We start from the raw sequence: 72,089 nt of genomic DNA, 5'->3' as shown, positions 1-72,089 counted from the left end.
GCTTCATGGAAAAAAATCCTAATGCTTGGAGCTTGATGTAGATCTACAAAATCTAGAAAGAGGAAGAAAGGTGTAAAGTTGTGATGTATCTGGCTGGGAATAAGGAAGGATAGTGAGTTATATCTGAACATACTATCTCATGAACATGTCTGGATCCTGCACTTTTCAAAGGAATATGATAACACTCTGCCTACACAATTATTCTTTATTTAAGTAATTTTTGTACTGATTTGGTTTATCTGGACAGGAATCTTAAAGTATTAACAAAAGTCACTTTGCAGCCATTCTTCCGTTCTTAGCAACACTGAATACATAGTTGCCATTTGATTGCAATAGTTTTATTCTTTGTTAAAATAAGTCTGCTGTATCTCTTCTTTTACTTTGAATATCTTGATGTTATCAACATTGTTTTACTTACACATAATGCAAACCATCAAAATTTATCATTAGTGAAAAACGTAACTTACATGTATGAGACCTGATAGCAAAACTGTGCTTGCAAACTGAAAGTGTGGTAAAAACCCCACACCAATAGGGCAAATATTTTCAGCCTGTGCAGTTCCATGGATACTGTACACTTGAGAGAGGTACATATTTGATGAGTTTCATACTATATTAAATCTATTTTACTTGGATTGCCACCACCTCTGTTCCCTTGCTTACAAAACAGATGCATTTTATCTTTAAAGTATTCCTTCACCTTTATAGGCCATCTCAAATTAAACCAACTGCAGCAAACATTTTTGTCTTATTAATTTCTGTATTTATCCCTTGGCCAGTGTAAATGCTTAAAAACTGTTTATCAGGCTTATGTCAGAAAAATAAACAATTGTAGCTTATTAAGCCTCCTGACAGAGAAAATAAGCTTACTATAAAAGTGCCGTACCTGTATATAAAATCAAATTCAATTTGACCCAGCTACCTGACCCACCTGCTCTGTGGACTGAAGAATTTTTGTGATGCTTCAGAATCTTTGTGTTACAATGGTACAAGAACTAGATAGATTTGTCCAGAGGGCCTATTGTAAATTGATGGTAGTTATAAAGGGAGGAAGAAAGAAGAAGTTAAAATACGACTGCAGCTCTTGGAGACATCTCTGATCTTGCTTCAAGCATTAAAAAAATCCTTAGGTATTCTTATCAGTGTACACTGGAAATAATGTAGGCCAACAACCAAGTGGGTTCTTTAGGTGGATTATGGAGCTTTTGTTGCTATGTGATGACACAGCTGCTTGGCTGTCCACACTTGAACTTACTGCAGTGTATATCTGCCTGATTTAGAATTCCAGGAATTACTGTGATACTGTAATTTCCAACTGTGAACTCATGCTGCAAATTCTTTATTAGTCTTGCTATTTGGGACATGTTGAATGGTCACCTTTTTAGAAGATCTGAGCAGGAAACAGGCTTTCTAATCTCTAGGATTTGGGGCTTCTGAAATATTTTTATCAAAGTAAAAGTTCACACAAACATGTAAATATAGCTATAGTTTGTAAGAAGTAAATATCTACCCTCTGAAATAGATTCACATCTCTATTTTGAATGCAACCACAAGGCAGTTCTCCGCATTTCTGATATACTTTTGAGCAAACATTTTAGGACTGTATAAATTACATTCGGCCCTTTGAAGGCAACAGTGAGGCTGATGTGGGCCCCAGTGAAAATGAGTTTGACACCACTGCTCTAAAGCAAAGTAAGCAAAGTATACAAGCTCAGGAAGCCTTAAGCACAGGTTTAATTAAAAAAAGAAAAGAAAAGAAAAAAAGGTTGGCTAAGGATTTTCATAAAATTTAACTTACATGGTCTTGGTTTTGTCCACTAGATATCCCTCTCCCTTACTTTCTTCGCAGCCCTTTTACATTCTTTCTATAGTACATTGGTTCAGGATATATGTAATCCATGGAAAACACTGGTGTTGATATGTTATATATATATATATATATATAGCGCCTATGTTTTTCTTTTAGGATTTTTTTTAAGGTAATCTTGTCTGCAAGTGTGTTTCTACAGTTGTATAAAGTACTAGAGTGTCAGAATAAAACTGAGAACTGCCAGAGACTTAAAAACTAATCTGGATTATGCAGTTTCTAGAGACTTTCAGTGCTGCACGTCTCTTTCTTACCTATGATTGTCACAAAAATGCCTACGGCTAAAACCCAACACAGTGAAAGACACGAGTCTAGATTTGGAAAAGCAAACTGCAGCACAGAAATAGATTCTAACGTTTTAACTGATTTTGACAAGTGGTAAGTTTATATTTTGTGGCCAATGTCACTATAAGTTTGTTTTTCATTTAATGAGGCAATGATGTTGCATGGTTTTTGCTGGAAGATTCTTAACACTTCTTTTTTTTTGTTTCCCCTTCACAAGAGAGCTCACAGGACATAAGCTTTTCCTAGTTGCTTTGTTTGGTATTTGGAACCTCTTAAATGCAGAATTTATTTTGAAATACTATTTTAAATATTAATAATGGTTCTGCAATTTCAACAGTGTTCTACTCCAAATTGTTACAAGTTAACTTTGTGTTTGTTCCAGCTGGTGTCTTTGTTTTACTGATCTTATTTTTATGTAACTTCTGCATTTGTTTTTGTCTTGTCTTTATAACACTAGCGCACTGATGACTGCAGTAACAGTACTCTTCGCATGAGGACCTGTATTAAGTTGTCGATGACCTTTAAAATATCCAGTCTCTGCTGGATAGTAGTCAGCTGAAGGTTTTCTTTATCCCTCACAAGGCATTCCTAGAGGTCTCCAGAACACAAACCAGAAATAATACTCATTATCCTTTTTCTGTGTGAACAGGACAATAAAGCTTATGTGTAAGTTTCTATGGAGGAAGTATAATCCTCCTCCTCTTCTTTGCAAAAAAAGTATGTGAGAAAAATTTTGTCTCAGAAAAAGTTAACTGGAACATATTCAGTGTTTTTTGAGGCCCATCTAGCATTGGACACCAGTGTAATGGCCATGAGAAGCTTTTCAGGCTGAGAATCCATATGTGTGACAGCATACCTTAACACTGCACAACTAATAAATGTCGTACCATGCTCCCTGGCAATGCACTGGCTGTTTGGCTAAGATTGTATTTGGAGAAGAACATGAACAATCATTTTGGTCATACTTAACTCTCCTAACTTTAGGTGTGTGGGAGTGGGCATCATCTAGAAAATGAGCTGTCTTCTTTTTTTAGTGTAATTTTGAAGCCCATCGAGCCAGCACAGTTCTTCAGAAGCCTCTTAGTAGGAGTCTTTGAAGCTGCAATAAGGTTTAAAATAAGATAAAATAACCCATTTCAAAACAACAACAAAAAAACCCCACAAAAAACCTTCCATCAGCAGAGATGCAAATTGCTCCATGCTGAAATACCATCTGCTCTCCCAAATAGATTTTTACTAGAATGCAGAACATTTGGCTGAAGATGCACCCTGCCGCGTGTTTTGCAGTTTTCCTTTGTTGTACTTGCCCTACCACATTAGGTTCTTTCTGGAAGTCTTAAACTCATTTATTAAATGTTAGTTGAGTGGATCTGAAATGTATGCCTGCTGTCTGAAGGTATGCCTGAGTTTCAGAAGGATTCCTATGTTCCTTATCATCATCATCTAAAGTATTATATTGACCTTTTCATGTCTTTTTAGAGTGATTTTTTTTCTCAGAAGATGCTGTTTAAGAAAACAGACGAAAGCCTTTTAAGGTCATTCAGATTATCTCATATAAACATTATTGCCATTCGTGCTTGGGGAAGTGAGCAGTTTTCTGTTATTAGAGGAGGTACACTTGCAGATTCATTAGGGATTTTTTTACCTGGCTTACCTGAACTTGTTGGCAAATTTGTTGCCAAACTCCATGTTTTTGTGCAGAAAAGCTTATTTGGTTTGAGGGACTGTTGAAAATAGTGTTGTTCTGGCCCTGTTTTGGTGGCCCTTTCTTGTCAGCATTTTAGGTATATGTTTTTGGATTTTGGTTTTTTTGTTTTGTTTTGTTTTTTTACGAATGTAAGCAGAGTAATCTGTCCAATAATTTAGAGCTAAAAGTTTAGAAAAAAAGTGGAAGTCTTCTGTGCTGACAATAAATTCAAGTTTCTGTATGTTATGTCTGGCAATTTATGAAAACTTGAAATTTTTTTCTTTTCTTATCTCTCCAAGAAAAAACTTCTCTTTAGTGAGAAGTTTCTCATGTAAATGTGGATGAAGATGTGTACCTGGACTAACAATGTTGCAAAGGCATATGTGAGATCCCAGATGGAAGGACTCATCTTTGCATTCCCAAACTTAGACATAATTACCATAGACATAAAAATTGTTACAGTAAAAAAAGATAAATTCTCCAGTTGCTTTTTAAAAACAAACAAACATACAAACCAAGCAGTTTAACCTAAATTAAATTATATAAATACTTCTGGATATAAGTATGGTATGGATGCTTATAGATACGTATCTTTTACATTTTTTTTTCTTCAAATGTGCTTGGCTCTGCTTTGATATTTTTTTTTGGTCTCGAACCTTTCTGTTGACCTTTTCGCTTCTGTAGGGTTTGTGTTTTTTTTTTTTTTACTTCCCAGGAGTAAAATATAGCACTCTTAGCACAGTGTTACAATGAAGAGACTGTACAGGAGCTAAATAAGATTTCCTGAGACTGTGATGTTTTTTAAATACTAAAAGGCTTACTTCTGGAGATAACTGTGCTAACTTAATTAAATTAGTGCACAAAGGCTGCAATCAATTCATTCTGACAACTTCAAGTTTAAAAAAATAGTGGTTTACAACTATTGTAACTTTAATTTTAGTGTAAAAATGTATGGTTTCCTTTCCTCTAAAAAAACCAAAAAAACCCAAAAAAACCCCTAACCAAAACACTCCCCCCCCCCAAAAAAAAAGAAGTTTATTTAATACAGTTAGTCATAATGTTAAACTGCTTTATCAAATAGGAGTTAGTGCTCTTCAGTTCATCTGTTCATGATTACTGAATGAGTAAGGAGACTTATACATTTCAGATAATAAAATGAAAATAAATTTAGTATTCACCAAGTAGTATTTGACCATGGTCACTATGGGACTTATAATAGCAATGTTAGGTAAAAATCACTGCTGTAAAAAAGACAAATGTCTGTTATTTGTATGCTAATCACAGCTATGTGTTCCTAAAGCAGCTGTTTTTCACTTTCCGTAGTGACCTTGCTTTAAATCACCAGAATATTTTCTAAGATAATACATTACATTAGAAAGCTTTTAAGCTCAAACCTTTTGAGAGTATGAGAAGAATCATCTGTTTCTCAAAGACAGGCTATTTTCTTTTAACCAAAAGAAAATAACTACAAATCTATTAAATAAGGAAAGTTCAGTATAAATCTTAGATGTTATTGTCCACACATATGCAGGCATGTCACAAGAAGAGCCAGAGGCCAAGAATGCATTGCAAAGAGCAAGATTTATTTTAGTTACCTCTCTACTGGGGGATCTCCAAAGTCGCACCTGAGCTCCCAGGCAGAGGTGACACAAGCGGGGACGCAGGCACTGGTAAGTTCAGCCCTGCTGGAAGATCACTGGGCCTGCTGAGCTCACCTGTTTTTCAAGGCTTCAGGCAAGTGCAGCCTCCCACTCTTCCTCACAACAAAGCAGGAATCTCAGACATAGTGATAAGGTGCCCAGAGTTTCTCACAGGGCTATGTTATCTAACACAGAGGTTCTACTCATGAAGCACACAAGGTCAGTAAAACAATTAGTATGATGTATGTGCTTTTTCTACAGACAGGTGCAAGTCACTTTGAGGGTATTTACATTTAACTAACCTCCTTGCCAATCTTGTGCTATATTCCCATACAGTTATAAACAGAATTTGAAAAGACACCATTGTCACTGCCAAAGTTCTAACACGTAAAATTTTCTTTTTAACTTGTTTTACTATATCTATGCTTTCTTTCTAAATATGATATACAGGCTTCTTGATTTTTGATTTGTTTTATTTCTTTTTCTGGAATAACTTCAGTGAAATAATTTACAAGAAGGTGGATATTTCTGGCTGTGAAATGTGAGATTATAGAGCATCCCGTCACAGTGGCTTAACTGTGAAGAACTGCAGAGCTCTCCTGCTGTAGAGCAAACCAGCAGAACAGGAGATATGTGATAAATGAGAGCTAGTTATCCTGGATCGTGGCTTCTGGGGAATGCTTTCTTATTTCAGGATTGACCTGTCTTCTATTTCATGTATAACGTTTCCTTTCCTTGCTATTTGGGAAAAAGAATACATTTTGTAATAATAAAACATTCTAAAGCCAACATAAATCGTATTTGACTACTGCAGGCATTTCTGACTGTAGAGTTAGATAAGGACATTGGAAGATTTAACAGTAGAGGATGAAACTGGATCTCTTCAGGCTATCAGTATACTGCTGATTTTCATGCAGTCTTGCAATTTCATATTTTGATTAAATCACCTGTAGATATGTTTCAGTCTATGTCATTTCAAATCCACAAATTAATACTTGATTTCTTTCTAAAAAGCTATTCAACTCTTAGTTACAGTCTTAATGCAATTTTAGGTAAGGGTTGGGTTCTATAGGAGGTGTACTGGCTTTTGTATTGTATTTCGCATTCTCTGCTCTTCGAGAAGTCTTTGCAGTGTTACCTATCACCTTCTCAAGCTTCAAATTATCTTAGGTAAGAAAATATGCCTTGATTCTTGCTCAAAAGTTTCCAGAAAGCATGGAATTAGTAGAACATTCTAATTTCGTGCAGCAATTGTCCTTCCAAAAATTAATAATTATTTAATTGAAGAAAGACTTAGTGGCAAAAAAACCCCAAAACCAACAAACCAACAACCTATAAATGGGGAGGGGAGCAGGATATCTCAATACAAAAGATATTAAGATTTATTGGTAACTTTCAGCATCCTCTGTTGATTGCGTATTGACTAAACTATAAACTTTAATGAAAATAATTGTATTTTAGTATCTTACAGATAAACTTTTGTGAAACTAGAAAGAAAAAAGTCTTTCATGGCAAAGCAGCAGTTGAGTAAGAGTAATAGGAAACATGAGTTCAGAGTCTGTGTTCTTGAAATGGAATTCTTTTGTCTTCCTCTCATATAAGTTGTCAATGTCTTTCAGTATTTTAATATACAAGAATAAATGCTTTTTCCACTTTATGTAGAGAGTGAAAATGAAACGCATGCTTAATGCAGATTGATCTTTGACTAAATTCTAATCTATCTGGTTGAGAGTAATTTTCCTTGATACAGTTATTCACTCCTTTACTCTAAAAGTTGTCACTTCACTGAATAATTGCTCAGACTTCTTGCTGCAGTCAGTAATAAACACTGTTTAATGGGAGATGGCTTAGGTTTTAAATATATATTGTCTTTATGAATCTGATAGAAGTTAGCTACTACAGATGTTCCTGTTCAAAAGAACTACATAACTTGACATCTTGGCAGAGTGAAAATTAATTACTCTATTCCAGTATAAAAAAAAAATCAGTTTGATATAATTAAGTTTATTAGTTGTAAGCTTGAGAAAGTGTGTAACATACTGGTCCGCAGAGACTTTGCTGATGACCTATATCTTTAAAGTTGTTATCAATGAAAAAAGTGAATGTGTAAATTTGCACTGACTGAGTAAATGATACCTTTAAAGTGTTTATTCTAAGTTCATTAGCAAACACTTCTGTTTCTGTTTTATTTATGTCTGCAAAACTGCTTATTCACAGATTTATATGTCTGTGTTTTTAAAAATTATTGAGGGGTTAATCACTATATAGAGAAGTCTAGATCAGATATTTTAAAGTGTTATACATCTTCATATATATATTTTGAAGAATATACAAGATGATATTCATTAGTTTCTTGGAACAGACTTTCCCATAACTACATGCCCTATCTGCCTCAGTAGTGGAAAGATTTGTAAACCAAAAGAGATTAAGGCAGCTAAATATTTGGTATTTTATTGATATACTTCTTGCCAGTGTGTCCTGCACAGCTGCTGGAAAATTTCCTGAGATCAAAGTATTCACAACTTACCTCTGATTTTTTTGTTATTTTCAAGTGTTAAGTACACACAACTGGAAATTACAACAGTATACTGTGTGTGATTATATAAAGCTGTATAAAAATAAGTATTCTGAGAAATCATATTGATGTTATTCTGAGTACCAAACTGAAAAGTCACTTGGCAAATAACGTGTTCGTTCCCCTGTTTCACCACCTGAAAAAAGGAGGATGCTACTTTCTCTAAAATGAGGATGTTTAAAACTGTAAATACCTTTTAAATATGTGAGAGGTTTGTAGAACATTCCAATTAAACACATAAATGCACACAAAATTCATGGAGGAGTGTTCTCTGCTTTTGCAAGGTTTGGATAATGCACTAAAAAAAAGAAAAAAATGTGGCTTAAAGCCCAGTGTAACTCAATCTATTTGTGAATGAGGAAAAAAATACTGCAGAATTACGTTTCAGTACATGCTTCATAGTATTTTTCCATTTGGGAGAAATAGCTCTGTTCAAGGTTGAGGAGAAGGATTGAAGGATTGATTCTACAAACTCTAAGTGAGAGGGGTAGAAAGGTTACTTATTTTCCAGTTTTATGATCCATGGCATTGTCTTTTTCTTTATAATGAAAGTACTTAATGTTCCGTTGAATTAGTGTTCTTACAAACTGTTATTGTTTCCAGCAGATCAAAAACATAATTATAAATCTCTATAATAGTGTCAATCATCATACATGCGTTATTGATACATATAAGATATTTGTAACTTATTTATTAACAATAATGAATTGTTTATTTAATGTACAGATCTTAGATACATGATATATAAAGTACATGTAATGGGCAAAACATTTGGATTAATTGACCCAAGCCATCTTTAATTGTATCAAATTTGTGCAGCTGGTTTATTTCATTCCTGTCCCTTTAGCTTTAGAGTGATTTTGAAGCTGACAAATGTTGTCTGTGTTAAATCAGCCGGCAGGTTTTCTTTAAGATTACAAAGATTGACTGTGTTATGCCTGACTGATTTGTATTTCAGGCAGTGAGTGCTCTGTGTCAGTAACTTTAATACTTATTAACTGCTAGATTAAGATTTGTCTCATTAAATAGCAATAAACCTAATGTACTGAAGAGTCTGTAACAGCTAATCACAACAGAGTTTTATCTACATTGTCATAATAATGGATGTCCCACAAATGTGAATATTTGTTAATGTTTATAGTTTCTTTCAAAGGTGTGAATGTGTAAGTTTTTGCGTATATATATAAAAAATATTTTAATTAATACTTTGTCTTGAAAAGTTGCATTAGTTTACACTGCAAGCTCTAACAGTACCTGTAAAAAGAGAAAATCTTCTCAAGCATGTACAGATCCCCCTTCCAATGTTTTCACTTAATAATCAGCTCCTCTCTCAATGGAAGCATTACCCACTTAGACATGGATAAACAAAATCAGCATGGGCATTTCTAAAGTTTTTAAGCAAATGTGAAATAGTGAAGCTGTCATGTGTACTGGTGTCTCAAATTTGTTAAGAAAAGTCTAAGCCAGATTTTGTCCACTTTTTAAATTGTTCCTCATATAGCACAGCCAGCTGAGGTCTCGTTCTTATTAGGTTTTACAGCTACTTCTAAAGTACAATTGTCAAACAATATAAGCAGGCTTAAAGAACAACAAAGATGGTGGCCCTCAGGGACAAAAGGGCAAGGAGGTGGGAAGTGTTTTTAAGGGGCTTGACACACCAAGTAGTTTTAAAAAAAAAAAAAAAAAAAAAGGAATTGACCTAAAACCTCTTCTAAACTACTACTGCTTCCTCTCAGTTATTATTAGTGGAATTTAAATGTTTTCATAGAAGTTTACCCAAGAAAACAATGAATTCAGGTACTATTCGGAAACAATAGTGGTTTGATGTCACCTACTTCTGGCTATCAGCCTCAGATTGTGTATATTTTATCGAGGTTACAGTGTTAATTTGATTTTAAGTTGATGAGACAAGCCACATGTTTGCAGTCAAGCACATGCTCAATACCTTACTAAGTGGAGCCTTGTGTGGGCACCTAAATAGTAACTGAGCCAATTTCTTCGACAAGCTGCGAGATGTGCAGCCAGGAGCTTTTGCTTAAATTAGTTCTTTGTTAGAATTACAATTGACAGGGCTGGGAAATGTGACAGTGATACCTTAAAAGGAAGTATACAGCATGCAGGATGATCATTTACCTGCCCATCAAAGAAGAGGAAGATAAAAACAAAGTGATGAAAAGAAATGCTAGTTTCCTCTCTGATTAGCAAAGAGAAAGAAGCATTTTGCTTTAAAGAAGTAGTTCCAGTGAGTCCAAGATAGTTTTCCTGTGTTGTTAAAAGCTATGGAGTAGGAAAAAGATGCAGAGTAGCTCTCGAGATGTTGTGCAGACTCTGCCAAAGCTTGGAATGTACCATGACTACGTGAAATCTAGACCTTTGATCATGACTCATGATGAGACACTATTACGAGCCGCTGATTCTCTACTGTCACAATAGCTTAGATCTGTGTTCTGCCGAAAGATACTAATCAGGTGAATTGATGCGCAGTGATCTTTTGTTAATGTATGATATCTAGCAATTCTCATCATTCATTAGAAAGTCATCCAAGTTCAACCAATACATTGGCAGAATACTTTGGTACAACAGAGGAAGCCAACGAGCTATTTGATCATTGATAAAAGAGTACAGTCCACTGTGTGACAGAACAAGAATTTTTGTACCCTCACTACCGAGTATTGCTGAAGCATGACCAATGAAAGAAGGGATGAAATTATTGTATGTACTGGTTATTTCAGATTTACTTTTAAAAATATTTTCAACATATACATTTTTCATTTCATTCTGTTCCATGCTGGACATTATAATAAAAATGCGTGTATATGTATATACATATATATGCATATGTATATTTATCCATGTCCAGCTGCATTTCAGTCACCCAGGAAAAGAGACTGTAGGTAGCCCTTTTTTATTATTCTCTAGTTTTTATTGCAGTTCAGAAGGATGGAACAAAGCAGAAGCATGTTTATTATCTGTGGGATAAGTAAGTACGTACGTGTGACTCCTAATCTAGGAGAAAGAGAGGACCTCCTCTTGCCTTAAATTGCCATGCTATGTGCTTTGATGAGAATTCGAACCATGTTTATTTATGTTAGGTGTGTCTATATACTTAGTTGTAAACTGATTTTTAATATAGTTTAACTCAGATATAAAATACATCTTTAATTTGGCTTTGAAAGATTATTATAGCAGGGGATGTAAACACAGAAATTATAGATCTCTGTGCCAGCTGGATTTGCTAAATACAGTTGTTTGGACAGCTCAGTATTATTCTGTTGCAAACTTCTTGAAAAAATATTTCTTCTCTTTGAGTAGCATATTGCATATTACTACCACAGTGCATTAAAACTGTGAATTATTTGGAACCCGTTTAGGCAACCCATTTGAGATTTAATTACCTTGAATATAACTGAAGAAATGTGTTCAATGCATATGATGAAAATGCAAGTCTAAATTATATTTCTGATATAGAAGGTACTGTGATGGATTATTAGTGATCTTGCTGAATTAAGGAGTTTTTGTTGGTTTGGTTTGGTTTGGTTTGGTTTTGTAGTGAATGCAGCTTTTTAAACATTACAATTTGAACTGCAGTTTTGAGTGCATAGTTTGGATGAAATTATAGCTAATTTTAAGCAGTGTACAAAAATTGCAAATTCTGTTGCCCTTGTTCAGGTTCAGTCGTTATAGTTATCCATTACTCAGAACAAAAGAGTATCAATATAAGTAATGGAGGGAGAGATTTTGTGTCATGTACTATATTTTATTACAATGGCATGTAATCTACAGATCCCCATACTTTGAATGAATGAAAATAATAATGAACAGAAATAACTTTACAATTTGTATACACACTAAGAATAAAAAAGCTATTAATAAATGAATTTGTAGAGCAGGTCTTTGAAGGTCATAGTAGTTTTCTCATTAAAAAATGCTTTACTTTGCAATCTGCTATTTCAATAAATACTAGTGCTGCTACAAGGAGGTTTTGCAAACTTAAAAGAAAAAAAAATTGCATTCCATGTGACATTTGAATTCACATTGGAGTACTGACCTAAGCTGGACTTATAATTCTAAAATTTCTAACTAAAATTTCACAAATAATTGATTTAAATTAGTTTAGAAAAAGACTTCTTACAACAATCTATCTGTAAGTCTGCACTTTCCTATTACAAGTGCAGAACAATCTTATATTTCTATACAGTAGAGTAAATAAGCAGTTGATAATTTCAATTTTATTTCTGTGACCCTAAGAAGAAAATGCTGAACTAAGCTAGGTTGCTTACCTTTTGACCACTCTATTCCTTTTGCTTTACTGACTGCAGGTAAGTTTCCAAATATTTTCTGGAATTCAAATTATGCTGAAGGACCAAATATTTTACCTTTACTGCTTCAATTTCAACTATTTCAGCATCTAGCCACATAAAACATCACCTCTTAAAGATGGCAATAATATTGTTCATCTTTTGTCACTAAAGGATTCCTCACATACATGTTCAGTTTCTGCAGTTTCTTAAGACATGTCATTTTTCTTTTTGTTTTTGTTTTGAAACATCTTTTAAGGATTTTATATTTTTTATAACTTTTTTTGTGTTGCTGAAAATTCTGTGTATAACCTGAAGACAAAATGTAGTAGTAAATATGGTGGAAAATTGTGGATTTTTATGCTGCAATATTATCATTGTTATTATTGGCCTGTGTGTGGCCAATCTGTGTGGGGACTTTCCTTGTCCATGGTCAGATAATCCCAATATCATTCTAATAGCTTAAGTCATATTCTTTTGATGACTGAAGCTTTTAATAAGTTAGAGAATCAGAGCACAGACAATTGGAATGAGTGTTTCAAAGGTAAATCTCTTGTTCCTTTTGCATTATTGAATGGGTTTACATGAAGGTATATTTCTACAGTGGGAGAACTTTGGAGGCCTGAGACCTTACAGAACAGCCTCTCGTTGCAGGTAGCTGAGGTATTGATCCTTCATATAATTCCCTTGGGTAACAAAGTTATCCTAACCAGTGCACAAAAGTGGTTTCTGGGAATTTTTTTTATACAAGAGAATATAAAGATGGCCATCTGATGAAGGGATGGGTCTGTGGTAGCTGCCTTCAAGATCCAGAATAAACAGACTGTATCCCGACTGCTTAAAGTTGACATTTTGGCCAGAGGGTTTCTTACTGGTAAATATGCATTACAGTAATTGGGAGAATGTGCGATCTTAGGTATTTCAATTTAGTTTGAGAAATTCTGCATCTAAATAAGCAAAAGTCTTTTTACAATTTCTCTTAGCCTTGGTCCCCATGTTAAGTGCAGCAACTGATGCTATTACTAACTGCAGAATGACTGTAAAGGCCTAACATTTTGATTTTCAGTATTGATTTCAGATTAGCTAACATCCAGTCACACTAAGGAGGGTAGATCCAATAACGATACAAAATTTAATGTGTAAGAAGATATCTGCATATTTGTTTTGTATTTTCTTGCAATTAGTTGGCCTTTTTCCTGAAAAACCTTTTGAGATTTTCTGTGGGCATTATTCTTGCTCTTCTACATATCATGTTGCTTATAATAGTTTAATCAAAATAGTGTGTTATTTATTTATTCTTCCACTGTAGTCTCAGCAGCTAAGATCTCAGAATAAATATTTTGTTAACAGTAATTTTTTTTGGCTTGATAGGTAATTATGTAATAGTAAACATTCCCATGGAAAGCTAATTTAAAGGAGAAGTCATCTCCTGAGCAATCTCCTGAGCAATACTGAGATACTTTAGTTGTTAGTGCTTGACACAGCAAGGTGATAAAGTTTTCTTTTCATTTCCAGTAGATCTTGTATAATGGGACATCGTGGGAGCAGAGTGGGGATGTATCCCATGAATGACCGTGGGTGACAGTTAAAGGGCAATCATGTGGGATGTGCACGAAGTACTTCTTGAACAGGTTTTTCAGATCACAGCACAAGGATGATCTTTGCTGATTAATTCCAAATGTTGCTTTCCCTCATTTGCAGCTTTGTTAAACTGCATCTCAAATGTCTTGTCTGGCTTCTGTACTTGGGACAATATGAAGGGAGCTGGATTGCTTCTGCCTCTTGCTCTGCTGTGATGCCTTGGGGAACAGTTTCAGATCAGGAAGTCAAGCCACATGTTGAACAATTTGGGTTTTTTTGGTTCTAGACATAAGTAAAATGTGCTGCTTTTTGTTCAGTACTGTGTGTTTTGATGGATGTATTTATCAAGTAAAATTTTACACAGTAGCAGCTTGACTTCATGAGGTTATGGCTAGCTTAATAAAATGCAGAACTAAATCTGCATGTTTCATGATGGTCTGTGAATGTGTATTTGAGTTCTTTCAGCATGAAAGCTGTGTGACAAGTGGTAAAAATTTGGAGATGAAAAAATACATGCCTAGCCAGTCATGGAAGGCACAGGAATTTTCCTTTTTTTTTTTTTTTTCTATTTGAAGTTTATGTAGTTCTTTTACATTTTGCTTCAGCTCTGCTGTCCTGTCTCCTAACATTAGACAGAAAAATCTTTAAGAAAAACAAGTTAAGAAAAAATGTCATTAAAATGTTATATGATCTTCAGAGGTGCTTGCTCCCATTGAGGATGTAATTATCTGTGATTAATCAGTAATGCATTGGAGATGTAGATATCTATGATTAATCATCCTAGAAATTCTATCTGAAAATGCATTGTAAAGGAAGAATAAAACAAAACTAGAAAAACCTTCTGTATTCTCTATGTTTATTTTTTATTTATTTTTTAATATTTATTTTCTCCATGTTAATTTCTCCACAGAATTCTGAGGTAGATGTGTTTTCTTAACAGTTTATGTAAAAGACAGTTGCATAACAGCATACTGAAATTGATTCTGAAATCATTGGTTTAAACTTCACTTTCACCACAGACATGTGGCAAGATATGTAGGTTCTGAATCTCTTGTTGTTGTTGTGTGTGTTTGGTTTTTTTGCTTCATTTAAATACACTGGCCAAAAATAATTTTGTGTTTTATTTGGCAAGTTATATGTCCTGATCTGCGCTGAGGAGAAAGTGTTCACATATCACTAAAAAACCAAAGAAATTATTGTGGCAGTGTAATTTGTGTGCAGAATTAGTATGGAAATCACAAGGCCAATTTCTACTTCTGCTCAGGGTCTATATCTTTTACCTTCTCAATGTAGAGAAGAGACCATATAAATAGACAAAGTGAACTTATGTGTGGCTGGCACATGCGGAGATATCTTAGAAAACTTGCACCCAAAAAGCAATATAAACTGGAAGAGGTGTGCCCAGATTTGCCTGCATAACAGACACTTTGCAGGCCTTTTAAAGCAGAAGTTTATATACCTATATCGAGAGTATTTCTGATATAGACAGTAATAGTTGTGCTGAGAGGAACAGATGCTTATGACATCTTTGCTCACTGGAAAGTGGACATATGTAATGTAACAGTAATGTGTGCTATTTTGATAGCTGAATATAACCAGTACTTGAAGTTTTATTTCCCCCATGTAAAATAAAATTCCTTGTCTTGCCATCTTCTATGTATTTCATTATTACATTTTCTCTGTGGAATGCTTTATAATAAGATAATTTTTTTTAAAAAAGTATACTTCTTCACGTTGAAAGCTACAAAGAATAGTGTTTTGGATTACTTCCTATGGTTTATGTAAAAATACATGGTCCAAGCAGACCTAGATTTTTACCTGAGGGAGAATATTGTTAAACGTAAGCAAAATAAGAATATTAAATGATGAATTATATTGCATAAGTTTATTGTGCAGGCTTACTTTGCAGGGTGAACTCTTTGAAAAGTACCGAAACCTGTATTTGCAGAAGAAAACAAACATCAAAAGAGCATACAATCTTTTTTATCTTTCCTAGTAGTTATTTCTGTGGCTGTGTGTTTTAATTGCCTTGTGAAGATGGTGTTGAGAGTCATGAGTGACTGCCTGTCTCACACAGACATGTACACATATCGCACAGCTGAGTCACATTCTATACCAGTAGTTCAATATCACTGTGCAAGTTAAAATAGCATTTCTATTGTTCTGTTATTAAACAGCTACTTTCACATTTTGAACAACTGAAAGAAAAGAATAGGAGCAAATGTCACCTACAGCACATTAGTTTCTGTGCTGTACAAATGATGTGTGATACCCCTTTAAAAATCTTAGTCCTGATTCACTGATTTTCTTTAGTTTTGAGTTGATTTGACAACACTGAAAACTCTGGAGTTACTCATTAAGTGAGTGGAGGTGGTTCACAGCCAGCTGTTTCCAGATAACAATAGTCAGTCTATTAAATACAGCAGTTGTGTGCGAGTGGGACCCTAATGAAATTTATTCCAGTTCAGAGTATTAGCTATTTTTGTTCCTATGTCGTTATATTTTTAACTTTCTCTCTTTCACTTTACCTGTCTCAGAAGGTGAAAAAGAAATCTTTACAAAATCTGCCTTCCTTGCCCCAAGCTATTGCAATATTAAGAAACATTCTCCCTACAGTTCATATGTCCCTGTAAATATTTAGGTCTTCCTTGTTTCTTCATCTTTCACTTTACAGGCCCTCATACATCAGTCCCATTATTACTCTACTGTTGTCTTCCTCCCTCTTTTTAATTTTTCATATAATGCTGGCAGGTGTAGAGTGTTACTAGTGTTCTGAGGCTTTTTCTGCTGCTATTCCATGCTGAAAATGACAATGGGCATTTTGTGATAAACTCTGAGATCATGCAACTATGTATTTCCCTGCAGTCCTTGTTCAATGTCTATATTTGCAATATATATTTCTTATTTTTATGCCTTTGAGACAGGATCCTTTTCTAGTATTTCTGTAGGCTTTTAAACACTGAGGAATTAACCACAGTTACTGTTAAGGGTAATCTTGGAAAACAGGACTGAAGGAATTTTGAGAGATTTCCTGTATTTATCTGCATGCAGAATTAGTTACTCCAAAAGCATTTATATATTTTCCTAGTCTGTTCCTAAGACCTCCCACTGTTGGAAAGCCCACAGACTTCCTGAGTATAAACCCCATAGTCTAACAACCACTGAAGAAAGACACAAAGTGATCACTGGACATTCAAAGCCCTGTGCTGCTGAATAGGAAAGCTACCTACTGTCCATATAGTAAGATGACATGAATTGCAAGAAGGATATATTCTTCAACCACTGCCGTATGGGCTCAGAGAGGGGAAAAAAAAATATGATGTTACCAAAGCATTGGAAGGGTAGAAGGTGTTACATTCATTTGGTATTTTACAGGTGGCTGTAATGTAGTAATTTGTCCTTAAACAAAAGTAGTCTCAAGCCATATCTTTCTTTCTATTTTTATACAACTAGCATACATAGTTGGGAATTACTCCAATTTTTGAAGCCTGTTTGTCTTGTACCTGTGTAGTGTATTAATTTATTTTTCTTACAGGAAGTATCCAGCATTTTAAATACTGATTTTTGTAGGACCTATATTTACAAAATATCAATAGAGGTTTCTATTTAACTAAAATGTATGTATATTTGGAAATGGCTTAAACTGTTCTCTTCAGAGAATCTCATGTATAAATAGCTGCTAAACATCTATATATCAGACAGATTGATATTTGTTCATTAAAAGCAACAAATGAATGTTTGTATAGACAGAGGAAATTACTACTTTGGTTTTCCAGGCTAAAGGAAGTGAGAACTTACTAACTTAAAGGACAAAACAGGAAATTACATCTGGAGGCTACAAGGACTTTGAGAAAAGTAGACGTACTTTCTTTAAAGAATGGCTTTTTTGTGCCTATTTTTTTTTTTCTTTTAATATATCTCTAGTGTTCCTGTGATTTAGCATAGCCTAAAACTTTTGGAGCATGTTAAAATATATTGACTCACACCTGTTGAACATCTTATGAGTAATTTTTAATTGGCTATTATCTGTATGAGCATTTACAATTTATAGACCTTTCTTTCATAAACTGGTAATGCTTAGGAGAAAATAAAACTTCTGGCTACTGAGTCAATGCATGTTTGCCTTTCCTCAGCCAATGGTTCCTGCCTTCTCTGTCCTTCCAGAAGGCAATAGGAAGGCTTCTACAGGGTGTAAAAATCCTTATGGGAGTGGTGAGATTTGGGAGACTCAGATGCTGCATTTGTGAAACTACTTGACAAACTGGGCTAGACAGTGCTGGAAACTCAAGCACCCTTGCTGAGGGAAGGGTGTGTTGCAGAACTGAGCATTGGTTTAGAAACTGTAATGGCTGGACAAAAGGTTGTCCTTGTATAACTCAAGAGCAATTCCCTTCACTTAAGAAACATCGCACAGGGTAAAATTCAACTTCTATTTTTTTGTCTAATTTTGTGCCTTTTGGGTGCATATCTTCATTAATTCTTTTGAGGTATTTGAGTGATGCACAAAGAATTGGTGCTGTGGGCAGAAGCAATTCTGTTGTCAGCCCTGTACAGATGAAAAAATGCAATAAACCTGTGGTGATGGAAGGAATTGAACTGGATATCCTCTTTTTGCCGTTTTCCTGTTACTGAGGATCCTCCTCAGTAACCAATAGGTGAGCAACAAGAATTGTGAATATAGGTGTAACCTGGGATTCATATTGTAACCTGCTCTGAATAAAAACATTAAGCTGCACAAGGAATTAATTGTTCAACATCTCATGTTAATCAGATAGCATGTCTATGTTTAATAGGTTAAGTGGAAGCTGAGAAAACTCTGAAGTTGAATTAGCCTGTATCCTTTCACAGATCTTCTGACATTATGGGTTGTTATATGTGACCTAATCTCTCTTTCGCCTGCAGTCTTCAATATTCAAAAGTGTTTCTCGAGCATAAAAGCTTTATTGCTTTCTTCATATAATATATTAACACATACTCTTTTCTTGTAGGGTGCTTCGAGTGTTGCATCAAATGTCTGGGAGGTATTCCCTATGCATCTTTGATTGCTACCATCCTGCTGTATGCTGGAGTTGCGCTGTTTTGTGGTTGCGGACATGAAGCACTTTCAGGAACTGTCAACATTCTGCAAACCTACTTTGAGATGACAAGAGCTGCAGGAGATGTTATTGATGTCTTTACCATGTAAGTTGCTAGCTTCTTTTGATTGTTTCCTTTTAAAACTGCTGAAAAATTCCACAGGGGATATAAATTTGACTCAAGAAAATGTGTTGTAATGAAAATCATAGAAAGAATTATTTGGATAATCTCAGCAGATGAAATTTTGACAGAGCTTAAATTTTTACTATTTACAGCAATTTATAATACTATTTAGTATCCCACAGTTATAGTTTAATTTATTACTAGCATTACTTCACATAATATTGATCAATCTGTTCCATACATCCTTTGTTTTGCCCTTTTTATCCTGTGACAATTTATTTGCTGAAAGGTGTAAAAAAACTCTAAACCAAAACCAAACAAAACCCCCACAAAATTCAACAAAAACTCTATGCTCTGAATAGATAAAGCAGGAGCATGTAACAAGTGAACTATTTGTTCTGGGAATAAACACAATAAAGAAGCAACTGGAGAGTTGTGTAGAACCCTGAGGCTTGAAATATCAAAACCCTCTTGCCTCTGGTTTTCCTAGAATTCATCTGTATTGAAGGTTTCATGCTTTGCTCCTCCTGAAAACCTGTTCCTGGAAGGCCTTCATTTTGTTGAACATCTCCTTCCTTTTAGTAAATTAAATACATTTAACAAAGCAGTTTACTGTAACCTGAAATTAAATGACATATTTTCTAATCTCTTTAACAATGTCTCCTTAAAACGTGATTTTCTTAGATATTTGAAAACCAAGGTCTTATCTGGCTGTTAATGGTCGTAACTAAAGCTGAAGAATCCTATCCTCAAATTCGTAAGGCTTTTCTTTCATGAATGTTTGTTGGAGTAGTGAAGTGATTTGATCATCTGTCAAAACAGGGACTTCTTATGATGGATAGTTCCATGATAATAGCAGCTCATTGCTTAGCGGTGGTCAAAAAGCAAATCAAGTACCAGGAACTACTGGGAAAATAATAGAGAATCAGAGAAGATAGCATGCCATTGTATAAATCCATCTTTCATCCATATCATTAATACTGTGTACAATATTGGTGCCCTAAAGGAGGCAAAAACGGATGATTAGAGTTATAGAACAGAGGCTATGTGGATAAAAATTTAGTATAGTAGGACTCTTTAATTGAGAAAGAGGGTGATTAAGAGCTGTTCATTGTTTGAGATAGGAAAACAAACAAGATATATATTTGATCTGATTTAGTGCCATTGTTTTCATGATAGCTAGAAACAGAATCTTAAAACTCTCAACTTGTGTGTAGTCCCTGTGAGTATTAGCTGTATTACTTGTGGAATTAGTAGCCAGAAGGGAGTACGTACCAAATAAGTGTGTCACTGCTATGCCGTATCCAAATTTCTTCTTAGGACCAAGGAATTTAGATGTTCTTGTGTAATCATATTAATAATAGATCGGGTTGGTGGGAAGTATGTGACTACTGCGTGGCCTTTTTGCCTTGTCATTTAGAATAATGGGTCTGACTTGACTTGGCGGCTAAGGTTCATTGTTATCCTGAATGAAAGATCAGTCATTTTATTAGGCTCTAACTTATTTTATTAGTCCCCAGGAAGCCATTAGTGCAGAACAGCCACAAATCGATGGTTTCTCTTCATAGCAAGTTTTCCAGCTTCCCTCTGTCAAATACTTAAGTGAAAATATCAGTCAGGAGACATAGTTCAAATCCATATAATGCACTGGAAATGATTAAGGAACTGTAAAGGTGATTTTTTTTTTTCCCCTTGGCATTTAATTGTTTGGCTTAGCTAGTAGCTTTTTTATTTGTTTGGGCTTTTTTCTTTACTTAAAGATACACTAGACCAAATTCTTTCTTTGGCAGACCTGCTGGAGTAAAAATTTCAGTTTATTCAGTTGTGAAAAATGTCTCTAAAATTATGTCTTAAAGGGAGGAGGAGTAAATATTATGACTAAAAGCAGATAAGCCATTGCTTTTAACTGGATAAACTGTATGAGTCTCAAAGAAATGTGCATATGCTAATTCTCTATGTGCTTTTAAAAATAATTTTTAGGGAGAAGAAATGCTTAATATTTTGTCACAACTATTGATTAATAGTGTATGGTACAAAAGCCCTGTGGTAATTATAGTGCTTTGAAAGGCCATAAAGCAGAAAGAAAAAAATATGTAAGTAGAAACAAACAGTACAGTGCCTACATTCTTAAAATGGTATGTATATAGAAATGGAACTAAAACCTAGTTGTCATTGTTCTGATTAGAAATAATAAGAATTAAAACCAAACCAAACCAAAACCCAAACCAAACCAACAAAACAAACAAAAACCCCCAAACCACGAAACCAACCAAACCAACAACAACCAACCAACCAACACCAAAACCAACCAAACAAAAAATGTGCCCTACTAAATTATACTTCTTTATTTATGACATTTTGTCTCTTAATGCTTCCAGTGCCGTGAAGTGTCTCAGGCAGATCTGAAGTCTGTTCTTCTGTGAAAAATGTGCTAGACAGGTGCTACAGTGGAGTGAAGTGTGTTAGATTCTGTTTAATCACGCTTATGGTTTCTGTCTATATTTTTATTAGCACAGTGGATTTCAAATGTCATTCAGAATAAAAGTCAGTCCCTATCTGAGAGCTACTTACGTGGGTGGTAAGCGATAAAGGCTTTTTTAATTGTGCCCACTTCTATGTTTGTTCTGAACTCAAATAACACAACTCACAAGCCACCCTGTACCTTTTGTCTTTGTCAATACAGCAACCCATTGCAAGTTAAAAGAAGCAGCAGACCCCTGTAGAGAAAGTAGGGCATAAAAAAGATCCAAAACACTCTTCAAGTAGCTAAAACAAAAGCCAAAATACCTAAATCCAACAAAGACATTCAGAAATGTATATATCAATGTCTCTGAGGGCATCAACAGCCGCGACTGTACCTGCCTGGCTTCCCCTCAACTTCCCTATGGTCCAGGACCCAACTTCAGCCCAGCTTGGGGCTGTCAGTCCCTCACCACAAACTCACCTGGCCATGGGCCTGGGACTGCCCTGGCTGCCCTGCTCCCTGGCTGAGGTGCTGGAATGGGCCCTACGTGGCCCATGAGGAGCCCTCATCCCTTGTTGTGCCCTAATGCCCAGGGAGAGATGAATTAATTATGAACCTGCAATAGACCTCGAAGTCCCCCTGGAATGCTCTGCCCTTGGAGATTCAGCCAAGAGCAGTAGCCCCATGGAACAGAAGAGGAGGTCTGAGTGCTGGCCCTGCACCGCGGTCCCTGATTCCAGCTCCCTGGACTCTTATCTGAGTTCAAATAATATACACCAACTGCCATTTGTATCTCCTTTGGAAATACTAATAAGTAATTAATAGTTATAATTTTTAAAATGAAGATCGAGTTTGTATCTGGTTTTAGAATTCCTTCAATGCCAGACAGTTAAATCAATTTTCCCAAATTTATTATTTTCTTTCAAATTAAAATATGGAATGGTCATAGTCAATGATTCTGAGGTAATTGAGACATCACGGGGAGATTCTGGACTGGGTAGAGATAGTGCTTTTATAGCACAGTTTTACAGTAAAGAATGCTCTTTCACTTGCTTGTTTTGAGGGGGAAAAAAACAACCCCAAATTTGGCCTGTAACATGGTCCTAAAAACAATAGTTTCTGAGAAGAATGATTTTTTAAAAAGGATTTTGTTTCAAAGTACTGGATTACAGCCTGACTTGATTTTCTTCAGGGTGATGCAGGTAAAGCAGATACTCCAAACTCTTGAAAACTAAAATAAATCAAATGTATCCAAATTCATGGCAAGACACATTGTACAGACAGGAATTCCTTATGGAGAGACCATATCTTCAAAAATCACAAAGTCGAATAAGGTAGACTCTTCACTCTTTACACAGTGATTTCTAAATACATGAACCTTTAGTGGACTGGATGTTTATAAAAAAAATTCAGAATTATCAGTGAGTGACCTTTTCATTGGGACTAACTGCTATTGCTTTCTCAGTAACGTTTGTGAAACTTTGTTCCCCATAGTCCTAGACTACTTCACTGTCAACATTATCATGGCTCTAATTGTAGCTGCTTTTCCCACAACCCCAAGTGAAGAAATGCCTTTTTGGGGATTTAAGGTACACAAGTCATAATATGTTGTTTGGGATGTGGATTCCTTCACTGTGCATAGTGTAGTTATTTTAATTCCTTGTGATTCAAAGGGATCCGATGAAAATAAGTATGGTGGCTTAAATTATCCTAAAACCTGCCTTTATAATATTTTAACTGTAAGAGGTGAATGGTTTAGGTTGCCTACTGTGTAAGCCTAACAGCTCTGTAGGCTTCACTGAAATTGAGTAATCTGCTTGAGGCAGATGTGGTATTCAGTCATTCTTCTAACAGCTTAATAAACTCCAATGAACACTATATCTGCAAAGTACTGGGTGTAACTAGATCTGCTTACTTAATCACTGATTTTGACAAGATCGCAAAGGCAGCAGGAATAGATGTACGACTATCAAACATGTATTGTATGAGCTGGATTTTATATTTTTTCTGGTGTTCGGAACAATTTCCAGAAGATGTGTTTCAGGAAATCAGCAGCACAAGGTACCTTTGGTATATTTCCCAACAGCATCTTTTCACAGTTCTTCCTTTTCAGTATGCAAGGCCAACTAGTGCCATCTGTCACATGTTTGTGATATATAGGCCACCAAACAAGGGAATCCTGCTCTTAGACTGGAAAATGAAGAAACCTTCCTGATAGAAACATTAACAACATTTCCTACTATAGTCAGAGCTAATTCAGGTGGTTGCAAATTTGCTTCCTTTTAAAGGTGTGAAACCAAACAGTAAACTAAATGAAGTTACAATCTGTAAATCCGTTGTCACGATCTTCTCTGTTGGAAGTGCCACAAACACTCTACTGGAGCCACCTTCTTCCTTTCAAAATGTGAAAGTCTGTTTCAGATACTATTGTGTCCAAGCTTGACACTTGCTGATAACCTTTCTGTTAGTCAGTGTATAGTCATTTTTTTATTAAAAGGATGTAATTTAGTAATGCACACATGTATGTGCAACTGTTTGCAGAAAAACAAAAAAGCATATGTAGAAGCTTTTATATCCCCCCTCTTAGTGTTTTAAATCAATGTTTTGAGGGGTAGATAAATGGATGTTATTCTGATCTTCCGCTGTTCCTTTTTTTTGTTGGCTTTGCAGCTATCGCAAGTTAAATATTGGTAGCACTAAAAATACTATTGTTATAATCAATATTATTACACTAATATTTGAAATACTGTGAAAGGATTACAGTGAGATCTCTGTAGTAAAGACTGACACATATGAAATATGATATTTATAAGTATTTGAATTAGACCATGTGACAGTTTTGTTTTAATTGTCTACTTAGTAGGTAATAATACTGATTTGTTTTTTCCTAGACATGTTTGTTCTGTTACAAAAGCTTGTCATTCTTTGAATTTAGCTTAAATTATGTTTTAAACACTATTTGCATTATGGGAAGGAAAATGTGAGGCTCTGTATCAGGAGAAGGAATTGCTAACTTGTGCAGGGTTGTGTCATAGTATGTCTGGAGACAGCGACCATCCTAAAGAGCCCTTGCAGATGACCCCACTGGTTCTGGGCACCAATTCAGCTATATGAGCCTATGAATGGGAAGAAGAGATAGGAAAGAAATGGAGATGTACACAGTTGACGTACACCAAACTAGTAAGATGACTGCCTGTGGTTGAAATTCAGGCTTGTACGATCATTTGTTTGAGATGTATACTGCCTTTTTGTTTTCATGTTCCTGTTTATGTAATAATATCCAAGTAGTTATTTAAATAATAGTTCACTTTTTCTTTACATAACAAATTAATATATTATCTAGGGAGTATAATCTAAGGAGTTTTTAGCTTAATATCTGTAAAATCAGCATTAAAAGTCTCTTATAAAATGATAGCTTTATATAAAGCTAAGAATTTTTAAAATATGCCTTCTTAGAAGTATGTTTAGTTTTTGTTAATAGATTTTATTGTTGCATTAGGTCAATTTGATACCTCTAAAATATCTGAAAAAAAAGTTATGTATCTGAAAAAGCTTATAAATATCAGCAAAAATATTGTGGTACAAAATATGTTGCTACAAAATATTTTGCAAATGCAATGCTTGGAAACTGTCCTTAAAATCCCTGAATATTATTACTTTGGTACATGTGAAGTGTAGTTTCTTCTGTAACAGCAAATCTTTACCAATTAATCTTTTTTCACCTAAGTATTGTAGAAATCCTAGCTTGATATGCAATACTGTGTGTCTACTGTGTATAGTGTACAGGCTGATAATCTTGCACTATGAAAGACAACAGTGGGCTGAGAACTGCCTTATTCAAACCTTCATCAGAGACTCTGCTCTCTTGATGTTTTTGAGATGTGAGCTCTGAAGATGCAGTCCAGAGTCAAGCAGAAGAGTCATATGGCTATATAGACATTAGAAAGCAGTGCTAACACAATAGAAAGTGATTGGTAGACCTAAATATTTGGAGCTAATAACTTGCTGTTCATACAGTATTTATTAGAGGGACTTATTTTGGACTCAATGTTACCTGATACAATGGACTGAACAGCCATTAGTGGCTGGAGTGCAGTAGGAGCACTCCTGGGGCATAGTTCCCATTTAGCTTAATTGGAAAGGAATCCATGTTGTGCACTCTGAAAACCATATCTCAATAAGTAGGGACAGCTGTGGCACTTGCTTAAAATAAAAATTCACTCCTGAGGCAAAATGCTAAGGGGGGGTGTACCTATAATCCCTGCTGCTGTAGGGTTAAAGGTTTGTTCATGGAGCTCAGTGCCAGTGCCAGAAAGACTTCTAACTAGGCTAATGAGAGTTTCCACTAATAGCACTCTTTGAGCTCTTGTACCTGGATTCTGACCCTGTGTAGAAGAATGACTTTATCTCTGCAAGGAAGGCCTAACTTTGGCCCATGTGTCTCGTTTGTGTGTTATAATTTGACAGGAACCATCAGAGAGAGCATTAAGTCATTGAAGGATGCTTTTTTTTTTTTTTCTTTTTAAATGCCACTTACTTAAGGAGAACAGTTTCTATTTCACTGGAATGGTTCAGTCACAGATGCAAATTAACACTGGGCAAATGTAGCATATTAAAGATTAGATACAGAAGACAGCATTTTACATCTGGTATCATTTGGTAGATGCACCAAATCTGACAAAACATGCCAACAACTGAGAATATGACCTTTGCAAGATTTTACAGTGCTGAAGACTCACATTTACTATCTAGTCAGCTGTATTATGTAGCCTAATATTCTATATTCTGTTAAGAAATATATATTTCTGCTAAGAAACATGTTCTATATTTCTGTTAAGAAAACCAGTAAGAATTCATGTAAGTAAAATTTAGGATTTGAGAGGTACCTGCAAAAATGTGGTTCTCATTTTATGAAATAATTGAATAAGGAAATTTATAGCAGTGCATGTGAATTACAGCAGAATGATCTCACATGAAGAATTTTTTTGGTCTTCATCTTTGCAAATTCAGTCCACCACTTTTAGGCAGACAGCTGTATTATTTAATACTGTGTGAAGCAGCTCTCTTTCTTGGTTGCCTTGAATTTTAGATTGGCTATAATCACTGCCTGTGACTTGAAATATTTGTAATAGGTCTTTCTCAGCAGATGGCTTATCTTCATAGGAAATATCTTTTTCTCTTTTAGATGCCTTTATTTCTTTTTAGCCTTATTTTACTTTATAAACAGGAAAAACGGAAGGTAAATATTCCTATGTAATATACATATTGGTGAATCTTGACTCATGTGCCATTCAAAACTAAGATAACTGGCCTTTCCACAGGAGACCTGAAAAGGGTAAAATTAACTATTACCATCCCAATCTGCATTTTTAGTATCAAGTTGTCAATCTTATGCTATCAGTATTTACTATGACTCCAAGTTTACATTATTAATAAAGAAATACAAATCCAGTAATAGGCTATTGCCACATCTTTCTACACTTTATTGCTATGGAAAGTTGCCTGAGAATTCTGTATTCATAGAGCACAACACCGTCATGTAATTCTTCCAGAAGTCTGCACATTACTGTGCAATAATTCCAGTCTTTTTTGGGCCTTCCTCAGGCAAAGAGGGCTAAGATTTCTTCTGTAATTAGTATCTTTAAAAGGTAAGGAGACAGAACAAGCCTAGATTATCAGAAACAGGTTTGAAAAGGAGCCTTGTCCATATATCAGTTGGAATTTTGTGGTTTAGACTCAAGTATTAAATGATTATTTAAATTCTTCTGCTGCGTCCTTTCCTGTTGCAAGGAAGTTACAAGATTCATAGGGCAGAAATATGGTTTTCACTGCTATTGCTCCTCTTCCATTACCTTGTAATTCTTTACTGCTTTTGTTTTCCTTGTGTTTCTTGAAATCTCCTTGAAATCTCAGCTCAACTCTACTATTCCAAGGAAGCAACCATCAAACTTTTAGACGATGATGATTTAGGGTTATATTCTGCATACCTGTGGAGAGTCGTACACAACAAATTAGTCTGTTAAAATCAATGGGATCTTATGCCACGTCATCTTCTGCTCAGAGTAGAATAACAAAATCTTGTCCTTACAGAATGTGAGTGTAAATTGCATATTACAGTATGATGATGTCTTCTTTATATAATCCTAAATTTGGCTTTAGTTTGAGCAAATGGTTTGTATGGTTGCATACAAAATTTCTTCCAGAAATACAGAATCAGGAGTTTCTGTTTTGTTTTTATTATGTTTTCTTTCTCCTTTAATTAAAAAAAAATACATTTAGATGTTTGTTGCTCTTATCCTTTGTCTGCTGTTAATCCTTTCTTCTTTTATCATTTCCTGACAAACTTTAATTGAGCATTCTATACTCCAACTTTGTTTTGTTTCCACCTGAAATTTAAAAGTTCAGACTCTGTATTAACCTAATCTCAGAAAAATCCGTCATGTACCTATGCTGACATTTTCTTACTGGTTTCATCTTTCCCTTCTCCACAGTGAAGATATTTCTGTTTCTTTTACCTCATTTATGTTGTTACCTGGAGTTTTTTAGTCTTACTTTGCAAGTAGTACATGATTATTAATAAATCCTTCTTTCTCCCTGCTGGTTATGTTTGCCTTTTGAAGTTTCCCTTTGCTTGTCTCCTCCCTTTGTTGACAATTCCTTTATGCTTCTTGGTACCAACTCTCTTCTTTGCTCAAACTGTTTAAGTGAATAATGTCATTAATTTACATCAATAAATTGTTCCTAGATGGCTTACAGGAGAGCCTGAGCGCCTCTTTTAAAATCTTCTGTGGGGCACGACTTCTGCATACCCTAAACAAACCTTCTTGCTTGCAAACATCTGCTTATATCTTGTCTATCTTCAAAAAATACATTTGCAAAACTGCTGCTACAAGCTTCAGATAGCTTGAGGGGGCAGGCTGCTATCTCAGTCTCTTAACATCCTATTAGGATGAGTCCCTCAGGGGGTAAGAGGATCAGCATGAAGGCCAGCATTGCTGTTTTATGGAATAACAGAGATTATTGTGTATTCAAGACGTGAACGTCAACTATTCAAAGTTCCTTGTGACTGAACAAAATAAATAAATGAAAAAAAACAAACCTGCAAAACCAGTAAAACTGACCTACCCCAACAGTAATGATTATATGCATTTCTCATTTTTCTAAATTGTCTATGCCAGCTATAACAAGAAGGTAATTTTTAATTAGGAATTGTACTACGATAATCTAACTTACTTTTTAGTACTTTGATAGCTTCAGTATTTCATTTTCCTTATTATGTTCTTTTAACTTGGAAATGGGTATAATTACCTGAATCTACTTGCATTCAGAGAGTATAGGTACAGTTTGCTGACAGTTGTGTGATATTCTGTACCTGTAGTATCTGAATGTCATTATCTATATTGGCGAAGTTATGTTATAAATTCAGGAAGAGAAATGTGAAGCAGAATTATAAATGCTGGAAAACTAGTTCCACAGTAATACGCAGTACACTGACGGGCTAGGCCAACGAAAATCTCTGTAATGTTAATCTTTTATAGCTTGTCCAGGCTGAAGTCATGTGTCACAGGGAAAGGTGGTGTATTTTTTTGTTGCTGTTAATTGCAGATAAAAGTCTGCAACGCATTCCCCTACTAGACCAAATTCAAGAACTATATCCCTAGCTACTATGTAGAATGTTCCAAAGCAATATTAAGTAATTTGGGTAGAAAATTATATATGGATGTGCATTAGCTGGGTACTGACCTTCAACACTGAGGGTAGAAAGCGTACCCATGATAAGACTGAATAGTGTAAATGCTTCAGGGCTCCTACGATTTGCAGTTCCTTTCAGGACGCAATAAAATACAAAGGGTCAATGTTAACAGCTCTTCTTGGCTTATCTGTTGGGGTAGTAGATCAATTTATTATGGTGAAGCAGTGCTGGCTTACTCCAGTGAAGCAACTTTTTACACAAGTCTAAAACATTATTACTTGTAGACACAGTTAACAGAAGCTAATTATGAATATTGAAATATTTTTGAAACAGGATGTAGTGGTTGTAAGCTTAGTTGATTGAAGGAGTCTCACGAACAAAAAAATAACTCATTATAACACACTTTTCACAAAAGCCTGCTAAACATAGACATGATCATTCAACAATTAATCTTATTGCTTGCTGATTTATTTTATTGCTTAATTCTTGAATTTGCAAAGCACCATGACAATACGCAGTAGGAAATCTGCAACATTGATCTAACTCACTGAGAATGTTTTCACTCACCTCTGACTTGCCTCTGCTGGGATAGTCTAATCTGTATTCAGCTACAACTTGTTCATTGAGATGTTAACATTGATGGCTTCCATCAATAACTTCTGTCAGAGGAAGAAAGTGTTTTCTCTAGAGCTATTTTAATATTAATCTTTTTGGATAAAATCCATATTCAGATTAATGAATCAGGAAGTCTGTTTAATATGGAATAATTAATGACCCAGTAGAAGAAAAACAAGTAAAAATTGAAATACCAAACAGTGGTATTTATGTTTTTCACATTTCTAAACATAGTGTTAGGAAAAGAAGACCTGTGGAGCATCTACGAGATTAAGACAGTATGCAAAACATAGTTTAGATTATTCTATTAAAAAAAAGGCTTTTAATAATTTCAAGATGGTTTTCACAATTAATTTATGCTTAGATAATCATTCAGCTTATTCTACCCAGCAACCTAGGCTAATATGTGAAGACTGCATGATAAATGCAAATTTGTTAAAATCGGGTTTATCTTCACAATCTTCACTGACTGCCTTTTAATAGAAATGTTTCATGACCTTAATTATATCATTATATAATATTCATAGGACTCCTGCATTTAGTGAACAGGTATTCAAGATTTCTTTTTGTTCTCCTCATTTAGTGTTGCTTTAGTCTTCACTTAATATGTATCTTTCCTGTCCTGTCAGGAGTACAAAATTTATCTTTATAATTTTGTCTCTTCTTCCTTTGCTCCTTACCCACCTCTTTCCTTCCATTCCAGCCTACACAAGTGTAAGCCCTGCTTGTATTTCATTTTTGTCCTTATCCATCTCATCCATTGACTTATATTCATCACCCTTTCTGCCATTCCCTTCTACGTCCCTGGTTGATCTCATGTTCCGTCTGCAGCATTAGAGACTTTGCTGAAACACAGATGGCAATTAATCTCTCTGAGTTCATCCACAAAGAACCAAATTTTATTTCAAAGAAAGGCAGTCTGAATTTTACAAGGCCTTTATTTTATTATCTACTGAAATTTAATTGCAAAATCAAAGCTTATGTGAAATTTATTAGATACTGCAGAATAATTTAATACTAACGCTCTCTTCAAAACTATAGATGTATGAAATGTTACAGTTGTATATTTTCTTTAAACACAGCACCCACTAAATATAGTTATATTGCAATATAATTCTATCTGACTTTTAAGAGATAGTTGAATAATTGTTTTTCAATTTTTGTTTGTATTTTTACTCTGCATTATAAAAGACCCCTTCTCCTTGCAGTAAGTTGATATTTCATCTCATGTAGTCTGATCAGTAGAGATCTTACTACTTCTCCCTGTAGAGAGTGTATGAGGAAGTAATTGATTTCTATATTTGGCTAGTGTATAGCTACACGTATTTTTGCCTAGTGAAAGGAAGGCTTAAGTGAACATTATTCCTTTATTACACATAAGGCTGAGGAAAAAGCAGCTATCTTTTAGTACGCTTTTTGATACAAGCAGCTCTGTGGGAGGCTCAGTACAGATGCTTTAAAAGGCCTGAAATAGTCTCCGGACCTCCCCAAAGTCTTCATCCCTTTAGGGCAATGGTAGCTTGTGATTTCTACAGCACTGAGCTCAGAGAGGTCTGTGGGGAGCTGCTGCTGACAGAACTCTCACACTTCAGCCACTGGTGGAGGTCACAAAGTTGATGTCTGTTTCTTGTAAATTTGTTTTCCTCAATAATGACAAGATAGGCTCAAAGTATTGTTTTCCTGTTAAAACTGTGTTTACTATAAAAATAGGGAAGTGAGATTTTTTTACAGTGCAATCAGCAATTATATGTATTGAAATAAATTTCATTGCACCATCTAACACTGTCTATATTATTAAATTTCTTTCACCCTTTTGAATAGTTCATGTATCTATTCCACTCAGATATCAACTTACCCTAGTTTTCACTTGAGCGTAAAAGAAAAAGTGATGTAGAATAAAGGTGAGAGAGCTTTGTTATTGGAATGCAAGGGAAAAACATACCTTGTCTCATTCCCAGAACCCTTCACTTATCGCCTTCCGAAAAAATACTGGAATAGGTGCCAAAAGCATTCATACTGCTCCCACTCTGAATCAGGTCATAAGTTTAATGGCATTTTTATGAGACTAATTCAAGCTTAAAATACTTCAGTGAAGTTGTAGGCACAGTCATACATCCAAAATATCAACTGTAAACTTGAATCTGACTTTGAATCTCTTGAAAACCATCCAAACTTAAAGATCTTTCAATGGAGTTTTGAGCTTTTTATGGTATTGTACATTTAAAGTACGTATTGAGAGTTGTTTGGTGTGGTGATGAAAAGTGCGATCCTAAAGAAGTGTTATCATTAAATATTTATTTTCATAACAGTACAAGTATTAATCTTTTGGGGTGGTTGTTTGGTGCATGTCAAAATTAATCTTGCAGATCCTAATGTGTTTCTGGCTTATTTTTTGTCCTACTTTGTTATAAGATGTTGCTATCTTGACCTGGGCAATATAACCAGAACTTATGAACATCTTAAACCTGCATATTACCATTTTCTATAGAGTTGCACAACTCCCGCCATATTGGTAAACTGGAAGCTTACTGTGGCTAGTTTCTAGAGAAGTCCAAGCAGGAAACATTGAAACCTGCTGATCCAAGGCAATGGTCATGGGGAATGTTTCCAACTTTAGACAAAACACTTAGAGCAGAGAGATGCTTTCAAACATCTTTTCATAAACCCTGGTCAGCAGAGAACATTTAGAAGGCAGAGTATCTTTAAGCCACTGTTGAGCTTCTAGACAGTGCTGGGCAGGACAACCACATGATAACCCAGGTAATCTTCTTTGCAATAAATTGAGCCTTCTAGTGCTCTGCATGTTATACTGTAAGCCATCCTTCCATTTCTTGAGCTTTGGGTCTGTGAAATGATTTTTTATCAAGCCACTTTATAGAAGAACTCAAGATGATCTGACCTTATTACTTTTGTAATAACATGTTTCTGATTTGAACCTAGGGATCTCTCTTCATGACTTTATTATTCTGTGTCAGACACTTTGCCTGTTGGAGAATAAGTGAAAAAATAATAATGAGAAGATAACACAGAATGACATTGCAGCTTGAGAACTACTTGTACATTTAGAAAGATTTACTGAAGATTGTAACAAAATATACTTTCTATAACCTAAGTTCTGGATACAGTGTGTTACTCAGGAGATGTGTCAGATTCTTGTTTTCTTTTTATTTTCTTTTTTTCTCTGCTGTTTTATTTAGAGGAAAATTAACTGACTTTTAAATTATTCTGACAAATTATGCTGTCTTACCTACACCAATCAATTTTTACAGTTTATGAAATTAAATGGCCCAGTGCTTCTTATATCAATACTATTTTATTCTACTCTCCTGTCCTCAGCCTCAGCTGTCATTATAGCACATCAACACTGTAGCTGATGCCAGTGTAGAAACTTCAAGGCTTCGTGGGTCTGTTTAACGCACCCTAAAATTTCAGAGTCAGCTTTAAATATTTATGCAGATAAATAATTTTTGCTGTTCCTATACAGGATTGACATCTTCAAGTATGTGATATATGGTGTAGCAGCTGCATTCTTTGTATATGGCATTTTGCTGATGGTGGAGGGATTCTTTACAACCGGTGCCATCAAGGATCTCTATGGAGATTTCAAAATCACCACTTGCGGCAGATGTGTCAGTGCCTGGGTAAGTAGTTAAGAAAGCTTTTGTACTTACGACAATTTCAACATATTTTGTCCATTTGGAGTGGCTCATGATTTTTTTCTTTAATGTTTTCTGATATTTCAGTTAAGTGGTTAAAATCATAGAAAAAGAGAATAGAAATGTTAGAAATGTTCTCTGTATAGGTTAATCACTAAGCAACTCTTGCTAAGGAGTAATTAGTTCCACTGGTTGAATGGGAAAATTTATTCTCTTCTGTTTGGGACAGGACTCAAAGTCAGCCTTCAGCTGTACTAGGCAAGAAATATTTTTCTTACTAATATTGTAACTGTTATTTTAGAAGTCTTGCCTGTTCCTCTTTGGGACAAGCTGAGACCTATCATCAAATTTTGTTTTGTATTTAAATGGCAAACAGCCCATTATTTAGTCCCATGTTATCTCTGGCTTGGAGAGACAATTCATTTATGATCCTGGAAAACTTAGATTCAAAAAATTCTGATCTGTACTTGGACTTAAACAAAGGTTTCTCATACTAAAATTGCTGACTATTTGAACTGGAATTATTTTAAGGAGTCTTTTCAGTATCAGGTAGGTAACTGTTTTGGTATTTGACTCTTCTGCATCTAAGGTAAGAGGCCTGAACACTTGGTAGCTTTGGAGCTGGATATTTTCGCAAACATTATCAGTTACAAAAAAAAATCATATTTTCTGATGAAAAATAAATAGCTAAAACCAGCCAGGTAGATCTGGGCGTTAAGGTACACTTAATGTTATACTATATTTACAATAACTGATGTGTAAAAAAATAGCTAGAAGAGGGTTTCCTATTGTAACCTCCTACAAATGTCAATATTTATTAATCAGGAATACAGACTGGGAACAATTAAAGACAATAGAGAATATTTTCCAGTCACACTAAAGTCTATGAAAACTAGTATTTTGGATATCCTGACATTTAAGGTTAAACTGAATACAGATAATCTACACACCGGAAATTGGGGAATGTGGGGAATATGACATCCCTACATAGACGTAACGTGCTCCACAGTAATGCTGCTTTTTCAACCTTTTTTTTTTTTCTGTCAAATGTCATTGTATGATTTTGGCACTTCAACTAAGAATTGTTTTAAAGCCTTTAAATAAATGTATAAAGACTGAGAACATTTTAAGTAAAGAATAATCATTGCTTATACCAACACTGCTTTCATTTTCTGGAAAGAAATTTCTAGTCTACATTCGCTGAGAACCTACTGAGCTAGTTCAAATTCTGTAGAGAGTAGCAGATTTTTTAGAACATTATTTTTTCTTCACAGCTACCGTAGATGCCTGTGCATAGTATTGCAGCAGACCAATGCTGCATCCTCTCATAGCTTTGATGCCGTTGCAGTATAAACTGCAATTCTGTAGTATGTGCATAGAAAAATGAACAGTTAAGCAGCTGTTCTGTGGTTAATAACACTGTTATTATTAATGATTCATCAAATTAATTTCTTCAGCATTTTGCTTTCCTCGTAAGTAATTTGTAATGTTTGTATTTTATTTTAAGACACCTTGGGTTGATATGCATTGTGCAGCTAAGATTAAGGCTGTATGCTATTTATTATGACAATTAAGATAAGCCATCAATCATTTTGAGTTAAACACATTGTTCTTATTATTCTTTAAGTTAATAAAAGTTTTTATCTTTTCCTTGAAAAAGAAAAAAAAATCTGCAGTTTGATTGCTTGTCTTATTCTGATGTTATATCAGTAAGACTGTTATACAAGCGTCTGGAGCTATTTTGGGTTATTATTCTGGCTTTTACTTCTGTGCTCTAGAGGTCTGAGAGTAAGACAGTATATGCAGAAGTATTGTCAATTAAAACTTGAGATCTTTTTTGACTAGGTTTATTTTTATTATCTCATATTTAAAATTCTTAAGGGACAAATAACAATTTACATTAAAAAAAAATGGAATTAGAAAATATTTCAGTCCAGCAGTGATATGTTTATAATTTATTCAGTTCCTTAAATCATGCAATGATATGAAGAAATAAGTTCTAAGAGCAACAAAGAGATGGCTGGAGAGGCAAATCAAGTCCAACCAGTACCCTTGTGTGTCAAGCTCAGATTGCTCTATTGCTATGCAAATTTGCTGTAATAAATTTTGTTATGTACAGTTGCCAAAATGAAATAATGCTATTGAAAAGGATTGGCAGATACTGCATGTTGCAAGAAAGCTTCCTTTATAAAATTTGGAGACAGTAATTTTGTAAATATTAAAACCTAAGCTGTCAAAGACTAAACAGTTGAGTTATTATAACAATACCTTAATACTAAGAGAAATGTACATACAGGATATTTGTTGTTTTGAAGAATTAAAATGACAAAAATGGCTCCACTCCAAAAATACCTTTGTAAAAATCCAGTCATTAGTATGATTTCACATCAAATTTGCCAGTCTTTCTAAATACTAGTTTAGCAAGTTAAAGCCTGAAAACGATGTCCTTCTGCTTTACCATGTCACGAATTACTTCTCATTAATATTTTGCAGAAGCATATTTATTATGTCTGCAACTAAACCTGTTAGGTAAATGGAGGAACAACAATAAACAAAAAATTTCAAGAAGGAAAAGCTCATTTTAACTTTGTATGGGCAAGCTATATTTTTCACCGGAAATCTCAAAAGTAGCATCTTTTTCTTTCTTATCAAAATATTATTTGAAAAGCAGGCTTTTAAGAACATTGAAAGCCAGCATCTGCAGAAATTTTTCATGTGCCTTTCCTGACCTCCCTCCTTCACTGTGATTAGTTCACTTTCTGGCTCTACATGGCCAAAAGGAAGTTTTTCGCCTGAAGTAATGGAAAATGAAATAGCTCAACATAACCTTTCTAGTGATTGTATAGTTGATTAATCAACCTGTGCGAGCATTCAGAGGCTTAGCATACAAGTCATGCTGGTGCTGCTGAGGAGTCAACCCCCTCAGATCTGAGCAAGGGTCTATGAAAGGGACAGTGAAGAGTCTCATTGGTAGCGTTTTCAAAATTAATTTACTGTGAAAAGTAAAATTAAAGCAGCATAAAAACCCCAGTCGCATTCAAGGTGGGATGGCTGTGGTTTTACTCTTCATTTTTCAATGCCTGAACATGCTTTTAGTGAATTAAATAAACAGTTATATATAATCATGCTGCAGCATGACTAGTGAAGAATGGGAGACAGGCCTGAAGCCAACTGTGACACTGTTTGTATATTTGTGATTTTATACCCTTCCTGTTTATATTCAGCTAGCTTGATCATGAAAAACCACATTTACACTTTGTTTTAGAATGTCTACTTACACAGTAAAAAAAAAAAACCAAAACCAAAAAAAAAACCCCAAAAAAACAAAAAAAAAGAAGAAAGAAACACAAATGGGGCTTTTTTTTTTTCCTTGAAAAATTTTAGCTGTGAAAATTTTATGCTATGAAATGAGAAAGCAGATTTTTTTTAAAAAATTCATTGGAAAATATAGGATAAAGATTTCACCCTGGCAATTGTATTTCTTTTTCTTCATATCGTACCTTTTAAAAGAAACATGTTAAGGCTCTGCTGAGTTGCATTGACTAATATGTCTTCTGTATCTTTAGTTTTTTAGGAACCTTTAATTTTAATGAGTGAAAGGGATTTTTCTGCCTTTGAAAATTACTGTGGCTGCCCGAATAACTATGTACTATTTGGCCTATGTTTCTTGAGTGCTTAAACTAAAACTTGAACTTTCCAAAATATTTCCAGATTTTATTTTGCAAGAAAAACCATGGGAGCTTTGCAAATATTTTGAAAAACCATCTGTATGGGATATGAACTTGTAATTTCATCTTCTGTTACCTGACCAGCTATTGTAGAGGCAGCAAAACTGCGTTGTATTCACATTTGATTCTTTGTGTAACATGAGGAACAGAGTTCAGTGCAGGCCCAGTTGGCTTTCCCACCCAGAACAGATGCATCATTTCTGAATAGTACAAATGAAGCTCTCATTTCTGAAAATCAGATACCATATCTGGATATTCTGGTGGCAAAAAGCTGAGCTGACAGACAGAAAGGCCTTCCTTCTAACTGAATGCTGCTGTATCTGAGGAATGCAGAACACTTCATACCACTGCTTCTCCATTTATGAGAAGTAAAGAACTGCCTCTCCAAGACAGCAGATGTACTTACAGGTCTAGAATCTCTTAATCCAATTTAAAATAAGGAAAGCATTCAACAAAACTCTTGTTTCCGTAAATGTGAAGTAGGGAGTGCTTCAAGTAGTTTCAGACACTGACAACGCAAATAGAGAAGGTGAGATTTGTATCGTGGTCTGAACTTTCAGGCTGCATAGTTAAAAACCAGAATAATGAATTATTGCCACAAATGACCCAGCAGCTGATGGAGAAGTTAATTTCATAGGGAATATATTGTGACACAGATATATTCCACCTAAATAGGAATGTATCTAAGGTTTCCAAGATAAGGACCTACACTCCTTCAACAGTTAAAGGAGAGAGAGGGTTAGAGAGAGTTTCTCAGATAAGCTGAATTTTTCTGCGACTGTCTTGTTTTATGCAAACAGAATAACTCTCAAATCTTAAGTTAGGTCTTTTATATTAAGCACTTCAGTCAGCTATCTAAATATAATAGGATGTATCACGCTTGGCCCCTCTAATTGGAGTTTAGTTGAATAACATTTCCTACTCAAACACTGCTGGAGTTAGTAAAAAAAATAAGATGTTTCTGGGAGTCATCTTATCTCTTAATACTAGACCAGTGTTGGAATATTTTTGGAGACTCGGGTTCTTAGTAATCTTGTAATCCTTGTAATTCTTGTTCACTGCATGTTAGATATCTTACTCTTTTTATAGTTATTTAAACCTGTGAATGTCAGTGATTTTATAATAAATTCACGATTTTATGATCAGAGATGTGTCCTTTATCTGCTCCTAATGGTTTATAGCCTGCTTGTTCTTCAGTTCTCCCACTTAAAGTTACTATCCCCAAAATCCACACAAACCATATAGAGCTTTTTGTTCTCCATATCAACTGCAGCTTCCTATTGATGCCTTATAAATTCATAGTTACCACTGTAAATGTTATTTTATTGCTTGCCAAGGAAGAAGGAGGGAAACTTGTAAATGTATCCCCTCACTGCTTGCATCCTTTTATTCATGCATTCAAGTCAAGCTGGTTAGACTTAGGAAACCAGAGTGTTTTTATTAATTCTTTTTTTCAGCTGAAGAGCTTTAACATTTAAAGTCACATTTTTAGAAACCCCTGGCTGATTAAATGCCATGTTATTTACTGCTTATTATTTGCTGCTTGGCAAGACAGCAAACAAGAAAGGAAGGTTCCTGCCCTTTGATTCTCTCATAGGCTTCTCAAGCCCCGCTAAGAACACGTGTTCTTATTTTTGGCAGCCAGGCATTCATGTGGAGTGATACATCTGTGTAGAGAAGCTATTATTTCTGCTTTCTTGTTTAAGCTTCAATGTCTTGTTCCGAAGTACAGACCATGCAAGATTTCTGAGCAAATATTGCAGTGTTGGCAGTGTAAAAAACATAAATAACCTTGGCAATGTAAAAAATGTAAACAATCTGTATACTGCAATCTTTTCCCAGCTGGGTGTATATTTTTCTGTGTATAGAAAACTTGTCATCCCTGAAAACCATTAGAGTATGGATCAGGTTTCTTATAAATAGGTTATCAGCAATTTGGAAAAAAAATACCTGGAAAAGTTACTACTAGGACCTACCTACATTGGCAGGGAGTGGGTCAGGATCAAATAGATAGTTTTTGTCTTTGAATTGAATAGTTACCTGTCACGAACACAGCCCGAAGAACTCATGAAGCAGCAGTATTTAATGAAGATATCTACTCCATTAAAAAAAAAAGTTTTAGAACCTGATTATTTGCCTGTAATCATGTTTAAATAGGAAAGCAATGAACCAAGAGCTGAGCTGTATTCCCAGAGTACATCAAAGTGTTAGAAACACCACCAAAAAAAAAAAAAAAAAAGAAAAAAAAGAGGATGAAAATATAAGCATAAACGTTTTGAGAAAAATTAATTCCTATCTGGAAGATTGTAAAATTAAGTAGGAAATTCTGCTGCTGTTAAATAGCAGATAAGATCCAATGCTCTCTGTAGGACTTCAGAAGCCTGTTCGACTACAAAAATGATAGTCTTGCCTGAAGGATATATAAAGTAACTAATGCTAACAACTTTAAGCAGCAAAATTGTACAAAACCATCTACATTATAAAGAAGATTCAGAAATTAAAAAAAAAATATATCGTTTATAAGGAAGTACCAAAAAGATAAATTATAAAATCTTCGTCAAAAACCTAATCTTGCATCAATGCAAAGCCATCTTATTCAAACTGAGTGTGTTCTGATAGCCAGTGGATTTGTTTACAAAGCAAAGTTTCAAAAAACGAATCTATTGTTAGAGAATCTTTTCATATTTCTGATACAGCGGTGTCAATCTTCTCCCCCACTGCCACCAGTGTATCCATTCAGAGTAAATCAATTCAGAAAGTAAACTAGCTTTTTACAAGCATCTAAATAGGTACAAAGCAACAGAAATCATGCATAGAATATTTCAACCTTGAAATATACATTTAAAGGAAATTTTAGAAAAAAATATATGTGCAGATGAAAAAGCAGAAAATAATAGTGAGAACTGCTTTTCACAAAATCACACAGAATCACAGAATGTTAGGGATTGGAAGGGACCTCGGAAGATCATCTAGTCCAATCGCCCCGCCGGAGCAGGAACACCTGGATGAGGTTACACAGGAAGGTGTCCAGGCGGGTTTTGCACGTCTCCAGGGAAGGAGACTTTTAATTTTGTCAAAATCAGTTTTTCATCCATCTACAATGCCTGTAGAAGAAAAATATTTATAAAACCCCAGACAAAATGGTTCCATAAAATGGATGCTTTAAAATTTAAAATTTCAGGGATTTAATTTTCTGGTAATGGATTTTAACAATCTAAGGAATGTCACATTAGCTTCTCTTTAGTATATGGATGAACTGCAATTAGACAAAACTGAGAAGTCTGTCCCACTATGAAGCGAAATTTGAATCAATATTGGTGTGAGGGTATTTTGTTTTGTTTGGTTTGGTTGTTTGGGGTTTTTTTTTGTTACTGTTTTGTTTGTGGGTTTTTGTTGTTCTTGTTTTCTTCTTTTCCCCTCTTGAAGTAGTTGACTTGAATACAAGCCAAGAAGAATCAACCACATGTCAGTAACAGCATAGCATGAAATGTATCCATGTTTCAACAAGACTCTTGGAGCTGTGCCTATGAATACAATATGCCAGAGAGATAGGATGAACATATTTTGCAGAGGCAATAATAAATGTCCAACAAGTGACTGTTAGCAATGACAGTGATATTTTAGATCAAGCAAAAAAGACTTTGTAAGTGTGTATTTCCTGTGATTTATAGTGCATTTTGTGGTAATATCAGAACATCAATCTCTTTCTTCCAGCAGCATTATATGTAAAATGAAATAAGTTGAAATATTTTTGCTTCACCTTTTACTTCTGTTCAGGAATGAAGCATGGATGCAGGAGGTGCTAGTTAGCACAGAAATAAGAATGCTAGAGAAGACCATTTGGTTATGAGTTACTTAACAGTCCTGAAACACATTCATATTTCATACCGTGTGTAAGAAGAGGGTGTATGAATGCTAAGAGAGGTTGGCTGGGGTGGCAAAGAATGATCGGTAACACATTAAGCATTGATATGTCAATGAGTTTAAAGACATCTGTATAGTTTTTTTAAAATTTCTCACTTGACCACTTAAGAAGACAGTATGATTTATTTGAACTTAAATAAGTGAGAATAGTATTGCTAATTCTAGACAACCTGACACTTTTAATTAAGCGGTAAAGACTGTTTGAGCCTCTGCAATGTTAAAATCTGTTCCAGAGGGACTCAGTGAGTTTTCCACTTGCTCTCTGTACTATGTGCATATGGGGATCTATACCTTTAAGATGCTGTTGCAAAAAACATTGAGAAGAGGTTGAAGTATTTATGTAGAGATTCTATTTTAAAAGTGCAAAAAGTGCAAAATTATGTTGGATTAATTCTGAACCTCCCCAAAGTAAAAAGATCTAAACATCTGTGGTATAAGAATACAGATTGTGAACAGGAACAAAATACGTAATATTTACACTATCTATGATGATAGTTTTTTGATCAAAGGAGGTTACTGAGTCTGGACTATAAACTTAAGGGGGCAGGCAGAACCTTGCATTATAGAAAACTGAATGCAAGTAAACAATAGGTCTAAGGTAGGAACACATGTAGTACTTTTAAGTCTGACTTCTTGTGAACTGCAGAAACTACGCACTCTGTCAGTACGACTTCAGCAAGACAAAGTTCAATATTTAAGAAAACATGGAGTGACTGCAATGAATAATTTTAAAAGAGTATGTAGATGTCTTGATGCAGAATGTGCACAGGGTAAGGAGACAGTAGCATTACCTCTGAGGAATTTCTCCTAGGAAAAATGGACAAGACTGAGGCAGAAGGCCTGAAAGCCTAAATATGTTTTTATTAGTATTGAAATCAAATCCGTAGTTTACTGAATGTGAACATAACATTAGAGAGACAGCAATCCAGTAAGAAATTGATAAGATCTTTCTGTTCATGCTTCTGAGTTGCTGTCAAATGACACAGAAAACCTTGTTCTGATGTGCAATTGGGAAACTGCACCCAGAACCAGGACTACACAAAACACTGTGGAGGTCAGATGCCTCCCAGTAGTCCAGTTAGAGACAGCCAGGCTAGTCCTGGGCTCATCTTCAGGTGATGTTCTGCACTGGCAGGGTTTCATAGCAAAGCATAATAGGCTTTAGGCAGGATGGAGGTACATAGATCTCTGTAGATGCAGGTTTGATCTCTGGCAAAAACTGTCAAAGAGAATATCTGTGCCTGTGAAGAAGTCTGGAAGGAACATCCCAGGTCATCAAGTGGAAAGTAAACAATGAAATTTTGTGTGTATGTCACACTCATCTCTAAATGAGATATAAACACAGCAAGGTGTATGTCTTCTTACAACTCTCTGGGTTGAGAGCTCATATCAGGGAGTTAATATAAAATAAGTATATGACTAAATTGAGAGAAGGTGTAAATCCAAATCCTGAGTGGTTTGAAACAAAGATAAAATTACAATAAAATGACTGGAATTTACTTTGTTTGCCTTTCAATCTGCCTCTGTAGTAACAGTACCTTTTAGATATGATTTCACTGTCTCTGTCCCTAGGGTCACTGAAGCAATCACACAGTGTTTCTTCAGGGGTGTTAAAAGATTTATGACAAAACTAAAACAAGAACAGTGTTTGAAATTTAATGAATGTGCTTTTTATGGAACCAGTACCTTTAAATTTTAAAATGAAAGCAGTAACTGAAATGTTGATCTTATTAAAATAGATAGTATTTGGGTAATGTTTTCCGTGGAAACAGGATTTCAAACAGCTATGACCACCATAAAAGCTGTTGTGCTATAAGTTAATACATGCCATTTCAGAACATGCTCTGAAATCTTTACTTCCTGACCTTGATCTGCGCAACAGATTTTATATTAGAAAAAAAAAAAATCTTTCCAAAAGGGTTTTGGATTTGCTTACTTTGATAATTTATGATTCAGGAAAGTCATTACTGGCAATGAAAACCTTATAAAATATGGCAAGAGGATTTTACTATCCATGGTTTTGGTACAAGAAATTAACTGCTACAAAGATTGATGATTTGTTTTGTTCAAATAATTAACTACTTTAGCTATTCTTTCCCAATGTGAACTGAGTACTGGTTAGTGAATTTTTATCTTCATGATTTCATAGATTAATTTCACTATCACTTCCAGTTTCTTTTGAGTTTATATGTTTGGCTTCTTACAGTGAAAACTGATCAGAGAAAGTAATTTTCACTACCAATGCAATACATAGCATACTAAAGAACAAACTGCGATACCTCTTTAAGATGATGTACTGCTATTTCATAAATCTTTGGCTTGTCACATAGCAGAATGCTACTTCAAAGGAGAACGATACCTTTGAATCTCAGGAGATGGAGTTCTGAATTTAATTCCTGGAGTGAACAGCCTCCTTAAATGTTTCTTTTAAGGTCTCTAGAACAAAGAGGAAAGATTGTAATATCTGAGAAAATGATCTAAAAACCCCCACTGTAGTCCCTTGCCTGTAGGTTAAAAAAAAAATTAAAACCCCACAATTTCATTCCATTATAACAAGAATTTATAAGCTAATACCCTCTATTGCTAGAAACTAATAACTTGTTGTGCAAGATTAACCTTTTGCTTTTTACTGCCCCTATAGCAGAAGGTAGATTACAGCCCAGATCACATTTTTGTGGTTTGCTTCACTGATATCAGTGATAGCAATTTTTAGGGATAACTCACAGCTACCAAGTGATTTAACGCGAAGTTTTGCATTTTAGTTATTCTTACATGAAACAAAGGGATTTTCTCTCTTTTCCCCCCATCTTCTTGGTGTTATGACATGAATTTGGGCACATCATTGGCCACTGGCTCTTCTGTTGAGTCACTGAAAGAAGAAAAATAAAGTTCTTCCTTTCCTAAAATATCATTTTAGAATGAAATCAGCATTTGATTCACCTTTTCCGAGATACTCAGCCAAACACATTCATATTTTTAAAAGCAAATCTCTTCCATAAACAATCAGGCAACTCTTTCTAAGAAGGCAGCTCTTGTGACTTCCAGCAGCCATCACCAGACAGGTTTCTCCTACTCTTTATTTTATGCCCAACACAGATTCTTTTAGAGGCTAATAAGCTGTTTTTTCTCTCATTGCTATACCAATGCTTTGTATTATCTCAATACAGATTTTTAAGCAAGTTTCTTAAAAAACCAAGGCTGCAGAGAGTTTGATCCCTCCTACAGATCAGAAAATAAAAATGTATTAAATAGAAATTGTAATGCTCATAGTAAGGCTCATCTTCTTCCTCCATTTGGTGGTAACTGCAGAAAGGGAAGATTCCTGCATTTGTGCAGAGCCCAGTCTTACGAACAGTTACAACAGTTCAGTAATATAACTAATATCAACAATTAAGTCCTCTATTAAATTATTCTGCATGTACAACACTGAGATGTACTAAATTTATTAAATATTATTTAGTTCTGTAATTCTAAAGGAGGCTCAAAAATAAGGCCTCAGACTTACTTGTTTTTGTTGGTCTCATAGAATATAAGCTAGGAGGCTGGTTTTACCTTTAAAATATTTCTAGAATATAGTAAACTGAGAATTTAAAGGTTGTTCTGAGAACACTCAGAGAGCTTTGTTTCTAATTTCTTGCTCCTGCTTTAGAAAAATTGAGTATAACTCTTTAGCTTGACAATAAATTAAGATCAGACATAGTATTTTAGTTGGAATTCATAGCCTTGAAGTGAATCTACATTTCCAAGTAATTTTCCAAGTAATTATTTGTAAATGAGTGCCTGGGGTTGAACCAGATGTTGTCTCATTAGCTTTAACACTGTGATATGGAGAGAAAAAAAAAAAAAGAAAGAAAGAAAACAATAAAGGAGCAATAATGAAAAATAAATAGTAGTTTGTACCATTGATTATTTTCTCTGCAATAGGTGGTATAGAATTTCTATTACATAAAGCAACTGACATACAGAAAAGTCTACTGTAACATTCAAGGGTGTATATTTATTATAGACTTTGCTATCACTTTCCCTATTTTATCAGTTGGTTTTCTAGTAAGTGTGCTTTGGGGTAAAAATAGAAAGGAATACAGTCACCTGCATGAATACCTTTTCAAAAATCTTTAAACATGACTTAGACACATCAGTTTCCTTTTTAAACTAGTTTGATGTTAAGGGAAAAGTTAAAATGGTTCCTAACTTACAAACTGGCAGGTAAAGTGGAAGTGCCGAGTACTAAATAAAGAAAATGTTAGGAAGAAGGTACCCAAAGTACTGAAGGGAATATGTCTATTCTTTCTTCCACTTTATCTGTTACTTTCCTGCAACCTTCTGATAATTATTTTTAGGGATATGAACCCTCCAGCTTTTCAAACTAGTGCTGAAAGGCTCATCTACCTAGGGACAGTCAGGAAAAATTAATCTGAATTGAATTTTAAACCCGATTAATTAAATCACTATGTAAATGCACTTCCTCAGAATTAAAATGGCTTTTATTTAATATTCTTTGGAAGTGCGATAAAGTAAATCAAATTAAGGACTCTGTCTCTGTAATATTGCTTGAGAATGTCCATCCCATACCTTCAAAGTTATAAAAATACCTCACCTAAAATTCAAACTCTGTTTCCGGATTGCTTTTCCTGATCAGGTCCACATGGACAAGCCAACCCTCTAACAATTTTTACTACCATCTACAACCCCTTTGAGTCTCACCTCATATGATTTCCATAAATAAAATCTGTATTTATATTGGTTTTTTCCTTTATCACCTGATGTGAGATATCTTCCATTAAAAAAGAACTAGAAAATGTCTTGTTTTCCCCTTATTTACTCTTTAAGGTTTAATTTTAACCAGATCACGGGCCAGCTTATTCAGCTTTCAAGAAGAGCTCTTAATTCTTATTCTCAGAGGCATTTTTTTTTTCTGTGGCAAAGAGCTACAAAAATGTTAGTGTGCTGAGAATTTTCTGTTTCAGTAATGTGTTTAGATTCATCAGCATTTCTGAAGCCATCAAATCTTGGGGCTATTTGGATTCAACATTTAGAGGTTGATTTATCTTCCGCATTTAAATATGTAGCATCTTCATATCCTTTCCACAGCATAAATTGAAAGGGTAATTTTTTATTGATGAATGTGTCTGCCAGTCGTCTTAGGTTAGTGGCAGAGTAGTAATGTAGCATGCGTACGTGTTTACAGAAGCTGGGTATGCCAGCATAACTGTGGTTCCTGAGGGCAAGTAGAGTTCAACGCCTCCTACAAGCAGATTGCTGTATTCTTGAGGCTCACGGCTAAAAAAGGAAAGTGTGTAACCTTTGAGAACACATTGCAAAGCATGTAATTTAATGCATTTCTTGTTATCAGAGGTGAGCACCCTAGTTTGTTCTGAATGATGAATTCCCTTGTAGGTAGACCTCAAATATGTCTAAATACAGTAACAGTATGACAAATATATTGTCTTATTGGTTCAATGCAAAATGGATTTGCCAGTGAGATTCTGTGGCAGCCATAATAAGGACTCATTTTTAGTAAGACCCAGACTCTACAAGAAAAAACAATTAAAGTGTATAGTATTACATTCTAATTTTCTGCATCTTGACTGATAGTGGAAAAAACAACCATGTGAACTCTTGTCTTAACTATGGAGTAGTGGTGGTGGTAGAGAGAGAGAGAGACATGTTTTACAAAACATGTAGCTGTGTCTACTTCATATGTGGCGCTTTACACCCATCATAGGCCCAAGAGTGACAGGAATGTGCAGTAAGCTTGCACTTGTGGAAGCAAAACTGTGCGTTCTTCAGAAACATTACATTAGTGCTCTGTCACTCACTTTGACTAGATCATGAATTTATTATCAGACCCAAACTGTAATTTGAATAAGGACAGAAATGGACAAAAACAGTCAGAAATGCATTTGTTGCCTCTCTGTGGTTCTTTTTTTGCAATGGAGTACCAGTTAAGGTCTGACTCACCACTGGTTTTGTTTTTCCCTCTTTTACTGCAGTTTATTATGCTGACATACATCTTTATGTTGGCCTGGCTTGGTGTTACAGCTTTCACTTCTCTGCCTGTTTACATGTACTTCAATCTGTGGACCATTTGCCGAAATGCCACCATAGTAGATGGAGCTAATCTCTGCTTGGATCTTCGCCAGTATGGTATGTGAATGAAGAGCACTAAATATAAAGCAAGATTTCATGAAAGAAAACATCATATTGCTTTGCTTTCATATATCTGAAATGAACTGTTTCAGTGTCTCTGAAATAACTGTTAAGCATCTCTTTCTATCCTTTTACCCACTAGTCAAGGCAGTGTATTAGAGTTGCACTGCATTTCCAGGCCTGACAAAATTGAATCAACATTGTCGATCTTCCCAGAATACTGAAAATTTGGCTTGGGGCTTCTGTTTAGTCTCTTCTTTTGGAATTGCTGGAACTTGTCTAAAATGCTCAATTAGTCATTTATGTGGAGAATGAGACTAATCATGTGGTAGGACACTGATTTGGAGATGTGAGATCCTAGGTTATCATCTGTCTGGAGAGCCTAGAGATGAATTGGGACAGCACGAGATTCATTTCTTGCAAAAATTTTGATGAAGAGTGACAATACAAATAGTAACATTCTAAGAGGCTGTTGGAAAGACATAGCAAGGCTAAAGGGTAAACTATGGAGATTAGAATACATTTGGAATATACACATACGTGTGTGTTGGGACAACAGGAAATTTGGACAAAAGTGGGCTTGGAATATTAAAAAGTCTGCGAATTCTTGTCTTGGTGATGATAATTGAATTCCTTTCTGCCACAAGTCTTATTGGAATCCAGATGTTCTGGCCTCAATGGTTTCTCAGCCCATAGAGCTTTGGGAAATCATGCTCTTGTCAGGAAGTTCCTCGAGTTTTTCTTTTGCTGCCTTGGCCTAATATAAATTCACAGTATATTTTTAATTGCTATTTTGAGATATTAAAAAAGCTGTATTGCTTGGTAATTAAACTCTTTGGTTCATATTAAACATTTTGCTTCAACCTGAAACAAAATATTTCACCTTATTGAGTTCATAAGGGGGAAAAAAATATTTTTTTAATTTATTGATTCTGCACCCCACCCCCCCAGCATGACAGGCGAGTCGAAAAAGCAATTCTTTATACAGATCTCATCAAGAATATTTATTCTTCGTTCTATGACCTTTCATTTCGCTAATGTTCATGTCTATTTTTGATTATTTATTCTATTTAAAATGTGCATAGGATACTAACATATAAAAAGTGTATTCTGTGAATGTACTGGTTTCCTGTAAATTCAGTGTAAAAACTGCTGATTACTATTAGGAAGGAACAGTACTGTTTTTAATGATAACTGAGTTATAGAAGTCTTCCTTCATTTAGTATCTGGAGGTTGGCTAAAGGAAACAATATAGCAGATTCTAGTTATTCTTGCTGATAGAGAAACTATTATTACAGTAAAGTATACATTTGGGCGATACTTTTTTATAACTCATGAAAGAAGCATTGTACCATATGAACATGTCTGAAAAGAGTATATAGCACAATTCTCCACATGAGGTTAGAGAATGTTTGTGAACAATATGGCAAGTCTATATACTGGTTGCAAATAATTTTCTCGTGTTTTGATTATTGTGCTGATTAAAATCTAGAATGAAAATATTCAAAAAATTGCTGAAAATTTATTATTTGCATGTTTCCTACTAGGACTTTTACTAAATAGATGGTGTTTTAGTTTTGTGATGTCTGAAATTATCATAGAAACATAGAATGGTTCGGGTTGGAAGGGACCTTAAAGATCATCTAGTTCCAAGCCCCCTGCCATGGGCAGAGATGTCTTCCACTATACCAGGTTGCTCAAAGCCCCATCCAACCTGCCTTGAACACTGCCAGGGATGGGGCATCCACAGCTTCTCTGGGCAGCCTGTTCCAGTGCCTCATCACCCTCACAGTAAGCAATTTCTTGCTAATATCGAATCCGAATCTATCCTCTTTTGGTTTAAAACTCTTACTCCTCTCCTATCACTACACTCCTTGGTAAAGAATCCCTCTCCATCTTTCCTGTAGGCCCCCTTTAGGTACGGGCAGGCTGCTATAAGGTCTCTTTGCTGCCTCTTCTCCCGGCTGAACAACCCCAACTCTCACAGCCTGTCCTCATACAAGAGGTGCTCCAGGCTCCTGATCATCAACAAAAAGTGATTTTGTTGTTAAAAAAGGTTCTGCAAAGGAGATGAGAATTTCTTGGCATTTCTGGCTCATATGGAGTAAGCTTCTATGTATTAGGAATACTAAATGCTGTGCATATTTATCTGCTCCAGGTATTGTAACTATTGGAGAGGAAAAGAAGGTTTGCACCGCATCAGAAAGTTTCATCAAGATGTGTGACTCTAATGAGGTGAATAAGTGTGATAATATTTTTGGCAAATCCATAATATATGTTATAATAGGAAGTAACTGATGTGTTTGTTTTTCTGACTCTTAATGTTCTAATTCTAGCTATGGTGATGAAATAAAATCCCAGTGGAAAATACTGTCAGCAAGTAGTTTTCCTAGTATTTTACCATGTAGCAAATTTAGTCAGTGCAATTTCTACAGCCTTTTGTTTTCTAAATACACTTGTATTTTATTTTTTTAAGAATGCTATTCTCATGTATATTTTTACTGAGATGTTTTTGAAAGCTAATGCACTTGCTGCACACTGAATAAGTCTATGGAAAGAATCACTGTTTGAAGATCTTATGACTGCTGTTGTGACAGGAAAGTAAAAATTTCAAATGGATTTGACCAAATCTTGCAGTGTGTTAGAATAATAACTCCTATTACATTTTTCTTTGTAGTTTTTCCCTTAGGCAAAGGACACTTATATCAGTGCAGCTGAGGTTTCTAGTTTGGTTTTTAAATGATCTGGGATGAAGAAAGGACAAAAAAAATTACACCTATCTAAAACAAACAAAAAAAGAGGCTAACATCACTCTGAAGACAGAGGGTGCTTTACTAAATGTTTCACTGGGTCTTACTATGTTTGAGTAAATCTTCTTAGAGTGAAGGTACACCCTTACTGTGCAGTTAACACCCAGTGGGTGCTGTGTAAAATAGATAACTGAAATTAAAACCGAACATAATAATTTGATTTGGGGTAGGGAGAGGAAGGTGGTTAACTTTATCGTATATCACTATGAACAAATTTTATTAGAAAATCTGGGAAGCAAGTAAATCAATATGTGAGGACGAAAAGCTACAGCTAATGGAAGGAAATGGGGTTTTCTTAGGCTGTCTATGCCACTAGAGAAACCACCACAAACATTTGTAGACCTGGTAAGATAAATTCATAATTAACAAACCAACCAAACAAAAACACCACCACGAAACCAAAAAAAACCCCCAACAACAACAAACCAAAGAACACCAAGACCAGTGTTAGACTGTTTGTCTTTAAATGATTAGTTTTGTTGATATTTTATGATTTAAATACAATATTTTAAAATATAGTTATGCTTTATGCCCTGATATGAGTATTGTAGCAAAACAAGAACGATGTCATGTGGTGATGTCAATATTTTGGTAAAAGTGTCATCATTACTTTTGTAGAAAGGTGACACCAGGAAGATAATGATTTGCTTTACGTTATTCTGACTTTTTGTTCAGTTTCTGTTTAGTTTAGGACCATGAAACTCCCTTTCTTTGTTCCCCTTTGCAGCTAAACATGACATTTCACCTCTTCATTGTGGCACTTGCTGGAGCTGGAGCAGCAGTCATTGCTATGGTAAGCTACTCAACACTCTGTACTTCCATCATCACCTGAATTTCTAATACATTCTGGTTGTTACTTAGTATCAGTTATTTAATTTCCATACTATCACTCACCGCTATTACTAAAATATAATTCTGTAATGCAATGCTCTCTCTTATCTGTTTTTAAAATATGTTGATGGATTCCCTTTGAAGTAGAAAATCACGATTACTTTTTTGAATAAAAAAACACCTTTAAGTACAAGCTAAGAAATGTTGCTATATCTTGCTGTGTTCAAGCAAGTATCAGAACTCATGTGTCTGTCTCATGACCATAGTAATATACTTTCATGATCTATGCTTTTCTGGGTATTCACAGGCTTGCCATGCTTTTATTTTAGGAGCAGACTCTTTGTCAGTTCTGTGCTTATATGTATATGTGTCAGGGTTAATTTCTGCCTTATTTTTTTTTTAATATAATGAAGATTACTAAACGTAAAATACATATCTTCAATTTAATTTTTGATTTAAGACCACATATAGTAAGTACAATGGCAGAATACAATTTCGATTGAAAATTTAATTAAATTTCAAACAGAAACTTTTCTCCTTCCAGCTGAAAAAAATGGTGACAAAATAGTAGTTATTATAATATATATACATTAGTATTAGAAAAGTATACCCAAGAGACCATTAGTTCTCCAGTGCATTATTGTTTCGAAGTATATTCAGTAATAATTATAAAATGTTACTTTGTTGAGATAGCAGTTCTGCATTTCACATGAGTTTTGAATCAGAATAGCCACCAAAAGATTTTCAGTGAAAACAAACACATCTTCAGTGGAAGCAAATTAAGAAGGTATATTGAGCCATGTAGTTTAAATATGTGATACTTTCAATGAAGTTTTAAAAAAAACCCTTCAAAGCTCCCAGTACCATATCAAAGATTCCTACTTATCCAGTAGGAATTCACTTTGATGGCTCACATTTATTCACATATTTTTGAAGAAAACCCAAGTATGCTTCTTACTGGATTCTGCAACTGCACAGAGCAGGCATGATAACACTGACCGTTCCAACAGAAATATAAGTTAAAGATTTAAGTCCTAGTAAATTGTGTAGCGTGGAAATGCTGCTAAATGTATGTTTTATTAAATGCTTGCAACTGTTTTGTATATATTTCAATTTTGTCACACTTGACACGGTAGCCCAAAGACTGGGGACAAGACATGAAGGAAAATTCAGAATTTTGTGGTCGGACATGCAGATATTAACAGGTTCTCTTTCTTTAAGGGAAGCTTGCTTTCCCAAGGAAGAAGTAATTTAGGAGAGGAAAAATAAATTTTGTTTCCTAAATGTCTATATAGGAAGAAGAAAACATCTTTTTCCCTAGATCCTGTGCTCAGATTAGGAGAGGTGGTAAGCTATCAGCGATGGGCTACAGTGCGGAACAAAGTGTGCAGAGCCATTTAAGTCACTGGAGAACCAATACCCTTCCCTATATGTCTTTTGCAAGAATAATCACAAATATGATTTAACGAAGTTGGTCTTTGTATATATCCTCAACCGTAGTAGATCTCCATGTTTGTGAAATTTAGTAATACTATTTAACAGAAAAATTAGTTTAAATTACTGGTCCTTTACAAAACTGAAAGGTTATGAATTTATGGCACTTTTAAAATATTTCTTGTTAACACTTTTAAATAGAATAGTCCATCTGACTAAAGTAGTATTTTGTATTTATAACCAACCAGTAATAGTAGTGCGTCATCAGTGAGACTGCTGAATAACTGAATTGGTAAAACCTGCTCTATTAAATGACATTTTAATTCATGACATTGATATTCTCCTAACTTCTGTATTTGTAGGCATTTGCAAGTGCAAGATTATTTAATATGTGCAGATTTCTTTAACTCTTTTAACGTCAATATTTGTAATGAAATTCACAAAAAAAAAATCAGCTTGTTCATAAATATTAAGACCATCTGTCACCAGGATACTTTTAAAGAAAATGTATTTAAAAATATATATTTAAACAAAATGTAGTCATTTATTGCAAAAACCACACACACACAAGTTAATACTTGCAAAACCATTTGGTCACAAGTCACAATCTTCCCATATCTACTACTTTAATCTCTTGCTTGGTCTCAGATTTGTATATGAATGTTAGAATGTTTTCACAATTCACTAGCTGCCTCTTCAGTCTCCAAAGGAGAATGCTGGTTTGGGTTGAAAAGAGAATTAATGTATGAGTTAGGATCAAAGTATAGAAAAGCTCATATTTTTACAGTATGTGTCAGGGAAAACTTTATTTTGCAGAGAAGGAAAATGTCAAATAGTTTGTTTAAAAAAAAATGTCATTCTTAGACTTCAGGCCAAGATGAAAAATCCTGATAAAATTACTTATGCTGTAGATGCTTTTTGCGAGTCTTAGGCACAGAAAAAATAGCCAGGTTTTTGAATCATACTTCATAATTCTGAACATCACTGTTATTTTTTATGTCTGAATGGATAAGACATGGATACAGAAATTATAACTGAAGTAATACATACTAGTTTTACTGTTGTCAGTGTTGTCAGATAGAAGATACGAAGTTGTTTAAATGTAAACTCTACTATCCCAAAGGGTTGATTGTAAAGTTAGCAAACATCTTGTTAGTAAACATTTCCCAAAACCACTACAGCAAAACCGAATTATGAGATACACAGTTTCCCTTCTCAAAAGTCACCATATAGGCAGTTCTCTTCTGCCTGAATTTTCACAGGTGTTATGTCCTGTAAGATGGAGATGCAATCAGTTCTCCTGAAACAAGATCAAGGGAAATGTATAAGTGGTCTAGTCTCTCTCCTCCAGTATGATTGTGCACTTCTGCAGGATTTTAGATGTATGCAAGGATAGTAAAATGTTATTTAGACTCCTGCCCTGCTGAGATGATAATGCGTGCCAAAAGGAAAGGAAAAACAAAGCAAAACCAAACCCCTTCTTAGCCTAGATGCAATTCCACGGTTTTAAAAGCTTGAAGCACAATTTCACCTTATGAAGAAATCTAAGCAAGAGTATATCATAGGTATGGAACGATTTTTTCCTGTCTTGCATATGTATGTAATTGAAACATCCTGAGGCAGACTGTGGAAGCTGCCCTGCTTCAGCTTGAACAAGCCTTGGCAGGGCCCCACTGGCTTCAGGCTTTTCGGGTCACAGAAGTGTGAAATGCAATTAGACAGCCACTTAGAGATGACCTCCTTCATGTTACAATGTTATCTAGGAACTTGGTGTTAAACAAAAAAACCACAAAGGTGGTGGGACTGTTAAATGTATATGTCATTATATAACATGGTTATGTATTTGAGATTATATTCATTATATAAGACAAAGTAGTTGTTTCTGCGAAACTTGTCCTACTCATAATGAATGTAACTCCAAGAATTTTCAACAGTTATTCCAGATGTTTGGTTCTGGAACTTTTAAGGAAGGGACGGGCAAATAATGGGAGTTTGGTGAAGGTCTGACTGTGGCCAATGTGCCTTCAGAATAATTTTTCTATTTTTTTTTTAGTAGAAGAAAAGTTCCAAGTGAAACTACAAGACATTGGGTTTAAATTTGTCTCTTTCTGGGCTGTTAGCAAATATTTTGTGAGGATAAGAAATGTGTCTACATGGTCCCATTTTCATCACGTACTCTTCAGTTGCAAGGTTTTCTGGCAGATGTGTTTTAAAAGGTCTGGAAGATGTGAGTACACTGCCTAGATATGCCCCACTTTTAGGATTCTCGTATCTACAATCTGTTCAAGGTTCAGATTGCATTTTGTAATTGAAATCTTACTCTCGAGGGACCAGTGCTGGTGTTTTCATTGGATGCGAATTATTATTGTCTGAGATGACAGAATTATAAAGATTACCAGCCTGTTTCTTTTGATTTTTCTTAAGAGTTTTACTGTTGAGGAAATTTAAGGCATTTAATTTAGCAGAATGGGGATTCAACATTGGTGTCTCTCATTTGATCTAGAAACATCTGATCTGGAGAGTACTCATGGTAAAAGCTTTTGGAACAACTGAGTTAGATATAAGGTGTTTCTTTTTCCTGTGTGCTAAATTATGACCAGAAAGTGCCCCAGAGTAACACAGTACATGCTGCCATCTCCAGCACTTGCACTATCATTATAGGTTTTGCTGCTAGTGTTGTGCTATAGGCGTTAGGAAACCCCTAAAGATAAGTAGAAATACTACTACCTGCAGTCTTTTTCCTAGACGACAGATTCTCTGAACATTTCTTCCTGTTTTATGGCTCCTCACACTCAGCGTGTATTTCTCAAACAGGGATTAACTGGGTAAAAGTTTGCCATAAACCACCAGGACAAAAAAAGACACCAAAAATATTTGGTCCTTTAAGGAGTTTCAAAATGGTTTCCTTTATCTTAATTATCCAGATTAAGGAACATATATTAGCCTGCACTAGTCAGCAACAGTTGCCACCAAACATTCTGGAAAAAGCCAACATTGTCCTTTCCAAAAAAAGAAAGAACATACTAAATTGGTTCAATTCATTTAATATGAGCCTAAGATACACGTGTATCTACAACAATCCAATGTGTACAGGAGAATTTGCATGATCTCAGGGTGCTTTTATGATTATTCTATTCCATTTTCCACTAATTGAATCCTAGTTTAGTTTCTTGAGTTCTTAGGGAGAACTGGAACATTTTTTTTTATTTCAGGAAATTATCTATGGCCTCTGAGGTGGTTGATTAACACAAATTTAAAATATCCCCTCATCAGAAGGTATTTGCAAGCCTGCTAGTGGAGGAATAACTGTCCGGAGAGTCCTAGAATAGACCAGTTGAATACTGTTACTGAACATTTTTATTTTATGGCTGAATACAAATCCAACAGAGCACATCCTAACGTGAGGGGGAGACAAGTTTAGAGAAAGCGAGAGGCCCTTTGCAAGCAGATCCAGCAGATTGAAGGTAGGACATTTGAGGTCCACCTTCAAAAGGAAAGCTTTCAAAGTCTGCAAATGTCCTGAAAGGGTCAGACTTGGGAAGCTGAAGTGGACAGGAGAGCAGTTTGTTGCTCTAACAGGCAGCTGAGATAGACTTCACAGTGTAGATGGCCACAAGTACAAAGACTAAGAAAACCTACTCCAAAAGGGACTGAAGGCAGACAGCACCTGACTGCCTCTGAAGGAGGAGTTTTGAATAAAGTATTTTTGGCAGCAGTTCTTAGGAGGCCTCAGCTTCATTCCTTGTATTGGTGTTGTGTTAAAATTTATTGCTTGTTTGACCATTCATTTTCACCATTCAGAAGACCAGACATCTACTGATTGTTAAGCTCAGTCACTGGCAGCTTTATCATGTGATTTTTATAAACTGCTAAGCTCCATCTCAAAGGTAAAATTAGGGTGTTTTACAACCAGCATTTATAGTGGAAAATATTTGCAGAACGTAACTTTTCTACTGATAAGATACGTTTCACTGACTTCCAGATTAAATTTATTTAAAGCCATGTAAAAAACTTTTGTTCATGTGACAATATTGCCAATATCCTTTGACTGATGTTTTATCCTCAGATGTATTCATAGACATTCTGTCCTCCCCATTTGATAACATATGTAAATCAAGATCTTTGACAGTATATCATCATAGCTCATCCAATGATTTGTGTTGGCTGCAAGTAAGTCAGGTCCAATCTCCAATACTCACCCGTAAATTGTATAATAATCACAGGCTGTGGGTTTTTTCCTCTTCCTTTTCAGATAATTTTTTATTTTGTTTTTGGATGGAACACTTGGAAAGCTCTTCATTTCATTTTCTTAAAAAAATGTATTTTTACATATTCAAAAATTTACATGGAACATAAAAATTGTTTCTGCTCCATTCAAGATGTATACAGAAGTTGTCTTTTGAAATCATACAAATGACTTTTTTTTGTTTTCCATGCATTTTAAATAATTACATAAATAAATTGAGGTATAACTAATATAACAGTGAAATAAAATTGCTAAATTAAATGATGACAGATGTGTGCCCTCTTAAGACCTTGAGTTTATTTGTAGCTATATTTTGTCTTATTTTGCCTAGCTGAACATATTTTCCAATTTTTGACAAATTTTTCCCAAATCAGCTGGTTTTGACAAAATAGCTGGAGTTGTAGGTGAAAGAAAGAAATCATGGCTAAATGGAAAGTTTATGCTAACTTTAACAAGAAAAAAAAAGCACTAATCCTGCTGTAATTGTATTAGATATGTAATCATAATTCTACAGACGTGTCTACAGCATTTTTCTGTCTTAAGCAACTACTTTAACAAATAGTGATTCAATGGGGAAAAGTCTGCAAGAAATAACCAGAAGGCATTTTTCCATGTGGATTTGCAGACTCACTGAAATGGTAAAGCATGGATGATTTGTTGATTTTTTTTTTTTTTTTAGTTCTTCTTTTTTTTTTTTTTAATAACCATTGCTACCAACTACTAGTCACAGTAACAACTGTGAGCTGGGTAATCTGAGGACTAAAGAAACTCAAGCTTGAACTTCACATCGTGTTGCTGTACTACTTCTTGACTTAAAGATGCTTAGTTCCTTCTGACAAAAACCTAATCTCTATCGTACAGCTTTCAAGTTTGAACTCGCTCTGTTCTGACTAGCTCTGTTGATTCCTAACTCCATGTTACCTCTCTTACAGGTCCATTATCTCATGGTCTTGTCTGCCAACTGGGCCTATGTGAAAGATGCTTGCAGAATGCAAAAATATGAGGATATTAAATCAAAGGAGGAACAAGAGCTTCATGATATTCATTCTACTCGCTCTAAAGAGCGGCTCAATGCTTACACATAAAAGAAAACCTTGTCTTACTTTCTAATGTGAATGCTTTGTTGTTTAACTAAAGGCCATCCAATCATATTAAAAACAATTGAAAGTGCTTCTCACAAAAGATAGTTTGGGTGACTTACATATCACTCATGTACAATTCTTGGTTGTCTAGCACTTGGTTTCTTAATTAGTTCTTACTTTGTGTGACCATTCTCTAACACAAAACTCCTGAATAGCCTTTCCTGAATCCTTTTAAGCTAATTAGTTCTGCTAGATCAAGGATACTAAACTATTGTCAAATACAAATATGTGTTTGATTTTTTTAATCACTTTGTATGTGTTATGCATAACACCTTTTGCATTGTTTCTTATATGTTTTTGGAAAAAAGTAGCTTTTTATACTTTTTAGTTTTGAGTTCAATAACTACTTTAACTACAGGTATAAATCAAAGGGACCATTGTACATGATGTACAATATATAAAGAAAATACACTGATGACTTTCCTTTATATTTGGAAAACTTGCCAGGTGGACCCTGATCAACTTGAATGAAGGTCCTAAGAACGTTCTAAACAATCAAAGGTGCAATTTCTAAATTTGTAATAGTGGGTAAAAAAAAAAAAAAAAAAAAAAAAGAGGAAAAAAGAAAAAAAAGAAAAAAAAAAGAAAAAAGTGCTTCTTATCTTTGTTAACATTGTATTATTATTGATGTTTTTAAAGAATATTCTCTTGTTCCAAGTTCCATGGGTGATAATTCCTGTTTGTATTGTGAGCATGCAGACCGTGGTGCTAACAATGCATGGCCACTTGCCTTTTGAAGGAATTCAATACCACGGCTACCTGTTAAACAGTTATGGTACATAGACAATTGTTAATTAAGTGATAGTTAACCATAGTTTTTTACAGAATCATCTCTCTTTAATTCAACGATGGTTATGCTAAATTGGAGCTGTTCATGTGATGATGTAAGAAATTACTGCTTAGCTACATTTATGAAAGTAATATATCAAAAATACAGTGACCATAGGAGTCAGATGTCTTTTTACCTGCTTTAAAAATTTAAATGGATTGCACCTGTCTGAACTGTAAAGATATATTAAAGGAGACTTCCATAAATGTTATAGCTTGGCTTCTAGCTTTCCTACACATATTGGTTTACCTGTATTATGTTAAAGTAAGGTGAAAGACCACTACAGAGCTAATTATTTGAAAGTGTAGTAATATATTTGAACCTTTATTTTGATAGGAAAATGTTATCAGAAAGATAGGTCATCCTAATTTGAAAGAATTACCTGTATCAAAAACAAAACAAAAAACCCTATTTAAGAAAAGTCAGTATTATTGGACCAAATTTAGTGGATTTTTTTTTTTGCCTATTTCTAATGCTACAAGAATGCTGTAAAGTGTCTTCTAAAGTGATGTAGCCTGACAAGACATTTTTGTCAGTGTTAAAAATCTTAGGTAGTTTTGTGCACTTATTGGACCATTGTGAATTCTCTCTCAGTGTAAGTGCATTTCTAATAAAACTTCTTGAGTAAAACTCTTCTTTGTACTATTACTAGTCATGCATCATCAGTAATTTTTAACAATTCTTGTAGTAAGTAGAGGGTAATCCTATAGTTACTTGTGGCATGATAATGCATTAAGTAGTATTAGTTGATTTATTTTTTCTTTTTCTTTTTCTTTTCTTTTGCTTGTTTTTGGGGTTTTTTGATTGTGTTTTTGATTTGGGGTTTTGCCTTTTTTATTTTATTTTATTTTTTTTTTTTAACGCTTAGGCTGTCCTACGGGATCAACAGTTTTCTGATAATGTGCAGTACAGGTATTACAGTTCTGCAAAAAGTATTAGGAACCTCTTTTGGATTCTATATTGTAGTGTTTCAGTTTTGTGTCTTAAAACGTCTGTGCTGATTTTTAAAACTATGTCTTTTAAACACATGTAATGATGTTAATGCTTTTGGCTCCTCTCTGGTATTAGAGTTTGTATTTTCACAAAGAATGCTTTGTAGCAGGCATTACAATTAACCTGTTTTGTACATAAATGTGCCAACAGCTTGATGGTGGCGTTTTTGAAATGTAGAACAAAGTGCTTGCAAAAATGTAATAAACACACTTGTGTACTTTGTGTACTTATTAATTGTTTGTGTTGTGTAGGGTTTTGTGGGGTTTTTTTGGTTGTGGTTTTTTTTTCTTTTTGCCTATACTGGAGAAATGATTGTAATCAGAAATGGAATAAGCTTGTTCCTTCTATTGTCCTTGTTATTGGAGGACTGTTCTCAATATTACACAATTTTTGTGCAACCTACTTCTAGATGTTCAAGGAGATAGTTCCTTCAGCACAAATTATGAGAACAAGGAATAAAATTTTAAAAATATTAATCTGCAGATCTTACATTAATTAGAGAATATCTTTGTCAAATCTGTGACAAAAAAAACTTATTGCAATGAATAATTAAGAAAAAATAATCCTAACTCTAAAGAGCGAGATTCTTATCCCCTTTCATGGCACAATTCCCTCTGGTCTGTACCTTTACAAATCACACATTGGTAAAAGTACAGTGTACAGCCTTCCCATTTTTAGAAAATCTGCCTCAGTTTTGGATAGTTTGTTCCATTGCAATAAAACTCCCAGTCATTGCCCATGTGCAGACTACTTCAAGTATGTCTCTTAATCAGCATTTAGTTTCAGAAATGATATATCCTGACAACAAGAGAGTAAAATAATTTCTAAAACCAGAATTTCATAGTCTAGCAAGAGCAAGGTAGCATGTCTTACTGTTATATTTTTAACATGTTAGCCAAGGGAACAACTGGGCATGATTCACGTTACTGCAGTGTCATTTGGAACAGCTCAACAGAAGGTGGTCTGACATCAGTTTGAATGTTGCTGAGCATACTGATACCTGTTTTTCACGGTAACGCCTTAAAACCTCAATAACAGTACTACCTTACTTATGTGCATGTAAAGTAATTTAAATGCTAAAGAGAAATCTATAGCTGTTCCAATTAACACAATATCACTAAGGAAAAGTAATGTGGTTGTTTCTCAGTTAACTAGCTGTTATATGGCTTTTGTGTGCTCTTGATGAGAACACATGCCATAATGGCAAACAATTTTTCATCAGCAGCACAAGCCAAGGGAGCAGAGGAGCTTCCCACAGCACATGAGTCATAACTGATTCGCTTCAATGTCTGGGCATATTTGGTTGAATCCAGACTCTTCTCTGTCTGTTGACAGCCTAAGCTGATTTATCCTAAGGTAGGTTGCATGAATTGTGATTTCTATAGTCTTTTCTGTGTTTACTCTAAACATGTGACTATTGTGCTTTTCAGAAACAAGAAAAACAATTGTAGATCAATCCATTTGTGTTTTTTTCTGTGCAAAAGGGCGTAGTTAAATGAAAATTCCAGTTTAAGAAGTTTTCAGCCCTAGGTTTGCATTTTCGTCACAGTTTGCTGTGCCCCATCAATATTGCTAATAGCATGTTACAAAACAGATTAAAAACTGTTTCAGTCAGAAATCCTTCCCACCCATTTTCCCTTACCCACATCACCTCATTTTTTTTGCACAAGGTTATTTTATCCCTCAGCAGGATCTTATCAGCATGTCTAATTTTCAGCACAACCACACAAACCATTCAATCAGCGTGATTTAGGCAATAGTGAATTGGGGATGAGCATCCACAGTAGGGGTGGAGAGAAAGGGAGTTTTTAAGCCAGCCATTCCTCATTCCTGAGGGCAATATATCATATAATTGGGTACTATAGTTAAAAGTAGGAGACACCGTAATGATTTGCTAATTTTGTGTTTCTAAACCATTAAGGATATTATTATTTTTGTTACAGGAGAAAAAACAGGATTTCTACTATAATTTCTGCTATCTATAAATACATTGTCTTTAATAGTATATGCAATTAATAATCTTGAATTAGTGCAGTTATTTGAATTGTAATGTGTATGCATTAATCATAAGTATTTGTTGAACATGGCCGTGGTTGCAATTCACCTTCAGTTGGCAGATTTTAGAACAGAACATTTCTGTACTGCATGTCCTATAATGATCAGTGGCAAAAGTTCCTAGAGTTCTTTCCATTGTCAAGATCCAATGCATTTTTTAATTATTCAGTTCTAAGTTATCACCAGTATTAATATAGCTGGTTTTCTGAAGAACACAGCTCAATTCACCTTATCCATAAAGGAGCAGACTACAATGAATTTCATCCCAGGAGGGGAAAGGTGGTTTTTATACAAGCTCTCTTTTAAAAAAACAACATTTTCTTTCTATTGGGTTGCACAGAAATGCTGCAAATAAATACCACTAGGCAGCAAACTGATTGATGTCTCCAGGTGATATCACATTTCAACACTGCCTTCATTTGGCGTTGAAGAGAACAAGCTCAAAGCGCTTAATATATTTAACAGGTCTTTCTGTCCCATGTGAATTCTTCTGACTTACATTTTTTACAAGAGAGGAACTCCATCAGTTTCTGCATTTTGAGATTTTCAAGTATAATTTCTTTTTCTTTCAAATATCTGCAGAGGATGCCAACACTTCGGTATTTAACAGTTATTAGCAATGTTGGCAGCAGGTAAGCAATTCTGGTGGTACAAAGAGAGATCTGGTTACTAGTAGAGAAGTGGATTATCTTCAGCTTTCAGTAGTCTAAGCATCAATCAGGATCCTTGGCAGCTATTCTGCAGGGAGAAATTTGTCCTGAGAAAATGGTTCTGCCCATGTTGTACAAGCTCTTGTGGACTCTTTCCCCATGTCAAGTGGAGTCTGGACAGGTAAATGTGAGCCCCAGGAAAAATCATTTTAGTTGCTCTTTGAATCAGCAGTTCTGATCTGCCTGCTTTTCTTTTGCATTGCTGAAATTTCTGTGAAAGAGATGATCTGAAGGCAAAAGCTCTTTGCATATTGCCATAGCAATAACATGGCAACAACGGAAATTCTGCCACTAGATCGCCATCATACTAAAAAAGGACTTGAAAAATTAGCAAGAGGCTTGCATAATGGCCAAGAGAAACCTGTAGCTGCAAGTCACCTTTAATTGTCACAGCAGGGTCAAGTCACTGGTGGTCTGGCCATGTGTTCTTGGTTTCCCTTCCCAGCATGAGTAGCACGATGGCAGAGCAGATGTGTTACATATGCAGCAACATGGAACAATCAGGTAGAGTTTGTGTCATTTAAAGCAGCTCAGGGCTGATGCAGAAGAGGACCACTGCTGCAGACATAATCCTGGCCCCACTAAAGCAAGGTTGTATTCACTAACAGAAAATAATAAAGTCAAGATTTGAGGTTGAGCAGTCGGGAAAATCTGGCGTCTGTATCATTTGCTTAAAAACAAGTGAGACATGTTAGGATTTTTTGCAATGTAATAGTTAAGTGATTGCACTGTTCATATCTTTCAAATATACACTCACATGCAGAAAATATTTAGTCTGATAAAATAGATTTTTTTTTTAATATAGAGTTAATTGGTGCTCTGTTGCCTGAATTTTTTCTATTCCAGTTATAGAAGAAGAGTCAGTTGAGATCCTGCAGACTTTTATAGTATTCTGATGTCCTGTGGGCTTGTAAGCCCATTATATTTATTCAACAGGGTTTTTTTAGAATCTACAGTAAAAAATACATTAATGGGTACCTGGATAAATCAAATACATTTGGGAAGACACAGCATGACTTTTATAAATGGAAGTCCATTAGCAAACCTGCTGGAGTCTTTTCAGTGTGTCAGCAGCCATGTGGTTATCAGCAGTCTCTTTCATTTCCAATTTATTTAGACATCCAAAAGGCTTTTGACATAGTTTCTTGTCAAAAGATTTTAAGACTAATCAGCCATAGGCAAGTCTTTGTATGGATAAATAATTAGTTAGCAGATAATAAATAAGACAGTTCTTACACTGGAGGAAGGTCATTTTGGGACTCTGGGTTCTACACTAGCTCACCTTTAAGGATGATTGCTCCTAATTCTGAACGGATACCCCCAACACTCTCAGGCAGAGTATCTGGTAATTTCTGTGTTTAATGAGGATGGTTGTTTTGGACTTTTTTTTTTTTTTTTTTTTATGGCACACAGCTCTCTTTTCCTTGTTCCTACTTTGAATTAATCTTATCTGAGTCATTCTTGACCCAGGCGAAAATGTTTCCGCTGTAGGTGGTAAGCAGCAATCACTTTCCTCTCTAAAGAGCTGCCACTTCTATTGCCCCAATGCTTCTCCTTAGAAGTTCGTAACAGCTGTATAGTCAGAGAATAAACCTCCATGCTATGCTAATGTCAACGCTACCCTTGAAGGAAAATAGGAAATTTAATGATTAGTGAACTTTCTTTCTTATGAGAAATGGCATTTATTTTACTCTACCATATTCATCAGATACTTGTGCAAATTGTAAGACAATCCATGAAAATAATAAAAGCTTTGACTCTTCTTTCTAAGCCTATTCAGTTTGTTTTGATTTCTGGTAATAGCAGGCCTCTGGGTCTTCATGCCATTATTTTTTTTCCCCCTTCAGATCTTCCAAACAACTTGACAGAAATTTTAAGCATAACAACACTTGACATTTCTGCCAGAATTTAATGTAAGTAGGTGTGTGAGCAGGTGTTTTTTTTTGTCGTTGTTGGTGGTGGTTTTTTTCTCTGTCTTTCTTTAACATGCTAAATACTGTTCTTCCTCCCCCTGTCTGGAGTGTAACCCCAGGTGCTGCAACTTCATGCTTGCTTTCCCCTAACCCTTTTCTGGTAGCCACCTTCACCAACACATCGTTGCCCCTGGGGAAACTAATGCTGGGCCCGGCTTCCACCTTCATCTCTGCAAGTCAGGTCTTCTCTGGCAGCCAGCGGCTGAGAATGGCACTGGGATTAATCCTACCCGACTCTGAGCAAACGTGAAGCTCTACCCAGTCAAGTCCCTGCCACAATTATTCATCATACTTCTCCTGGCATTGTCTCAGCCTGATTATCCAAATTTGAGGAAAAAGCAGTAATGCGAGTACCCGGAGAAAACTATGGAGAAGATGTTAACTAAGGAGAAAAATCCGAGCTCCCTAAAGCAATATATATCATCCTTCAATATTCTTAGTGTAAAAATAAGGGAAAATCAGGAACTGGGGGAATCTTTATACATACCATGTCATGTTACCACAAATCCTATGCAAATTTGTGCTATCCAATACTTTTCAGCTGCTGTTCAAGATTTATTGTCGATGTTCTTTCAAATCAAATGAAATCATAAAGAATAATATTAGATAAAAGAATATTTTCCTAAATCTCGGGAAGGTTGTTCATCTGTGACAAAGCAGCTGATTAAAAAAAAAAAAAATCCACTAAGCTAATGAAAAAATGCTGGAAGTAATAATATGAGCTCCTACCATAATTTATACGATATACTGAAGTGATCTATAAATGTTAGTAATTTTTCTTAAGGAAAAAGCTTTATTAAAAAAAAGACAAAACCCCCACTGTTTATTTAAAGTACAAGGCTAGCTAATAGTATTCTGGAATGACATGCATTTTAATGTTTTGGTAATTCGTGTATGATGTGATATTTTTGTATTTTGACAATAAATACACAGATTCATATATGTATTTGTATTTGATTTTGTTAGAACATAAAAGCCATGTTCATTGAAGGAACTATCAAACTCTGAAAGTTGTCTCCTCTTACTAAAGGTTTCCCTGTGTGCCATGGTGAACAGTAAGAATTTGTTATCTGCATTAATCTCTCTAATTGGATTAAGTTCTCAAAACCAAAATCTACTCAATTCCTGGACTAGTATATGGGTCAGGTCTGTGAACAAGTATTTATGAATAGAAATGCAGACAATTTGATTATGCTCCAGAAGATCACAGTTAAATTCTGTCACAGGTTTTCCTAGGAGGCTGACTGAGAAGACTGCATAATTTGTGGCCCTTTTCAGGGCCATAGTGTTTCTAATAATTCTATTGTTTTATTTTCTTTTATCCTACTAAAAAAAAAAAATAGAGAGCTTTCTAAGAAAAACCAAATCTGTTGGCTGCTGCTTGTGAGGTTTCGGTTAGATGCTAGACAGGGACAACATACACATAACCTAGTGTTACACTTCAGTTTGATAAATGTGGAGATTATTCTTTTCTTCTCCATTATGAAGCATAGATCATGGTCAACTAGTATAACAGACTGTAGTGCCTTGAAATCTGGTGTCAAAATTCGCATTTGCCTGCAGAAAGGTACTCTCGTTTATTCTATTTTGTTTGTTTGTTTGTTTTGGTAGCTTTAGACTTGACTTCATATACTTACAGCTGACCTAATTTAATTTTTTCTGTGTTGGCTGTAAGTAGAGAGACTTTGTCAATCGCATTCTGCTTGTTTGACATTGAAGTTTTTGGTCATTTAAAAAACATATTTGATTATTTTTGGGGTTTTTTTTCCATATGAATTTTTGAAAATCCAATAATCTCAGCTCTATTTCTGTCTATGAATTTGTTGAGATTGAGAAATCTAATTAAACTAACTGTACTTATCCTTTCTTTTAAAATTATTATAATTTTCAAAAGGTCTCTGAAATTCAAAGTGAAACTTTCTTCCACCTAAATGACTTGATTCACAAAAAATATGGGTGTAATCAAGTAAAAGTGCTGTGGTGACACTGAAATTGGATGTTAGTCATATTTTTCTCTCTTGCATTACATGTCAGCATGTACTACAAATAGCCTGTGGAGTGATGTGAGGTTTAAACAATCTTGCTATGAAATTCAGTCAATTAGTTTCGTGATGACCAGACCCACCAGATCTGTTTGAGGTAAGTTAAATAAACATCAGTGAAAATCCTAACAGAAGTGGAACTATTGTGGAATTAATATTTTTTATGCCCATAGGACAGAACTCAGTGTTTTAATCATAACAGTATAAAACACTGTTGTGGGTAAAATGAAGCATGATGATCTTCATGCTTATTCCTCATTGCATTTAGGTATCTCTGCATATATATATAACACCCCCACAGAATAACGAGATTATCCATGTAAGATGTTATTTTGTAGCTTTTAATGACGATGAGAAAAATGGTTGCAGGGGAAGACTTTGGTAAATTCCATACTAACATTTGTAGAATACTGACATCTGGTGGTAAAAATACTTAGAAAGATGCGGCAACTTAGTATGTCACTTTGAGATCAGAATATGATCTTAAATAATCTCTTTCAGTCGATTATACCAATCTGTTTCTTTTCTAGTTCTGTATATTTAGATATTATTCCATAACATACCTGAAAAACACATAAACGTTCTGTCCTTATATAAATATATAGGTAGATTCCTCCCTTAAATCTTAGTCATAATTGGAAAATTTACAGCAAGTGAATAATTAAAAGATTTCAGTGGTGAACCTGACTTCTTGGCATATCTTACTAAGCTAAAAGCATTTTTTTAATATTTAGCAAATTCTGCTATCTACTTTAAAAATCACCTTTGTAAATAACTACTATTGCAAGACAATACTCTGAATTTAAAAAAAAAATAAAAAAGGAAAAAGATAATACTTGTTTGTATAGTATGGGCTGGCTTTCTTATATTACAGGTACAATTTCTAAAAAATCTATCTGTGACACTCACTTACCTTACCTGTTGGGAAAAAAAAAAGGCTGCTAGTCTATTAGAAATGCCTTACCACTTTCTAGAATAAACATACGTTTAATTTAAACTAGTGAGTTTTCTTAGCAGCAGCTTTAGGCAATATCTAAACTTTATTTGCCATTAAAGCAACAAGCACAGTTCTAGATTCACTCGTAGAAGAGCTGTGCTTGGTTCGAAAGCCATGGGATCACGAGACCACCAGGAGTTGTGGTAAGTGGTGTTACCTCCGCAGACATGGAAGGTGCAGGGTGAGCTGCCTGGATATCTAACTAGCCGAACAGCTGCTCAAAACCAAGTTGTGTTATAGCCAGAGACTAAAACCTAAAGGGGGAGAGACTGGATGACACTTATGGTCATTTTAGATGCCTTATGGTATTGCTCCTTGTCTTCAGCTACTACTCCAGAAGGGGTGTCAAACACGACGTCCCACACCTGGTATCCCTGGTATACCTGGTATACCCTGGTATACCGTAAAGGGTATCAAACACTCTAAAACATACAAAATGCACTAAGTTACTAGACTTAGGTAATTGAGTCTTACATCTCTTGTTCTCCAGTGTTTTGTCTGGGGTTCCTCAGCACAGGGAAGCCAGTAGAGCCAACCCTGCTGCTGCTGTCTCTGGCTCAGCCCCCCAGTCTGTGCTCCTTGGCAAGAAGACAACACAGGCAAATCCATCTGTGGCTCTTCCGGCTCTCACAGGATCCCAGCTGGAGGAACAACGTGTACATACATTGCACATGCAACCCTGCTCTTGATACAGCATTTCCCCTCAACAGATCATTAAAATATGGATATGATTTACTCAGAAAAATAGGAAGGATTACTCCTCAGGACAGATGAGAACCTTAACACTTCACAGTCTGGTGCCTTTATGGAGCAGACTTATTTGGTGACTGAAATGGAAAATAATAATTATATTTAATGTTAAGAAAAATATTTTTTAAAATACATTAATTCAATTCAGCTTTTTTTAAGTGAAGTGAACCATATCAGGAGTTAAGGTATAATCAAAACAAGATTATAGCAAGAGCAGCGCAACCTATAAAAAAAAATAAAAAAATCGAGCTAAATGCCTTGCTAAACACATAATTTTCTTAATTCTTCCTTAGTTCAGTTTAATAATGAATTCTTCCCAGGAAGAAACTTACAGACTAGCACAAAAGGAGTGCTCTAAATAAAATTGTCAAAATATTTTTTTAAATTTTATGGTATTTTGAAGTATGGCAAGTGTGCCTTTGCCACTTGTTTAATTTTAAGAGGTACTTAAGTTCACTTGCATAAAGATCTTGCCTAGCTGACAATAGCTGGCATAATTACATGTTGGTATCTTGTTTGATTGAACCAATTGTTAGGCTGAATTGGTGACATCCCTCAGAAAAATTTGGTTTTTTTCCCCTCAAAATAACAGCATAAATTAGTTGTTGGTTATAAATATGTTTTTATCATTTCTGGAGCCCACTGCATTAAGACTTTCCAGATATGCAGACTCATTTTATTTGAATTTAGGATATTGTACTTTTGTCTTTAAATATTCCGTAAAACTCTTTAGCTAAACCCTTGATTCTCTATGAGTTTTCAGGGAACTTGTTTCAAAGAGCAACGTTCTTCACCTTAGTAGGTTTTGGTTGTTTATTTGTTTTTTAAAGATTCCTAAAAAGAAAATATGTATTACTTATGATTTATCAACATACTGAAAGAAAGGTCAGTAACTTAGCACAGTTTTTATTTGGTCTAGTGCACATGAGAAAAATGTCAATTACCTCTTGCCAGAGATGCTCTGACTAGTATTGAAAATTACTTTACTGTAAATTCTTCATTTATTTAACATCAAAGAAAATGTGGAATTTGACATTTTGATCACTTTTAACATTATATTTTCCAGCAATAGTTAATACGGTAATACAAACTCTTCCTGTACTAAATGATAGAATCATAGAATATCCTGAGTTAGAAGGGACCCACAAGGATCAGAGTCCAACTCCTTTCCCTGTATAAGACAACACCAAAATTCACACCATGTGTCTGAGGGCGTTGTCCAAATGCTTCTTGAATATAATTATTTGATGCCATTACTACATGAAAATATAGATGATTAATGTGGCAATGTGGTAAAGAATGTCCTTATTATAACTGGTATACTAATGTAAAGAGTTATTTGAGTATAAAATATTGATATTAATTGAAACATTAATTACTTACCTGTCAAGACGTGCTTCTTGCCAAAATAAACAAGGACAAGTCTCCTCTCTCTTTGCAGTTGGGGTTTGACATACAGAAACACATTATCCCATGGCTGAGAGGTATCTGCTTGGATATCACAGCTGGGTCTGCTATACTGCGTGCTTGCTTCTGCACTCAAACCCTAAGTATCAGAGGTAATATCTTACTGAAAGGCCTGGAGTTATTTTTCTCTTGGAAGTCCTGTTTTGCCTTCCTGCAGACTCAGGTGGAGATCCATCCAGCAGATATGATGTGGCTATATTTTTAAGGTTTCCAAATGAAGCCTAAAGGCTAAAGTTGAAAAGAAAGGTACCTTGTGAAACACAGAACTCAAGACAAACACTGTCATAAGCTTTTCAACCACAGAGCATAGAGAAGAGTAGCAAATGATGAAGAAATAAGGTCTACAAGAGAAAAGGGAGATGTGAAAGTGCTGAAACTCTGTAGGCAGTGGAAAGAGGTTGCTGAGGTGTGAGCCTATGAAGCAGAGTAGGAGGACTGCAGTACAGGACTTGGGGCTGTGCAGTTCAAATAGGAAAAATGACTAGAGAGAGGTGACCAGTGAATCTGGGATGAGAAGGGATCTTTGCTGGGCTCCTGAACCCCGGACTTCCTTTCTGAAGTGACTGAGACGTAAGTGTCTTCACAAACCTTTTAGCTTAAAAGTAATTCAAAACTCACTGCAAAGAAAGTCAGACCCTAAGTCCAGAATAAAGCACCAGAATAAGTGACTGGACAAACTCAAAGGCAAAATATCTGTAGTCAAATTTCTGGTTCAGGTGGAAATTTTGGCAGAAGTTAAACACACGTTAGCTGCCAAAGACCGACTTCACTGTCATTCCCCCTTTCCATTCCCCAAAGGTGTGAAATATCTTCCTCCACCCCTTTCGTTACTTCTGCAGCCTCTGCAGCCTGGAAGGAGTCCTGGAACTTGGCTTCTAATGTGAAACACAGGTAAAGGGATTGTCAGCACATGATTTTAAAATATATTTATTTGATTATTTGGTGCACTACATTTCCCACGTGTTAATACTTATGCTTACGATAGCAGTGTCTCCGCTTAACTGCCACATAGCCATCTGTGCTACACAGGCTGGTAAACACTTTGGTGATTTGTGTGTACCTCTCTCAGAGCTGGTGTTGAAAGAGGACAGCAAACTATTCCAATGAACTGGTGCAGACAAGTGGTGGAAAAATGGGCAAATGGGTACTGTTAGTAGGATAAAGAGGATGTGATAAGAAAAAGAAGAGACAAGACAAAATGAAAGATGACAGGGTAGCAACAACTAAGGGCCTTAAGGGGACGGGAGCGACTCAGAACTTGATGCGATGTAGCAGGGAACTCTGAGAGTGAATGCAGAGCAGGGATGTGTCATGCCCAGAACAAGGGACAGGGTGGGAAACCCACTGAAGCGGGGAGGCAATTGCCAAACTTATACAAGACTAGAGGGCAGATTTGAATTGGTGGGAAAGAATTGGAAAAAACTATACGCAAATAGATATTGGGACAAGATATGCAAAACTGCTTAGCAGAAGTTGGAGCTCCTGCTCTTGGGTCCAGAGAGAAAGTAGTTGTGGACAATTTACAAACTCAGTACAACCTTGAAATAAAAAATGAAGAGTTGTCTGGAGACACATATTAAGTGCCTCTTGACAGTAAAACATCCGGGAACACCTGTAACAAGGCTGAAACACAAAGCTAAAAGAAAGATGAAAGATCTTCCTCTGTGAGTCACCGCAAAGTGTCTTAGTCATTGAGACCGAGGAAGAAGATCACATAAGAACAGACAGTAGAATGAAAGAAGTGTATTACCTTTTGAATTTCTTTGTAACATCAGAATTATAAAAAGCAGCAAAAAGATTTTAAACATCCAGCAGGATTTCTCTGCTGTGTTTTAGAAAAGTTGTGTAGAGTATTAAGAATTTATACAGCACATGATTACAGGAAATAAAACAAGCATTCCCAAAGGTAATTTCTTTCCATAAAAATGTAAATGTACTTTAGACTGCTGTTTACCCAGTCTAGTGTAGTTTGCTTATCTATTCCATGAGTCTGGAAAAGGAAAATGTCTTTCTTTATGGAGACTGAGTCTTCACATTTCCAAAGCCTATCAGTGTCCCTATCAGAACACCACGAAGGGATCTATAGCCTGTGTCATTTGTCTGGTACTGATTGCTAGTAACTTCTTTTTTTTAAATTGTCAAAATAGCAATAGTAATGAAAAAGATAAACCTAACAAAACCAAGAAAATTAGATATAGTGCAAATGTTTGGGTTTAGGTTCAGAAGGTGTTATACTTTCATATTTGTGGCAAGACATATCCTTTATAGAAAATGAATTTGTCTGCACTGCTGCCCAGCCAGGCGGCAACAAATGAGCTGGTCTCCTGGGGAGCATACAACATCTCCAGCTCTCAGCCAGAACTAATGCAGATGCTCATGTCAGAGCCTCCTAGATGCATCTTAGGACGCCTTTTGATAGGAGGTAAAGCATGAGGCAACACCAATATT

The 72,089-nt window shown here is 35.1% G+C and overlaps 1 protein-coding gene across 1 annotated transcript; it reads left to right on the top strand.

The window, feature by feature from the left end:
• The first annotated feature begins 33,466 nt into the window (after positions 1–33,466).
• GPM6A (glycoprotein M6A) lies at positions 33,467–57,768 on the top strand. The gene is made up of 5 exons (XM_065633922.1): positions 33,467–33,545; positions 47,206–47,359; positions 49,521–49,597; positions 50,900–50,965; positions 57,616–57,768. The coding sequence occupies exons 2-5, from the start codon at positions 47,212–47,214 to the stop codon at positions 57,766–57,768; spliced, it is 444 nt and encodes a 147-aa protein (XP_065489994.1). The 5' UTR covers positions 33,467–33,545; positions 47,206–47,211.
• The last annotated feature ends 14,321 nt before the right edge of the window (positions 57,769–72,089 follow it).

Source organism: Caloenas nicobarica, chromosome 4 (genome assembly GCF_036013445.1).
Source record: "Caloenas nicobarica isolate bCalNic1 chromosome 4, bCalNic1.hap1, whole genome shotgun sequence".
NCBI classification, from domain to species: domain Eukaryota; kingdom Metazoa; phylum Chordata; class Aves; order Columbiformes; family Columbidae; genus Caloenas; species Caloenas nicobarica.
This window is presented reverse-complemented; position numbering and strand designations above follow the sequence as displayed.

Bases quoted from the DNA above. Each gene is read 5' to 3' on its own strand.
- GPM6A (XM_065633922.1), top strand. From the start codon at position 47,212: ATGCTGACATACATCTTTATGTTGGCCTGGCTTGGTGTTACAGCTTTC. The intron at 47,360-49,520 runs GTATGTGAATGA...TATCTGCTCCAG, and splicing joins CTTGGATCTTCGCCAGTATG to GTATTGTAACTATTGGAGAG. The intron at 49,598-50,899 runs GTGAATAAGTGT...TCCCCTTTGCAG, and splicing joins AGATGTGTGACTCTAATGAG to CTAAACATGACATTTCACCT.